Raw genomic sequence first — 72,089 nt, forward strand, 5'->3', positions numbered from 1 at the left:
TGGGCTTTCATTTTGTTTCAACACCAACAGGCCTTTCCGTATAATCTACACTTTTAACATTTATACATACACAGAATAAATTTTAATCATTAATAAACACTTTTATTCTTATAGGGGCATAAGTAAAAATAGATACTGAGGAAAAGAAGGAGATATGAGGGGGTGGGAGGTGACCAAAAGCCCAGTCAGAGGTGGGTTTCAAGGATGGTCTTAGCGAGAGCTGGAGGAAATTTGGAAGAGAATACCAGAGTGTGGCTCCTCGGTGGCTGAAGGCATGGGCACCAGTGGAGGGAGCAGGGATACACAAAAGGCTAGAGTGAGAAGAATAGCACATTCAGAGGGGTAGGGTTTATTGGGCTGGAGGAGGTAGGAGGGGTAAGACCATGAATGCATTTAAATACTCAATCAAACACATTTTAATGATTCCTAGTGAGCCTATTGATATGACTCTCATGGTAGTAATAAAGCTCCCAATAAAACAATTTCAGTACACATTTTGATGTTTGAAGGATAGGTTAATGTTTCCATACATCTGATATTGTTTGAGTTCAGCAATAGATATAACATATTGCAATATTAGCAAAATAACAGAAAGAGTAATTAAGTCTTCAAGAATGACCTTAAAATGTCTCTTCTAGTCAATAAGCTTTTCACCCTAAATGAGCTCATCAGTAAATGTAATTAACGACTTTAAGCACCATGTTAATGTTATGTTTTTTTAACACATTTGTTAATGGTCATTGGCCAAACAATTCATCACTGAAACAACATTTTTCAAGCCCATTTGACCATTAGAATTAATCATCCTGTACAGAATGCATGGAGCTGTGCTTTTACTATCACACTATAATCTGCATTTTCAGGAAATGGCCTTCTGAGAAGTTATTGCCATTGATTTTCTGGCCTAAATCCCAGGCAGGAGACAAGTATGGTAGATTTTGTACTTGGATTGGAAGAGAATTTCTGATTCAGCTTTTTTATCACAATGCCAGTGAGTGCCTGGAGTGAACGACACCAGCCACTGCATAGGTGAAAGATCTTGCATTGCTGCAGGTTCTATAGATCTGGGTATGTGAACATGCACTTAGAAAGAAAGAACGAACTTGCATTTATATAGCATCTTTTGCGACATCAGGGTATTCCAATGTGCTTTACAGCCAATGAAATACTTTTGAAGTGTCATCACTGTCCAGGATTCTGAAGGGATTGATTGGATTACAGAGAATCAAGCAGTTGTGATTAAAGTTCTGCATTTCTACTTGGTGAGAAAACCATTCCAGGAGGTTTGTTGTGTGCCCGTGCTATGGTCACAAAGATAGTGGCATTGCACTTAAACATTTTACGGGGAGTTAGGCTGCTCACTATGTCGCTTGGGAGGAGCTCCTAGTAGTTGCTGTCTGACTAGTGAAGGCTCAAACCTATGCTTGTCAGTTATCTAGTGACTAACTAGTGTCTAATGTCCTGGAGGAAGGTGGGGAGATCATAAGCGACAATGTCTTTAGTGTCAATTTAGGTTTGAGATGAGATACATGATGATGCGACGTTGGAACGGAATTGATCTTCTGTGGCAGTCTTGGTTATCCAAGATTTGTGCAGGGAGGTCCTCAGTGGCCTATCCGTATCTTAAAAGAGAAAAGATAGCCTAATATCCTGAGTAATGATCCTTCAGCACAACTGGTGTAAATACAATGGTTATTTTTCTCACACGCAGCTCCTTGAGTTAGGTTATTTGAAGCCATGAAAATATAGTATAATTAATTAATGGCACTTTATTGTACAATATCAGCCTCAATCAGCTATTCTAAAATTCCAATAGAAGATTTGTCTTCTAGTTATCAGTGTAACAGCTCTTCACATGCACTCATGGTAGAATGGCAAATTTAGGGGGAGGTTTTCTGAAATCGTCATGGATACATTGGAATGGATCAGTGTAGGTGTTTTGCTCATCATGTACAGAAAGCAAAATAAAGCTTGGGAAAGACAGATGGGATTAAGAAAGATAGATCAATGAGACAAATAGAAAAAGTAATAAAATATATATTCTTTTAAATATCTAACACTAATTAAGTTCTGAAGGAATTAAACTCCATGCCTGTAAAATTAAATTTTCAGTGCCAGAGAGGTTGTTTGGCAGTAATTATCACTTATCATGTCATTAGAAATTTACTTACTCCTGAATGCACCAGCCCTAACTTTTTATGGTGTCTTTAGTGGGGAACTAGTGGCCAAGTACCTCAAGTTCACGCCATTACAATGAATTCAATGCCGAGTCTATCGGCGAGGACTGTTACAGCATGTCCTGTGGAGGAGCAGGTTAACTGACAGCAACTTCTGGATTTCCACATTTAACTGCACATGTGCAGAGTCCAGAGGTTGCTCTCAGATTTCCTCTGTTATAATGGTGAACGCTGACGGCCTCACCATTATTATTGCAAAATCTGGGCCAAAATTGTAAAATTATGTTTAATATTATTGGGGTCAAGTTTTGGCCTGAGTTGCTCCTATTTTTTTGGAGCAACTGCTTTAGAATGGAGTATCTTAGAAATTGCAATTCTCAGCATTTAGTTTGCTCCAGTTCTAGTCAGTTAGAAGAGTTTCATTTTGGAGCAGATTTTTTTTCAAAAGTCTGGCCACTTACGCCTGTTTTGAAAGTTTAGGCAGTGAAAACTTACTCCAAACTAACTTAGAATGGAGTAAGTGTAGATTTTTGTACGCTCAGAAAAACCTTGCCTACACTTTAGAAATCAGGCGTAGGTTACAAATCAGGCGTAGGGAACGAGGTGGGCGGGGAGGGGGGAAGGGGGGGAAGGGAAGTAATTAAATTCTACAAGCATTCAACAGTCTTATTTATACAAATAAAGAGCCATCCTGAATAAAAAATTATAAACAAAGCAAATACAAAATATTGAATATTCCTACCTGTGTGAAACAGCAGCAGCCTTCCAGCTGTGGTGCTTCAGGCAGGCTTTCCAAGTAGGAGACAGGGGCAGCTTCAGTGACTCGATGGCAGCCCAACAACAACGACAGCAAGCAGCCTTCGAGCTGCGGTGCTTCAGGCAGGCTTTCCTTCCATGTAGGAGACAGGGGCGGCATCAGTGGCTCGACGGCAGCCGAAGAAATAGCAAGCAGCCTTCGAGCTGCGAGGGAGGCTGAGGCCATTCGGCCACGGGACAGGGGAGGCGGCAGTGGCTGACGGCGGCCAAAAACACAGCAAGCAGCCTTCGAGCTGCGAGGGTAACTGAGGCCATTCGGCCACGGGATAGGGGCAGTGGCAGTGGCTGACGGCGGCCAAAGACACAGCAAGCAGCCTTCGAGCTGCGAGGGTAACTGAGGCCATTCGGCCAGGGGACAGGGAGAGGCAGCCAGATAGCCAGTTTGAAAATTAAATTTGTAATTGCAGAATAGGTGCTGCATTGTCAACACCACGGATTATGCAATGGTTCACCAGCAATTCACTGCATAGGAGAGAATTGATTAGAGCTCACTGCAGTAGGAACGTCATAGCCCGTAGGTTGATGGGCAGGAGACCTTACCCACGTTGGCAATATCGAGCCAGGCGCTCGTATCTGGACATGAGCGAGGCGATTGTGTCAAAAGGCTGCATTTCCGCAGAGAAGTTGTCATTGAGATCTGTGATATGCTGAAAGCAGATTTGCAACCCAGAAGCAGAACGCCAACTGCCTTGTCTGTTGAAGTGAAGGTAACAGCTGCACTTGCCTTCTATGCCTCGGGATCATTTCAGGCTACAACTGGAGATGTGTGCACCATCTCTGAACATATGCCTGCAATACATGCCTGTGTGTACCAGGTCACGGCTGCACTGTATGCGCGGAGGAATGACTTCATCAATTTCCCAATGACTGCACAAGTGATCCATGAGAGGGCTGTGGGCTTCTTCAGGATCGCTGGCTTCCCAAAGGTACAGGGCTGCATTGATTGTACCTACATAGCCTTGCGAGCACCTGTGGAGGATTCCAAGCAGTACAGGAATAGAAAAGGTTTCCACTCCATCAATGTGCAGCTCGTGTGTGACGACAAGCAGCGCATCATGTCAGTCGATGCGAGATACCCTGGCAGCACCCACAATGCGTTCATCCTACGCGACAGCGTTATATCTGACATGTTTGAGCAGCAGCCAGAAGGGTAAAGCTGGCTACAGGGAGACAAAGGGTACGGCCTGACTACCTGGCTCATGACGCCCCTACGTGTGACACAGACAGAAGCTGACCGACAATACAACATGGCATACATTGCGATGCGCAGCATCATTGAGAGGACCATTGGCATATTGAAACAGTGATTCCGATGCCTGGACCATTCTGGAGGCCACTTGCAATACTCTCCTCAGATTGTGGGTCACTTCACTGTTGTGTGCTGCATGCTCCATAATTTAGCCATCATGAGGCAGCAGGAGCTGGTAGTGGAACCAGAAGAACCACGTGAGGGTCCAATGCCTGATGATAGTAATTTGGAAGAGCAGGATGAGGATGATGACGATGATCAGGAAAGCATGCAAGTGCCTGATGCCAAAGCACGAGGTCGGAGGAGGGCCGTCCATCGTGCTCCTTTAATGATTGCTCGAGCCCTGGGCCAGCAGCTCATCCGTGAACGTTTTAATTACTGATGCCTGAGGGCTCTGCGACCACTGTTGTGCATGGACATGTTTATTCTTTGCAGTTATTCCTACCTTGTGTTGTGTTAATGGAAGATGATTCCGTTTTAATGAAAAAATATTTTATTGAAACGTTAATGTCACTGTAATAAAATATTTGTTGTATCAAACTTTACTTTTTAATATGACTGTTGAAGATCACTTAAAAACTTTAAGATCACTTATAAACTTGTAAAGTTACAAAACAATTTCAATGTGAAAAAGCTTACACTCTTAAGATCACTTAAACCTTAAGATCACTTTTTAGGTGCAAAATTCAGTAAGTTACAAAAAGTGAGAGCATTTACACTATAAGATCACTTAAAAACCCAAAGATCACTTATAAGTTATAAAGTTACAAAACTTACAAACCAATTTCAATTTGAAAAATGCTACTACAGCTACATCAAGAACAAGAACAAAAGCAGCAAAGAAAGGCTGCAACCATCTCTCATCCATATCACAGTGAATGGTCACTTCCTCATGGGTGTGTCATTTGATTGGCGGGGCTGTGTGCCCTTATTGCAGCAGCTACCTCCCTGATGGCCTGTGCCGCCACTTGCATGCCCTCCCTGACGGCCTGTGCCATCGATTGCACTCCCTCGGACATTCCCTCCCTAAGTTCCCGTGTCATTACTGCTATTTCTCCCGTCAGGACCGTCACCTCTTCATCCACTGCACTGACGCTACCGATGAGTGATCAGGTAAGCTCATTGGTCTCCATACCCAATGCCACAACCTGAGCCGCATCTGTTGCACGCTGCATCTCAGAAGAGCGTGTCTCCAATCTCCTTCTCCTCGGCCTGGGTCTGCCTCGCGGCGCCAGTACACTGGGAGGCGCAGGCAGGGACGGTGAGATGCTCAGTGTTCTAAACGGCACCACTACACTGGGAGGCGCGGGCTAGGATGATGGGACGCTCAGTGTTGCAAGCGGCACCACTACACAGGGAGGCGTAGGCTGGGACGGTGGGATGCTCTGTGTTCCAGATGGCAGTACTAGAGAGAGAGGCGCGGGCTGGGACGGTAGGGCGCTCGGTGTTCCAGGCGGCAGCACTCAAATGCGAGCCGTGGGCTGGGATGGTGGGTGAATGGGTGTAAACTGCTCCATTATATCACCAGCACCACTGGGACCCGCAACGTCGGAATCAAAACCATGGAAGGTGGAACCAGAACCTATGCAAGTGGGAGGCGCAGGCTGGGACGCTGGGGCACTGGCTGTAAACTGCTGCATTACACCAGCAGCACCACTGGGACCCACAACATCAGAATCAAAACCATGGAGGTGGAACCAGAACCTATGCAAGGGGTTGAAACTCTGATGCCTCTTAATGGGGGTTCATAAACATTAATTTGGAAGCTCTCCCCTGTAGACATTTCAGTCATCGCCGCCATCATCCAGTCTGGATCGTCCGCATCTGGTTGTACTCGTTCTTGTTCTGGATCTTCAGGACCCTCGGGGTTGGCAGCATCATCATCATCATCATCATCATGTTCTGGAAAAAACATCAGAACAGTCAAATGTTTAACAGCAAGGGAGGGGGCATGATGGGTGGCATGAGTACTCTCACACATAGCAGGCCAGGCAGCAGGTTGATTTGAAGGGCCACTTGCATTTTCAGGACTTACCCTCTTCCTCGCGTGCAGGCCCAGCTTGTGCTGTACTGATTGCTTTTCTCCATGTACGACTCATCATAGCAGCTACCCTTTGTTCCAAGGGTGTCAGTGGATGTAGATTGGGCGTGCCTCCTCCTGTTCGAGTTGCTTCCCTTTTGTCGTGGGCCAATTTCTTCTGCAAAGAGTAAAATATAACTTTTTACTGAGTGCATCTTTCTGCAGGGTGGGACATACAGATAGTCACATTACAATTATGATTACATTAAAAAATGAAAATACTACTTACACTAACTACTTGATCAAGGTCGTGCCATTTCTTTTTATACTGGCTTCCAGATCTCATAATATGCACCACTGCGCAGTAATCTTCTGCAACTTGGTTCCAGCGTTTCTTCATTTCTTTAGGTGGCACTTTTATGCGACCTCTGTTGCTGGTATCTAGCTCCTGCCATCTCTGCTCAATGACGTTGACTAATATCTCCACTTCCTCATGCAAGAAATTCTTTGTTCTTGGTGGACGTTGTTCCATTGCTGTATTGAATTGACACTTATTTTTCAAAACACACAGTCTTTATTTTGCATGCACTTATGCAGCACCTGTTCTGGAAGTTTAGCAGTGAAAAGCAGCACTCACTGATTTCAACAGGTGATTTCTTCAACAGTGCTGCTAAAAAGCACTCCTTCAGGCACAAAAAATCACCAAAATTTAATCCCAAGCCTTTCCAGAGGTCCCCGAGACAAATCAGCACTTTTCTTCAAGTTCCTTTAAAAATGGCTGAGTGCCAATGCTTATGGGCTACTCTGCATGCGAGCGCGCTCCAATGCGCACGCGCAGGGCTGCCGGCACGTCATTCTCTCATTTGACTTCGCCCCGCTCCCCTGCACTTGCAGAATTGGCGCGACTCTGTGGCTCCGCCCCCCGCTGATGTCTGCGTGCCGTGCCGAGCTCCAAGGGACCTGCAGGGAACCTGAGAATTGCAAGGTACATTTTTGTCACGCTTTTAGGCACAAAAAACGGGCGTCCATGTCGGGGCTGCGTCTTTCTAGGTGCAGCCCGAAACTTAACCCCTATGTCTGTGAGCAATGCCACATAAGATTAACTGTTTTTTTGGTAACGTTTAATGTACTTTCAGCCATTGTGCTCTTCTGCTTGTTCTGACTGATTCTAAAAATTGTGGAGAACTGAATACATTCCACTTCTGTGTTCAGTGCAAGTATAGAAATGCTCCTTAATGAAGTTTGCCATGCTGAGTATCTACCTACACTACTCATACATTGTCTTTACACCATAGTTTCTGAATGTCTCTTCTATTGGCTATACTGTTAAAATGACTTACAGTTCCAGTGTGTCCTAGATCTCCCTCTTTTTGAGCGATAATCATAGTTCTTGCCTGAGCTTTAGGCAGCAAACCTAGTACTGGTATTAATTCTTTTGACCTTTGACATTAGGCTGTGGAATTAAAATATTTAAATTATTCGCAAATTTTGGAATTTGTTGCATGGAGTGTGTATTTGTCCTTTTACAATTTAACAAGAAAAAAAAAGAGATTTGCATTTATGTAGTGTCTTTCATGACCACTGGATGTCCCAAAGGTGCTTTACAGCCAATGAAATACTTTGGAGTGTAGTCACTGTTGTAATGTAGGAAATGTGGCAATTTTCCCACAGCAAGCTCCCACAACAGCAATGTGATAATGACCAGATAATCTGTTTGATGATATTGATTTAGGGATAATTATTCACCAGGCCACTGGGGAGAACTGCCTGTTCTTCTTTGAAATAGTGCCATAGGAACTTTTACATCCACCTGAGAGAGCAGATGGGCCCTCGGTTTAGTGTCTCATCTGAAAGATGGCACCTCCAATAGTGCAGCACTCCCTCAGTACTGCACTGGAGCGAAAGCCAAGATTTTTGTGCTAAAAAAGGAGGCAGACAAAAAGTAGTAAATTATAGATCAGTTAACCTAACATCTCTCATTGGGAAAATGCTGGAGTCCATTATTAAGGAAGCTGTAGTGGGACATTTGGTAAAGCATGATTCAATCAAGCAGATTCAACATGGTTTTATGAAAGAGAAATCATGTTTGACAAATTTGCTGGAATTCTTTGAAGATGTAATGAGCAGGGTGGATAAGGGGGAACCAGTGTATTTGGATTTCCAGAAGGCATTCGATAAGGTGCCACATAAAACATTACTGTGTAAGATAAAAGCTCACGGTTTTGGGGGTAATATATTAGCATGGATAGAGGATTGGCTAACTAATAGAAAACAGAGAATCGGGATAATGGGTCATTTTCCTTTGGCAAACAGTGACTAGTGGGGTGCCGCAGGGATCGGTGTTGGGTCCTCAACTGCTTACAATCTATATTAATGACTTGGATGAAGGGACCGAGTGTAATGTAGCCAAGTTTGCTGATGATACAAAGATGGGTGGGAAAACAAATTGTGAGGAGGACACAAAAAATCTGCAAAGGGATATAGACAGGCTAAGTGAGTGGGTAAATATTTGGCAGATGGAATATAATGTGAGAAAATGTGGGGTTATCCACTTTGGCAGAAATAATAGAAAAGCAAATTATAATTTAAATGGAGAAAAATTGCAAAGTTCTGCAGTACAGAGAGACCTGGGAGTCCTTGTGCATGAAACACAAAAAGTTAGTATGCAGTTACAGCAAGTAATCAGGAAGGCAAATGGAATGTTGGCCTTTATTGCAAGGGGGTTGAGTATAAAAGCAGAGGTCCTGCTACAACTGTACAGGCTGTTGGTGAGGCCACACCTAGAGTACTGTGTACCGTTTTAGTCTCCGTATTTAAGGAAGGATATACCTGCATTGGAGGCTGTTCAGAGAAGGTTCACTAGGTTGATTCCGGAGATGAGAGGGTTGACTTATAAGGATACGTGGAGTAGGTTGGGTGTTCAGAAGAATGAGAGGTGATCTTATTGAAACTTATAATATAATGAGGGGGCTCAACAAGGTGGATGCAGAGTGGATATTTCCACTCATAGGGGAAACTAAAACTAGGTGACGTAGTCTTAGAATAAGAGGCCGCCCATTTCAAACTGAGATGAGGAGGAATTTCTTCTCTGAGTGTTGTAAATTTATGGAATTCTCTACCCCAGAGAGCTGTGGAGGCTGGGTGACTGAATATATTTAAGGTGGAGATAGACAGATTTTTGAGCGATAAGGGAGTAAAGGGTTATGGGGAGTGGGTAGGAAAGTGGAGTTGAGTCCATGATCAGATCAGCCATAATCTTATAGCAGGCTCAAGGGGCTAAATGGCCTACTCCTGCTCCCAATTCTTATGCTGTCTGGAGTGGGACTTGAACCCACAACCTTGACTCAGAGGTGAGCGTGCTATCAACTGAGCCACAGCTGACACAGAAGATTCAAATAACTATAAAGATTGAGCAGCACCTGCACAATGTGCTTCTTTTATCAATGATAGAATAGATTTTAAAGTACACACTGTAGAATGCAGCCCTTGGCTCTTTTTTTGCTGCATGTTAGATACACTTGTGTTAGTGATTTTGATTCTTTTCTGCCTTTTGTTCTTGGGCTGATAGAAACATTCAATGCAATCAAGTAGTCACGATGGAGTGTGAAGTTCGCTAATTGGCAAAGGTGACGTGACAGACACCTTTCGTCAAGCTGTGTAATAAGTAATAAAATCAATGTCTCACACAAAGCCAGCTTTCAGGTTTTTAATCTTATTACAAAAAGCAGGTTTGCTGCATGTTATATCATTATTTTATCTGAGAGTACCAACAAAGCTGAGAAGATTATAGTTGGACAGTGTGCATCATCAGAACAAATTCTTTTAAAATGACAGCATTTCTTATGTCCTGGAAATGTAGGGCTCAAATTTGCCAGGAGTTGCCCCGCTTTTTTTGGAGCAAGTAGCTTTTTTTGGAGTAACTTAAAAATCGCAAATTTCCCCATTTAACTTGCTCCAGTGTAAGTCAGTTAGTTAGTTTTTTTTTTCGTTTAGTTTTTTTTCTCCAAAAGTGGGTGTGGCCAGCCACGTACGCCTGTTTTGGCCATAGAAGCAAATTTGGCCAGCTGAAGGTTACTCCAAACTAACTTAGGCCAGTGTATGTAGCCACTTTTGTCGGCACAGAAAAACCTTACCTACATTTAAGAAATCAGCGCAGGTAGCCATAGATAGCGGGGGGAAGGTGAATTAGAGGATTCTAAAGCACTAAACACCTTCACAGCATCAGCACAACATAACAACATCTTCAACACAACATCTTCACAGCATTATCAAAAATAAAGGAAAGATGAATCAGCTACTGAAAATAGAGCAGTCCTGCCTTGCCGACTGCAGAACGCACCGGCTAGCCCTCCTGCCAGGGCTAGGGGCGGCAGGAACGCATGACTGAAGGGGTAAGGGATGTTTTTTTTTACAGTTGTTCCTAAATGTTGTGTGGTGATAATGGAACATGATTCAGTCTTAATGCAAACTATATTTTATTGGACAGCTTACAATGCACTTTAACAACAAGAACAACAACAGCAACAGCAGCAACAACAGCAAACAAAGGCTGCACCCATCCCTTACCCACATCTCGGGGAAAGTGCGCTTCCTCATAGGGTCAGTGATGGTGGGGGTGCGGGAAAGGGGAGTTAGGGGCCCCGGCTTGGGTTTCACCTGTGGCTGGTGCGTGGATTGAAGTGGGAGTGGCTTTTGAATATCCGGCCTTTGTGCCCTTATTGCAGCAGCTAGCTCCCTCATGGCATCTGACATCGTTTGTGCACCCTCTGAAATACCCGCCCTCAGTTCCCGCCTCAGTGCTGATATTTCTCCCGGCAGTGTCGCTACCTCATCACGCACCCCACTGACAGTCGCCACAAGTGATCTTGTAAGGGCATTGGTCTCCTCACCCAATGACATAACCTGATTAACATCTGATGAAGGCTGCACTCAGGAGAGACTGGTCGGCTTCTCCTTCCCCTCGCCGTGGGTCTGCCTAGTGGCACCCCTCCAGTGCGAGGTGCAGGCTGGGATGGTGGTGCACTGGGTGTTCCAACATGCATTTCACCACTGCCACTGGGACCCACAACCACGGAAGGTGTGAAACCATGGAATGTCGTGGCAGAGCTCATGGAGGTTTCTGGCAGTGTGATACCCTGTACTCTGGACTGATCCATATCACGATCAGCATTCTCCTGTGAACACATTTCCATGGACCCCTCCTCCCCCCACCCGCCTTGGTCTGGAGCGCATGCATCTGGATCTTCTGGTGGATCCTCAGGATCTTCAGGATTGTCCTCTTCTTCTGCAAAATACAACAGAACAGTCAAATGGATAGCAGCACAGGAGGGGGCAGGATGGGTGGCATAAGTAGTCTCACACGTAGCAGGCCAGTCAGCAGGTTGATTTGAAGTGCGACTATGCATTTTAATGACTCACCCTCACCCTCGCGTGTGTGTCCAGCTTATGCAGAGCTGATTCTTTTTCTGAAGGTGCAACTTAGCAAGGCAGCAACCCTCAGTTCCAGGGGGATAGTTGGTGTAGATTTGGCGGCCCTCCTCCTGTTCTAAGTCTTTCCCTTTTGTTGTGGGCCAATTTCTTCTGCAAAGATGAAAATATAACTTTTCACACATGGTGTGCTTCTGATGGGTGGGACATATACAGATGGTCACATTAACAATTGCAATTCCATTTAAAGATGAAGATATTACTTACACTCACTACTTGACCAACATCCTGCCGTTTCTTTTTGCACTGGCTTCCAGATCTTGCGGTATTGACCCCTGCGGAGTATTCTTCTGTAACTAGGTTCCATCGTCTTCTCATTTCTTTGGGTGGAACTTTTGTGGGACCACTCTTACTGACATCCAGCTCCAGCCATTTGTCCTCAATGACAGTGACTAGTTTCTCCACTTCTTCATGGAGGAAATTCTTTGTTCTTGTTGCACGCTCTTGCGTCATTGGTTTATTGGATTTACACTCAGTTTGTCTTGAAAAATCACAGTTCTCACCTTTCTTCCATCTATGCAACATTCCTTTCCATTGCGTCAGCCACCCAAAAATCACTATTCACAACAATATATGGTCCATTGCCAATACTGTTGAAACACTGAGGACGTTCTCCCTTTTAATTGGCTGATTGCCAAGCTTCCTGCTCTATTGCGCATGCGCGCACGCTGAAATGCGCATTGCGCATGCGCACACGCTCAAATGGACATGCGTCCCCCTGCCGGCACTCGAGGAGACGCTGGGCCCAAGCCCCGTCCCCTCTGCCGGCTGCGCTGAGCAAGCGCAGCCGAAGCTCCACCCCCGCAATCTCTGCAGCGCCATGCCACGAGACCAGAGCGATGATGGAGTGGCCAAATTGAAAGGTAAATTTTCGCTGCCTTTTTTTGCCCTTAAAGTCGGCGTACCATGGATAACTACGCCGCTCTCGGCGGCTGTGGAAATTTGGGCCCGTAGATTTAACATTTGAATTTGGCATTTTGATATTGGTCACAGATTTTGCAATAATTTGGTTGTATGGCCTTTCATAGTTAACCTTTATAAGGTTTGGTGAACCAGAAAACAAATTCAAAGTTCATTTCAAAGATAAATCTAAATATTGTAAAAGAATTCAGAATTATTTTCATTTTAAGGGTCATTGCACACCGTCTTCCTCTTTCATTTTTATAATTGTTCTGGGTCATCCTTATAGCACGTTCGACAGTGTTATTATACACCTCTCAAGCTAAATGGAAGAAGACAGCATTGAAATTGACCTTGATGTACTTCAGCATTGCTTTGACACCACTTCAGCAAGAGAAAAGCCAGTTTCTTACCTATTATATATTTATGGAAGAGAATTATCAGATAGATTAATATTTTAATCTGTTACAATGTCACATAAATGAAACTAACTTTTAGAATAGTGTTTCATTAACATATCAATACAGAACAAAATGCAAAACATTGTAGGATTAATAGTCCTGAACTTTCATTTGAGCTCCATTAAATCTTCTTTGAGCTTGAGTTAGATTCCAATCATTTTGCTGTGTGTGAGTTGATGCATCTACAGCTCAGAGAACAATTTTCAGTGCTACATCACCACTTGCCTAATAAAATGCACAGGAGCCATTGTGCTGGAATTTTCCACCAGAGGTGACGTCAGCTGCTGATTATGTTTGTCTGAATATAGGTGGACCTATTTAAAGTGTGTGTTAATGCCGTCATGCACCGCATTCCCTGTTTTTTCTGCCATAGCAATGCTGGGACTAATAGATGCCAGTATGCATCCAGTGTTGCAGTGTAGTGTGCAGGAGGGGATTTAACTTTTAACTGGTCCTTCAGCGAAAGTAATCTATTGTGCAATTCAAACATGTGATTGGATTACTTTTGAACCAAACCCCATCAGTAACTTGAATACGATTTGCCAAATGGCAAAAATGCGAGCGTGTTTGGAAGCCAGCTGCAACCCACTGACTTTCACATTTAACTGGAGCGTGTTAGGCTGGTTGCATGCCACATGCTTGGGTTGCCTGTTAACATATGGTAATCGCTCAAGTGGAGCGGTTTTTCAACACAATTTTAACTTCGCATCCATGGGTTTCCCGGGTTTCCTGACAATCACCACTGAAAGCAAGGCGAGAATGCAAAGGCAATTGAGGGGGTTGATTAAACCTCATGGAAATACTGCAATAAATACTCAGTATTCACAGTAGCTTTCTTACTTACTAGTGGGGAAAAGGTTATTCACAGTAACTTTGCTGAGTGTTACTTTCTACACTTTAGAGCTTTTCTGAATTACATGAAGATCAGTGGCAACTTGGTTGCTTTTGATTGGACCTCGGATGAAGAGCAATATAACCAGTAACAGCAGCAGTAGCCTATTGTTGAGAGACCTGCAGCTGGACAGCAGAGAGGGGCAGCAGCAGAGAGAGGAGCAGTGGAGAAAGGGGGCAGTAGAGAGGGCAGCAGCAGAGGGGTGCAGCTCGCAGGAGGCACTACGCACAACACAGGGTGTACAGACAGAGGCTGAGTTTCCTTGACATTTCAGAACAGCAGTGCTTCAGGAGATTAAGGTTGTTCCGTCAGGTGGTGACATATCTGGAAAAAGATCTGCTCCCTGCTGGATCTAGTGGCCACACGTAACCAGTGGTTGTCCAAGTGACCACCACCATCAAATGTTTGCCTCTGGGTAATTTCAGGGATCTGCCGGAGCCATATCCATGATCTCCCAGTTGGCGGCTCACAATTGCATAAGACAGGTGACTGCTTGGTCGTTTGCCAGGGCCGGAAATTATGTCAACTTTGCTTGCGATGATGCCAGTTAGAATGAATGGGCGCTTGGCTGCACCTCTGACTGGCTTCCCACAAGTGCAGGGTGTCATCAATGGCCAGCTCCAGTGGAACATCAAACTGCAAGAGCTTCCACTCCATCAATGTGCAGTTGGTTTGCAAGCTGTTTCTGCAGGTGTGCGCAATTTTCCTGGTGAGGTGCCATGATGCTTTCGTCCTGCAGTGTCCAAGCTTCCTACTGTTATTAAATGTGCTTGCAGATTCAAAGGTTGGCTGCTAGGAGACAAGGGCTCCCCAGTTCAAACTTGGCTGATGTCACCCGTCAGAAACTCAACCAAAGAAGCCCAGCAGAGCTACAATGAATGCCATATGACCACCAAATGGTGATTGATCAAGCCAGGGTGTCCAGAATGGTCACGGCGTGCTACGCTCTGCACAACATTGCGCAGCAATGAGGTTTGGACCTGCAGGACTAACAAGGCGCAGAGTGCAGAGCATCTGCAGATAAATCCAAAGAGGAGGAAGGTGATGAAGGCAATGCAGCACCACTGCTCAAATCGGTGCCTGGGATGCCAGGGACTGCCTTCATAATGCACATTGCATTAATGCACCCCTTGCACACTCTCCCACTGATCCACATGAATTCATGTCATCCCATTCACCATCAAACAAGTTAAAAGGTGACTTGCTACCCAGTGACCAAGAATGGGCAAGATGGGAAACTGATGCAAACTAATAAAATTTACTACTAAATTCTAGATTCGACTGAAGGCCAATGACAGCTGGGTTTTGCAGCCTGTGAGGGCCCTGCCAAAGACTGCTCCAACAGCACCTGTGCAGGGCAGCCTTGGCCATTGGGGATCAAGGCAGCATGTCAGGAACTGGCTGATAGGGGGAGAGAATGGACAGAGGAAACGGGTGAGAAATGGAAGCACCTTGAGTGGAGCTCCCACTTTTATGTCTCCTTTCACCATCACGCCTCTCGTGGGCCAGCCTCACTTCACTTCTACCAGTCTACTGGAGAGCACGTTGGTGCAGATCATTGTGGCATGGTAAGACCAAGGCTAAGATATCTGTCATCCTATTTAAGGCAGCAGACATGTTGGCATCCAGAGTGTGCATGGCTGTGGTCAAGGCCTGCATGGACTCATTTGATTAGCGCGTTTGATATTCCACTGGAGCTGGCTATGCTATCCATGCAAGCAGACATTGTGGCAATGCCCTGCGACATCATCCCATTCATGCTTGAGCCGGACTCTTCAATTCTCTCTGCAATTATGGTCAGTGTCCTTGGATGGCCTGTCAGTACATCGCCATTATTGTTCCTCAATAATTTTTTCCCTCGATAGCACCCCTGGGTTTCAGCATCTATGTCCAGCTGAGCAGAGCTTGAAGAGAACTGCGACCTGTGATGTGGGCTCCCCACTGCTGTCTCTGCAGTAATATAGTTCCAGCTAGGGGACTACTGCTCCACCTAGTGGACTACTGTGGTAATGCAACTAATGCTGTATATAATAAATAAGACACTTCTCAGGGTTTGCCGGTCCGTCGTAACTTCTTGGGGCATAACTTCAGGACCAAGCATTGCATGACCGCTTTGTTTGTTAGATGGAAAATGAAGTGATCAGAAGAAAGTTATTGACAACTCCTAACATGACTTTTGATTTAGCTTGTTAGACAGCAATGTCGATGGATGTGGCCGACCAATACTCCCGAGAATTTTGTACCATTTCCAGTCATCAGACAACTGAGGTGAATCGCCTGCAGGTTAAAAGTAAAAGGCAGTTGGGCCCCAAGGCCTCAGCAACTGGCCAAGGTAACAATACATTGAAGTTATGCTACTTGGGCCTGGGACAACACATTGCTCAAAGTTGTCCATATGTGAAGGCAGAGTGCAGGAAAACTGGGAATCTTGCAAAGGCATGCTGACTGAAGAGTAAATCAACTTTCAAGGCTATAAGTAGAAATCCCCAGAAATTACATAGCATGGAAGAAAAGCAACAGGTTTTAGAGCTACACATCATCAGGAGCACGAGGGTATCTAATAGCGATTCGAAAATGATCATCATCCAAATAGATGTTGTAGGAACTACGATACCCATGGAAATCGACATTGATGCATCCGTGAACATAATACAGTACCGGAATCGCTAAATCTGGACAAATTGCGTGATTTCCCATTGGAGAAATCCAAGATACAGCTGCATGGCTACTCAGGAGAGAGCATTCCTATGGTAGGTCATATCACCATACCGGTGAAATACAAGGATCAATTTCAGAGCTTGCCTCTCTCAGCCTGTCTTACTCGGAAGAAATTGGTTGGGATCACTGAAGCTGGATTGGAGTAAGATTTTTCATGTTGAACCGAAAATTGCATCAAAGGATGATGTCATCAAAAAGTATTTGAAGGTGTTCTGCAAAACGGGCAGTCCGATCCAAGGCTTCAAGGTGAGTGTCAGGATATAGAAGGATGCTAGACCAGTTTACTGCAAGCCACGTCCCGTACCATATGCACTCAAGGAGTAAGTTGAGCAAGAACTCAAAAGACTTGAGACTGAAAACATTATCTCTAAGATAGATCTATGCAATTGGGCTGCACCCATGGTTGTTGTACCTAAGTCTGATGGTAAGGTAAGGTTGTATGGGGATTGTAAAGTAACCATAAACCAAGTTCTAGAGGGTAATCTTCCCAATACATTGTCAAATGTAGAGGATTTGTTCACAACACTGACAAGTGATTAGATCTTCTCAAAGTTGATCTTACAAATGCCTACCTACAACTTGAACTAGATGCTTGACTATAAGTACTCATCTAGGCCTATATCAATTTAATAGGCTACCATTTGGAGTGCCTTCCACCCTCGCCATATTTCACCAGCCTGACCCCGCCACACAGAACTACCCTGCGTCATCAAGATCCATGGCGTGGCCCATACTTCGGGAGCCCATTATCAACAAGGGCAGACATCGATGACGAGATTCAACATCGCCTCCAGTGCACCAGAGACGTGGACCATATATAGTAGACACCTCAAATCGCTGGAGAAATACCACCAACGATGTCTCCGCAAGATCCTACAAATCCCCTGGGAGGACAGACACACCAACGTTAGCATCCTCGACCAGGCCAATATCCCCAGCATCGAAGCACTGACCACACTTGATCAGCCCCACTGGGCAGGCCACATAATTGCATGCCTGACACAAGACTCCCAAAGCAACCACTCTACTCGGAACTCCTACATGGCAAGCGAGCCCAAGGTGGGCAGTGGAAATGTTTCAAGGACACCCTCAAAGCCTCCTTGAAAAATGCAACATCCCCACCGAAACCTGGGAGTCCCTGAGTGGAGGAAGTGCATCTGGGAGGGCGTTGAGCAACTCGAGTCTCATTGCCGAGAGCATGCAGTAATCAAGCGCAGGTAGCGGAAGGAGCATGCGGCAAACCAGCCCCACCCATCCTTTCCTTCAATGACTGTCTGTCCCATCTGTGACAGAGACTGTAATTCCTGTATTGGACTGTTCAGTCACTTAAGAACTCATTTTTAGAGTGGAAGCAAGTCTTCCACGATTTCGAGGGGCTGCCTATGATGATGATGATTTCAAGGGGTAATGAACCAGATTTTGCAAGGTATTGAAGGGTATAGAGTGTTATTTAGATGACATACTCATTTCAGCACCAAACAAGCAAATCCATAATAACATATTGAATGAAGTGCTCAAACAGCTGGAGAAGCACAGAGTATGATTGACTGCTCACAAGTGTGAGTTATTTCAAAACTCAGTGGAGTACTTAGGGCACAGAGTAGACAAAGATGGTTTACATCCAACTAAGGGAAAGCTGGATACAATTAGAAATGCACCCACTCTGAGGAATGTCACTGAACTTCGATCATTTTTGGGTCTTTTGAACTATTATGGGAAATTCATACCAAATTTGGCTACAGTGTTACATCCAGTGAATGGGCCCAAGTTTCAGGCCGCGCCTAAAACGGCGCAGCCCGGACCTGGATGCCCGTTTTTCGTGCCACAAAGTGCGGCTAAAAAAACTCACCTATTTTCCGGCTCCCTGCAGGCCCTCTGGAGCTGGGTGCGGCGCAGCATGAGCTTTGGGGGGCGGAGCCAGGTCCCTGCGCTGAAAACAGTGCCGGGACCTCTGCACATACACGATACAGTGGGCGCACATGTGCAGTAGCTCGAGGCGCACAAAACTGTGGGAGGGGCCCGAAGCACGCAGCACCTCACTGGCCTCACTGGGGCTGCGTGGTGAAGGCTTACGTCCCCCCCGACCAGACCCGACCCGACTTGGCTCCCGCTCCCTGGACCCGAACCCCCCCCCCCCCCCGCCCCCCGGCGGCGACCCGACCTCCGCTCCCCGCCCCTGCCCCAGCGACCCGACCTCCGATCCCCCCCATCCCGGCGACCCGACCTCCGCTCCACCCCACATGACCCGACCCGACCTGCGCTCCTCCCCCCCCCCCCCCCCGGCGACCCGACCTCCGCTCCCACCGCCCCCCCCACGACCCGACCCGACCTGCGCTCCACCCCGCCCCGGCGACCTGACTTCCGCTACTCTCCCCCCCCCCCGACCTCCGCGACTCTCCCCCCCCCCCAACCTCCGCGACTCTCCCCACCCTCCTGACCTCCGTGACTCTCTCCCCGCGACTCTCCCCCTCGACCTCCGCGACTCTTCCCCCCCCGACCTCCGTGACTCTCCCCCCCCGACCTCTGCGACTCTCCCCCCCCAACTCTCCCCCCCAACTCTCCCCCCCGACCTCCACGACTCTCCCCCCTGACCTCCACGACTCTCCCCCCCCGACCTCCACGACACTCCCCCCCGACCTCCGCGACCCCCCGACCTCCGCGATCCCCCCGACCTCCGCAACCCCCCCAACCTCCACAACCCCAGACCCGAGACCCGACGCCACCTACCTGTAAATCCAGCCCAAAATCTTGGGCCCGGCCGTTCAGCCTTCTTCTCTCCCTCCCCCCTCCCTCTCCTCTCCTTCCATCTCCTTCCTCCTCCCCTCTCCTCTCTCCCCTCTCTTGCCCTCCCTCCCTCCCCTCTCCTTCCCTCCCTCCCTCCCTCCCTCCTCTCTCCTTCCCTCCTTACCTCCCTCTCTCCTCTCTCCTTCCCTCCCTCCCTCCTCTCTCCTTCCCTCCCTCCCTCCCTCTCTCTCCTTCCCTCCCTCCCTCCTCTCTCCTTCCCTCCTCTCCTCCCTCCCTCTCTCTCCTTCCCTCCCTTCTCCTCCCCCTCCCCTCTCATCTCCTCCTCCCCCTCCCCTCTCCCCCTCCTCCCACCCCCACACACCCTCCCCCCACCTCCCCCCACTCCCCTCTAACTCCCTCCTCCTTCCTTCCCCTCTCCCCCCACGCCCCTTCTCCCCCTCCCCCACCCCCCACCCCTCGCTGTCAGAAACACAGACACTGACAGACAGAGAGATAGAGACACTGACAGAGAAACACTGGGGGGGGGGGGGGCATCCCAGCACGCTGTTGGAGGACTCCCGGTGCTGCAGTCGGTAAGTAGAAAATGTTTTATTTATTGATTTTTTAATTTTTTTTTTAATTAATTTTTTTTGATTGATTTATTGGTTGATTTATTGATGTATTTATCATTTATTATTGATGATGGCTCTTTATTTGTAAAACTGAAGTGTTTAATGTTTGTAAACTTCCCTTTAAACGCCCCCCCTCCATTCCCTTTGCCTGATTTGTAACATACTCCTGATTTTCTAAGTGTAGACAAGGTTTTTCTGAGCGTACAAAAATCTACACTTACTCTATTCAAAGTTAGTTTGGAGTATATTTTCACTGCCTAAACTTTCAAAACGGGCATAAGTGGCCGGACACGCCCCCTTTTGAAAAAAAAATCTGTTCCAATCTGAAACTGTTCTAACTGACTAGAACTGGAGCAAACTAAATGCCGAGATTTGCAATTTCTAAGATACTCCATTCTAAACCAGTTGCTCCAAAAAAACAGGAGCAACTCAGGCCGAAACTTGGCTCCAATGAGTTGTTAGAAAAACAGGTCCAGTGGAAGTGGTCAGAAGAATGTGATGCAGCATTCAAGCTGTTTAAAAGCCAATTGGTAAAGAGCACCATGTTAGTTCGCTATGACTGATCAAAAGAGAATCATGATAAAGGTAGAGTAAGAGAAAGAAGTGTGAAATTGAATCAGAAGGTGAGAGTGAAGAACCATCACCATAAATGGTTAAAGTGGTTATCAGGAAGAGTGGTGAAGATATATGGTCCTCGCACATATTTGTTCAAGGTGTTTGATCATGGAAAGGTTAGCTTTGTTCACATCGATCATATTTTACCGACAGAAGTGGAAGGAGTTGTAAATTGGAATGATTCGATTATTTCTGACTCATCAGATAGTCTTATTACAAGTACATTACCAGTAGCATATCCGACATCAAATGTACTAGAAACAAGTCCAAGACAAAGTTAGAATTTAAGTCTGAGTCTGAGCCAGGCAGACAAACAGTCTGAAGTTGTAGAGAGTCCAAATGTAGATCAAGGACATCCCTTGGAGGAAAGCTTTTCTCGGGATCAGCCTTGAATGAATCTAAGTTCGACACCATGTTTGGGAAGTTCTGTTCGAGAGCAAAGCTATCCTCTTCAAAGCAGAAAACCAGTGGTTAAGTTTGATTTGTAAATATGGCAAAATAAGTCCATATCTTTTGTTATGTATAACCATGCAAGTTATGTATGATGATTGTTTGTTATAATTACTTCTTCATTAAGGAGGGAGAAATGTAATATATTTCCAGCTAGGGAAATTCTGCTCCACCCAGTGGACGACTGTCACCTGACAAGTTCCTGAAGTTAACAGCCATCTTGTGAAGTCTTGTGTGTTTGTGAGGTTGTAAAGAATATATCACACCTGCCACCACCATCTGCTCTTGCATACTTGTGAAGTGTGAGTCACGAGGTGAAAACCAAACTATCTGCCTAACTGGCCTCATTGAAGTGCAAGTATTTGAGCTGGTGCATGGTAAGCATGAGTCCTATGATGGTGCACCCTCAGAAGGAATCAGCTTCTCTAAGGATTCATTGTCAATAAGGTCCCTGCATGCGTGAAGACCTGGCAGAGAGGGAAGATATAAATTAGTTCTCGCAAGGTAAGTATGCGGTAACTTATCATTATGAGGATGATCATATTTCACTCGTTGAAATTAAATCAACACGACTGAGTATTCGATGTCATTTGGGTCACTGATAATCAATTGTGTCACCAGGTAGCTAGGAGCTTCCCATCTCCCCATCTCCGACGGCCAGGGAAGTCAAAAAGCCACTGATCTCCAGTGCTTCTGCTCTGCACGAGTCCATTTGGAAATCTGTGGAGGACCACTTCTCGTTCTCTTCCCCTCCTTGTGTTCTGTGCTCTCCTTTCCTGCAATGGGTGATGGAATAGACCTATGAGTAACTGTAATGGTATGTGTTTGCCTGATGGATGCAGTGCATTTGGTGAGGGTGACTATCAGGGAGAGGCATAAAATTACATAAGGATAAGGGTGAGTGGCAGTGGTGGATGCCTAGATTGGGATGTGAAAAAGTGCATAGAAAAAGAAGAATGTGTGCACTTGCACGGTAAGTGGGTGTGAGGAGTGATGTGACGGAGGAGACTTGATAAGGCAGAGTAAAAGGTCGAGGTGATTTACACAGCAGGATGTAGGTGAATGTGCAACTATACTCACCTTGCCCGACCTGCTTAGATTATTAAAGCGCTTCCTGCACTGAATCCAGGAGCATGGCACAATGCTCCTGCTGCTGACCTCCTGGGCCACCCCCAGCCATGTCTTCTTTATGGCAGCAGCAGGTTTTTTTCCTCTCATTGATGGGGAAGAATATCTCACTCCAGCGCCTCACAGCCTCCAACATACATCAAGGGAGGTGTTATTGAAGTGGGTGCAACCTTTGAACATCCTGAATCCTTGTCTTCTCTTGTTTCCAACTCCAACTCCTCCAAATTCCATCTTTGGTTGGGCCCTTTAAGTACTGGAGTTGAGATCGCGATATGCAGGTCATCATCATGCCTCAAATCTTCACCAACAATTCAAATCTGAAGGATCTGTAATTTTCAGTGCCAGAGAGTGTTTGGCGGTCAGTAAGATGTTTCGTGGTTGAGATGTAAAAATTTACTTACACTTGAATGGACAAGCTCTAACTTTTTCTGGCATCTTCAGTGGGTATCTAGTGGGTAAGTACCAAAACTTCATGGCCTTCATGTATTTGAATGCCAAGTCTCTCGGTAAGATACCGATATAATGCAGCTTCTGGAGGCACAGGGCAGCTCAGACAGCAACTTCCTGATTTCCACATTTAATTGCAAATGTGCAGTCGCCAGAAGTTGCTGTCTGATTTACTGTTTAATAATGCTGAGCGCTGATATCAGATGGGTGCTATGGAGACCTTCAGCTGCGACCGAGTCTCTGGATTGATCACATTAGGGAAACTTAATATGAAGTTTCAACTCCGTCATAGGAACATTAGGAACAGGAGTAGACCATTCAGCCCCTCGAGTCTGTTCTGACATTCAATTTGATCAGGCTGATCTGCATCTCCACTCCATTTACTCACCTTTGCTCCATATCCCTTGATACTCTTACCCAACAAAAATAGATCGATCTCAGTCTCAAAAATTTCAATTAACCCAGTATCCACAACCTTTTGGGGGAAAGAGTTCCAGATTTCTGCTGTGTAAAAATAGTGGCTCCTGATTTCACTCCTGCATGGCCGAGCTCTAATTTTAAGATTATGTCCCTGTGTTACATAAGAACATAAGAATTAGGAGCAGGAGTAGGCCATATGGCCCCTCGAGTCTGCTCCACCATTCAATAAGATTGTGGCTGAAATTCGACCTCAACTCCACTTTCCTGCCTGATGCCCATACCTCTTGACTCCTCTCGAGTCCAAAAATGTATCTTTATCAGCCTTGAATATACTCAACGATTCAGAGAATTCCAAAAGATTCACAACCCTCTAAGTGAAGAAATTCCTCCTCATCTCGGTCATAAATGGTTGACCCCTTATCCTGAGAGTTTGCCTACTTGTTCTAGACTCTCCAAGGGAATCAACCTCTCAGCATTTACCCTGTCAATCCCATTCAGAATCTGATATGTTTCAATGAGATCACCTCATTCCTCTAAACTCCAGAGAGGATAGGCCCAATCTACTCAATTTCTCTTCATAGGACAACCCTCTCATCCCAGGAATCAATCTGGTGAACTTTTGTTACACTTCCTCGAAGGCAAGTATGTCCTTCCTCAGATGAGGAGACCAAAACTTTGCAGAGTACTCCAGGTGTGGTCTCACCAAATCCCTGTATAATTCTTACTCTTGTACTCTAACTCCCTTGCACTAAAGGCCAACATGCTATTTACCTTCCTAATTGCTTGTTGTACCTTCATGCTAACTTTCTGTGTTTCCTGTATGAGGACACCTAAATCTCTCTGAACACCAACATTTGATAGTTTCTCACCATTTAAAAAATATTCTGTTTTCCTATTCTTCCAACCAAAGTAAATAACCTCACATTTCCCCACATAATACTTCATCTTCCACTATATCGCCCACTCATTTACCCTGTCTATATCCCTTTGCAAGCTCTTTGGCAGGAATTTTATTGATGCTGAGAGGGCGGGATTGGAGGTGGGTCATGTTTCAAAATAGAAATGATTGACAGTGGGTCAGGAGCCTGCTGTCAACCCACCTCCATGCTAGTCTCCCAGGTGTCCAGTCTGGAAGCGCTTAACAGACCTGACACCAAGCGGTGGGGGAGGTAATTTAGATCATTAAGAGGTAGTTAAAAACAAATTAAACACCATTTTGTCCTGCACTTACTATTTTTTCAGCTTTTTCATGAGGTTCACGGCACTCAGGAATCATGTCAGGTAAGTAGGTCAGGTGTTCCATCAGTATCCATTCTTCTGAATAGTTGACTGCTGCAAATGTGGTATAAAAGCTATCATTTCACAGCTGTTCACTTTCCAATCTTAGACGCTGGAGCCTTCAGGATTTGGAAGACACATTTAAACTTTATGCAGGTTGTAAGTGTTTGGAGTGAACTTTCTATCCATTGTCACCTCCTTTGAACAACTCTCTCAGCATTGACAGATCACTTCTGTCATTTCAACCGCTCCTGCCATCTATTCCATTAGCATCGGAGCCATTGTAAAAAATCTCATTTGGTCCTCAGAATTCCACTACGATCAGCCCCAACACCAGCATCACCAGGCAAACCAGCATCACCAGGCAAACCAGCATCACCAAGCAAACCAGCAGCATCAACAACAACACTAACCTTCTCTGCGATCAACTGATGCTGCACAGGACACAGGGCATCAGTACCGACTACATTACTGCCCGGGAGGCCAGGGATGGTCTCAGCATGGCCACATTTACTTCACGATGCTGTACACCCTGGTTGCCACATGATGCACCAGGTTGGCACAACTCCACACCAGCACCATAAAGCATCCCTACAATGCCCAAGATAGTATTTTCACACTCATCACCATTGCGGGGGTGGGGGATGCTCTTAGGTCTCACCATTCACTACAACTCACTAAGCAGTTCCAAAGATCGGCAACACAAATCTGTCCAAGAACGCAAAGTGTTGAAGATAAAGGTTTCAATGTTTAACAACACATTAACAGAAACTTTACATGAACATTGGATAAAACACTCAAGTGCCTACACTTATGTCTTGTTAGTTGGTATGATTGGACAAGGATGAGGGTGAGCATGAGTGGTGACTAGTGAGATGGGGAAATGATAATGTAGTCAGAGAGAGAGGGATGGGTGGAGGTGCAAGCTACGTTAGTGTGAGTAAGGATGTGCAGGAGTACGGTAGAGAAGGTAGAGTGATGGGGATGTGATGAGTGGCACAGCAGGATGAGATTGAGTGTGGTTTTGCAGTAACGTTTCATGATCTACTGAGATCATTCAGGGGTTTGCACCACTGCAGCCAGGTCCTCCTGACGCCATCCCTGCTTGTGCCCTCGTGTGCAAAGTATCACCAAGTTGCGTTGGTGTCCTGGGGAGGTCTCTCCCACCCATTGGAAGGGAAGAGAACCTCCGTGTGCTGTGACTCCCTCCATAAGCATCTGGAGGGAGTCACGACCAACCCTGGGTGCACCTTTGTGCAGTGTTTGTCAGTGCTTGCAGCACCTCAATGCTGTAGACCACTGACAGCACAATTGTCAAAATCAATTTGGACATGGTCCCTTTAAGGAAATCGGCTGATGACGTGTCATCAAATTATGTCATCAAACCTGCTTCCTTTTAATTGGCCGGGAACCTCACTGGGCGGGTTTAATAAGCCCAATAAAGTTAAAATCATTTGGCGAGAACGGGATGGAACCAGCAGCGGGCTGGGAACTCGCGCCCAACCCGGTAGGCAAAATCGTGGCCTTTGTGTCCTCCTCACAGCTTACTTTCCCACCTTGCTTTTTTATCATCAGTAAACTTGGATACACTACATTCGTCCCTTCATCGAAGTCATCAATATAGATTATTAATAGCTGAGCCCCAAGTACTGATCCTTGCGGCACCCTGCTAGTTATAGCCTACCAACCGGAAAATGACCAGTTTATTCCTACTCCCTGTTTTCTGTCCGTTAACTAATCCTCTATCCATGCTAATATATTATTATCCCCAACCTCATGAGCCCTTATCTTGCAATCTTTTAAGTGGCACCTTGTTAAAAGCCTTTTGAAAATCCAAATATACTTTATTTACCCTGCTATTTACATCCTCAAAAAACAAGACATTTGTTAAACATGATTTTTCTTTCCTAGTGTCAGCTGTGGCTCAGTGGGTAGCACACTTGCCTCAGGGACCAGAAGGTTGTGGGTTCACGTCCCACTCTAGGGACTTGAGCACATAAATCTAGACTGATACTGCAGGGGAGTGCTGCACTATCAGAGGTGCCATCTTTTGGATGAGACCTGTCTGCTCTCTCAAGTGGAAGGAAACTATCCCATGGCACTATTTTGAAGAAGAACAGGGGAGTTATCCTCGATGTCCTGGCCAATAATAATCCCTCAATCAACATAACAAAAATAGATTATCTGGTCATTATCACATTGCTGTTTGTGGGAGCTTGCTGTGAACAAATTGGCTACCGCATTTCTTACATTACAAAAGTGAGTACATTCCAAAAGTACTTCATTGGCTGTAAAGCACTTTGAGACATCCGGTGGTCGTGAAAGACACTATTTAAATGCAAGTCTTTCTTTTCTTTTAAAACTATGTTGACTCTGCCTAATCATTTCTAAATGCCGTGTTACCACTTCCTTAATGGATTCCACCATTTTCCCGATGACTGGTGTCAGGCTAAGTGACTTGTAGTTCCCTGTTTGCTCTCTCCCTTTCTTGAATAGCAGGGTTACATTTGCTAACTTCTAATCCACTGGGACCATTCTATAATCGAGAGAATTTTGGAAGATCACAACCAATTCATCCATTATCTCTGCAGCCACGTCCTTTAGAACCATAGGATGTAAACAATCAAGTCCAGGGGATTTTTGGCTTTTAATCCCATCAGTTTCTCAAGCACTTTTTCTCTATTAATATTAATTACTTTAAGTTCTTCACTCTTATTTGCACCTTGGTTCCCCCTTATTTTTGGTATGCTGTTTGTGTCTTCTACTGTGAAGACAGATACAAAATATTTGTTTAATGCCTCTGCCATTTCCTTGTTCCCCATTTTAATTTTTCCTGTCTCAGCCTCTAAGGAACCAACGTTTATATTTGCTACTCTCTTCTTTATTCCCCCATCATGTGGGGGGGGGGGTGCGGTCACAGCACTGCCAGGAACCCCATGACCCACAGAAACAGAAAGTCAGAAATTGGGGATTACGGGATTGGAAGTCTGTGATCGGAGGGGGATGGGGGTCAGTGCAGGGCAGGAGAGCCCCAAAGCTTTTAAAGATGCATTGAAAAAAATGCAGTTACTTGGGTCTCCTGTGGCCAGTTTTGCTGGTAGGTTCTAGACCGTGCCACCTTAGTCGGACGCATAGTTAAAATGGCATACGCGTCCCAATAATTTAAGTTATATCCCCAGTAAGAGATAAAATTCCCCCAGTCATCAAATTGTGAACAGCAATGATATGAATGACCAATGAATCTTGTTTTAGTGGTGCTGCTTGAGGGAGGAATGTGTGTCAGGACACCTTCAAATAGTGTCCTTTAATCTTTTATGTACTCTTGATTGGTCAGACAAGGTCTTGGTTTAACACCTCATCAAAAACATGACGTTACCAACTGTGCACTACTCCCTCGGTAGTGCAATGGAATGTCAGCCTAATTAATATGCCACGTCCTGGAGCAAGCCTTCTGTGCGCAACCTTCTGACTCACAGACAATTTTAATCTCACCCGGCGGTGGGAAATAAGTGGGTTCATGTTGGATACCTATTTTAACTGATGGTTAAATGCATACCCCTTAATCATTGTTGTAATATAGGAAATTGTGGCAGCCAATTTGTGCACAGCAAAATCCCACAAACAGCAATGAGATAAATAACCAGATGATCTGTTTTTGGCAGTATTGGTTAAGCACTAAAGGGTCAAAATTCAATGCATTTGCGCTTCCCATTAACACCTCCCGGAGGCACTAATGCGTTACTGACTGGGCACTGCACTGGTAACGACTCCCGCCATATTGGTGGGAGTTTAGCGGTGGCACAACGGCTTTGTGCTCTGATATCCTGCACCCAGAGATCGTAACGTCATCGCCGCGTGCATCGCTCCGTTAGTGCCCCCGGCCCCTAAATTGGGTTTCACCCCTTGCAGCAGCACCGGGCGAAAACACCGGCAGCTGCAGGAGGCATGGATTGGGCGGCCGGCCACTACTGGGGTGATAATTAAAGGCAAGGTGGCCGAGGCAAGTAAAAAAATACCTTACCTTGGTTTTCGCGGTGCTGCTCCATTTTTTGTGTCGGGTTCTGGCCGCGATCGCTCAGCCTGGCACTCTGCTTGATTGCTGGGCTGGTCGCATGGTTCCCCCGCTCCCTAGGTGGACCATGTAGGTCCTGTTTTCATTGCAGAGTCTGCAGTGTGGGCCCTTCCCTTTAAGGGAGGAAAGGACCCTTTGAACGTGGCAGCGCTGCAAGGTCCAGTGTGCAGCACTACTGACATGTCTGCCCTGTCAGCGCTCCAAGAAGGAAATGGGGTGATAATTGATTTTGTGCTCCAGCTCCTTCCGGGAGTGCTAAACTGAATTGTTTGAGAGGGAGGAAACTTTAACTTTAAGTTTCCCACCTATCAAATGTTACCGCCCCGAAACATGGCGATAATGAACTTCTCCCCCAAGGTATTATACAGAACTTAGAGGCATTCCCTGCTCTTCTTTGAAAAGTGCAATCGATTTTTTACATCCACCTGAGAGGGCAGACTTTAACACCTGAAGGATAGCACCTCCAACAGTACAGCACTTCCTCTGTACTGCACCACAGTCTCAGCCTTGATTATGCACTACCACTGAACCAAGGTTGGCACACAACAGCTTCCAGTAGATACAAAAGCAAAACACTGTGGATGCTGGATATCTGAAATAAAAACAGAAAATGCTGGAAATACTCAGCACACAGGTCAGGCAGCATCTGTGGAGAGAGAAACAAAGTTAATGTTTCAGGCCGAACTGGAAAAAGTTAAAGATTTAACAGGTTTTAAGTAAGTACAGAGGCAGGGAAAGGCAGGAGAGCGAGAAGAAATAACAAAAGGGAAGGTCTGTGATAGGATGGAAGGTAGCAGAGATTAAATAACAAAATGGATGATGGTGCAAGGCAAACGTGGATGGTAATGGGACAAGTAACGAAACAAAAGATGGGTCTAGAGGAGGCGTAATGACAATAGCAGAATCATGACCAGTACCCGCTGTCCACAAAAATGGGAACTATGGTTATGATCTGAAATGATTGAACTTAGTGTTGAGTCCGGAAGGCTGTAAAGTGCCTTATCGAAAGTTGAGGTGCTGTTCCTTGAGCTTCTGTTGAGCTTCATTAGAACAGTGTAGGAGGCTGTGAACAGAGAGGTCAGAGTGGGAGTGTGGCGGAGAATTTAAATGACAGGCGACCAGAGGCTTGGGGTCATGCTAGCAGTTCCACAAAACAATCCCCCAAAATGCATTTGGTCTCCTCGATGTAGAGAAGACCACATCAGGAGCAGTGAATGCCGTATATTAAATTGAAAGAAGAACAAGTAAATCGCTGTTTCACCTGGGATCATTCCCTCCGTGAAACCCAGGTCCACTCTTCAATCACGCCCAACACACCATTCTCTTTCTCATGTCATCTTCCCTTGCAAGTGCAGGAGATGCAACACATGCCCTTTTAGCTCCTCCCTTCCCACCTTCCCGTCTAGGGCTCCAAACACTCCTTTGAGGTGATTGACCTGAAATGTGAACTCTGTTTCTCTCCATGGATGCCGCCTGACCTGCTGAGTATTTCCAGCATTTTCAGATTCCAGTAGATCTTATTCTGCAGTCCGGCAATTCTAAAGACTTGTTAAAAAATTATATTTGTTTCATGAATTTTGTGCTGAGGAAGTTGCGTGATACTGGGAAATTAAAAACTTTTCCACTTTTGGTCCACTGTGTCAGCATTAATCCCTTCTAAATCAGATGTAGCACAGCCAGGTGCAACATAAAGCATCCTTCAGTCTGCCTTCAAGGTCTTAGAAGAGCATGTTGACGGCACAATTGCAGGTGCCAGAAACCTTTGTGATTGCTTTGAGTGAGATTGACAATGTGATCTCCACTTCTGTAACATCATGAACAGTTTGTGCTATACAATGTCCCAAGCACCTTGGGACATTTTACTACGTTAAGGGCGCTTTATAAAAGCAAATTGTTATTGTAGAGTTACCTTTGCTAAGAACTGGATTGGAACTATCCAAACTCTGAGGAAAGTATTGTGCAAACTAAATGCAGAACAACACTTCCTCTACTCTGCCCCAATAATCTGCCTCAGCACCAGCCTTACAAGATCAACCCTTACTGCACCATTGACTTAACTGGAAACGAAAATCAGGAGATGTATAATGGTTGGCTGAATCGATATCGCCTGTTTTACACTATCTCCCAAAGTCAAAATGACCTCCCTCGTGCTGTGTATGCATGAATACACTTTCTCCCAGCATCTCAATTGTGAATGCTTCTTATAAGTATTTGAACATGTTAACAACATCTATTTGTCTTGATCTGAAAAAGGTAACTGTTTCAATGCCTGGCTTATTTTATTCAAGGAAACCATTTCAGACACCTGGGGCTAAAAATTCATGGGCTTGAACCTCCACTTTTGTGCTTATCAGCCAAAAATGGGTGATATTTCTGGCGTAGGCGGTAAAAAAGGGTTTTCAGATCGGCAGCTTCTCGCCCGTTCTCAAAGCACAGTCCCATTTTTGAAAATGGGCGTTACCGCGAGCGATCTGAAATGGGTGTTAGTGTTACATTTTTTTGACCTTCTGCCGTAAAGTGTTGATGTCCTTGGCAATGCTCAATTCCTGAGATTCAGGAGGTCAAGGGTCATCATGACATGCGCAGAAGAGGAGACAGAGAGAGAGGGAGCTCAGAGGCACTGAAAGTGTGTGTGGCTGTGGTGTGTGCTTGTCTGACTGTTATGGGAGGCACGAGGGAGATTCACCAGCAGCAAAAAGCCCACTAAGCACCAAGAACATAGTTGGCACCGAGTTTTTGTCCAACAAATAAGATATAAAATGGAAGGGGTGGAGGAGGCCCTGGAGGTGGTAGCCAGGAACACTGGTGGAAGAGGGCTCCCAGTGGTCCCAGAGCATGGCACTGCAACCCAAGGTGCCGCACCCCCATTGCCAACCACACATGAGAGCCAGCAGCAACATCTTGCTTCTGGCTCAGAGCACGTTCCCACCTTGGGACTGTCCTCTCCCGTATTCATCCAAGCAGCGGTTCTACCTTCATTCCCCCCAATGAAGCATCACCTGAGGAGCTCCTCGGTCAGGCGGCTTGAAGTCAGGAGGGGAAGGAATAGGGGTAGAGGTGGGGAAGAAAAGTGGGGGGGGGGAAGGGTTGGTGTGTACAGAAATACTGATGATTTCAGACTAATGTTTGGTTTAAATGTTTTTTATTTAACAAAACCTCGGAGCGCATTGGCTCAGATAGCTGCACCGTTACACGCTGGTGATTCCTTAACATCAAAGGGTATAATTACACTTAACATCAATCAATTTAAACTTTAACTGTCACCAAGGTGATGTCCACCATTGATGTATCACCTCCACACCCAGCAGTGTGTCAGCCTTGTAAATAATACCAACGTTCCTTCAGGCAAAACGATCATTGATGAGCTCTTGACGTAAGGCAAGAGCCTTACATCATACCACCACGGGCCCATTCATGCGGTCTACAGGGGGGCGGGGGCATGGCTTCAGTGTCAGCCTGATTGTTTGGGCCAATGTCAGCATCCGCCTCCTCGTCCTCCTCTTCCTCTCTCTGGTGAGGTGGACTGTCAGACTCATCAGGCAATTCCTGTCCCCTCCTGATAGCCAAGTTGTGCAGCATGGAGCACACCACCACGAATTGAGCTACCTGCTCAGGGTGGTATTAGAAAATAAAAACATAAGAACATAAGAATTAGGAACAGGAGTAGGCCATCTAGCCCCTCGAGCCTGCTCCACCATTCAACAAGAACATGGCTGATCTGGCCGTGGACTCAGCTCCACTTACCCGCCCGCTCCCCATAACCCTTAATTCCCTTATTGGTTAAAAATCTATCTATCTGTGATTTGAATACATTCAATGAGCTAGCCTCAACTGCTTCCTTGGGCAGAGAATTCCACAGATTCACAACCCTGTGGGAGAAGAAATGTCTTCTCAACTCGGTTTTAAATTAGCTCCCCGGTATTTTGAGGCTGTGCCTCCTAGTTCTAGTCTCCCTGACCAGTGGAAACAACCTCTCTGCCTCTACCTTGTCTATCCCTTTCATTATTTTAAATGTTTCTATGTGATCATCCCTCATCCTTTTGAACTCCAACGAGTAAAGACCCAGTCTACTCAATCTATCATCATAAGGTAACCCCCTCATCTCCGGAATCAGCCAAGTGAATCGTCTCTGTATCCCCTCCAAAGCTAGTATATCCTTCTTTAAGTAAGGTGACCAAAACTGCACGCAGTACTCCAGGTGTAGCCTCACCAATACCCTGTACAGTTGCAGCAGGACCTCCCTGCTTTTGTACTCCATCCCTCTCGCAATGAAGGCCATCATTCCATTCGTCTTCCTGATTACCTGCTGCACCTGCAAACTAACTTTTTGGGATTCATGCACAAGGACACCCAGGTCCCTCTGCACCGCAGCATGTTGTAATTTCTCCCCATTCAAATAATATTCCCTTTTACTGTTTTTTTTTCCAAGGTGGATGACCTTACATTTTCCAACATTGTATTCCATCTGCCAAACTTTAGCCCATTCGCTTAACCTATCTAAATCTCTTTGCAGCTTCTCTGTGTCCTCTACACAACCCGCTTTCCCACTAATCTTTGTGTCATCTGCAAATTTTGTGACACTACACTCTGTCCCCTCTTCCAGGTCATCTATGTATATTGTAAACAGTTGTGGTCCCAGCACCAATCCCTGTGGCACACCACTAACCACCGATTTCCAACCCGAAAAGGACCCATTTATCCCGACTCTCTGCTTTCTGTTAGCCAGCCAATTCTTTATCCATGCTAATACATTTCCTCTGGCTCTGCGTACCTTATCTTCTGCAGTAACCTTTTGTGTGGCACCTTACCGAATGCCTTTTGAAAATCTAAATACACCACATCCATCGATACACCTCTATTCACCATGCTCGTTATATCCTCAAAGAATTCAAGTAAATTAGTTAAACATGATTGGAGCTCACCTCCTGAGTGTTCCAGGCATCTAAAATGCTGCTTCAGCACTCCAATGGTTTTCTCCACGATATTGCGAGTTGCTCTGTGGCCCTCGTTGTATTGCCTCTCGGCTTCAGTGTGGGTGTCACGCAGTGGGGTCATCAGCCAGGTGGCAAGACCATATCCTTTGTCACCAAGCATCCAGCATTGACCTTGTGGCTGATTGTTAAACAAGTCAGATACCGTGCTCTCACGTGGGATGTGAGCATCATGGATGCTGCCCAGAAATTGAGCATTTACTGCCAATATAATTTGCTGGTGGTCGACAACCAGTTGAACATTCAGGGAGTGGAATCCCTTATGGTTCCTGAAAACCTCTGCATCCTGAAAAGTTGCCTACATCGCGATGTGCATGCAGTCTATTGCTCCCTGCACCTTGGGAAAGTTTGCAATTCTGCAGAATCCTAGAGCCCTCTCACTCTGTGCCTCCCTGGTCATAGGGAAGCTGATCAAGTCCCTCCTGCATGCGTACAGGGCTTCAGTGACCTGTCTAATGCAGCGATGTGTAACATGCTGACAAAGTCGCATATGTCTCCAGCTGTGGCCTGAAAAGAACCCGAGGCGTAGAATGACAGTGCCGCAGTGATTTTGACCTCAAAGGACAGTGCAGTACTGATGGTGCTGGCAGGCTACAGATCTGCCCTTATCAGCTGGCATACCTCAGTGATAACCACTTTGTGGAAGCGCAGTCTCCGAAGGCAGGTGGTGTCGGGCAAGTCGAGGTAAGAATGCTTCTCCTTGTACATAAGAACATAAGAACATAAGAAATAGGAACAGGAGTAGGCCATATGGCCTCTCGAGCTTGTTCCGCCATTCAATAAGATCATGGCTGATCTGATCATGGACTTAGCTCCACCTCCATGCTCGCTCCCCATAACCCCTCATCCCCTTATCGATTAAGAAACAGTCTCTTTCTGTATTAAATTTATTCAATATCCCAGTTTCCACAGCTCTCTAAAGCAGCGAATTCCACAGATTTACAACCCTCTGAGAGAAGAAATTTCTCCTCATCTCTGCTTTAAATGGGCGGCCCCTTATTCTAAGATCATGCCCTCTAGTTCTAGTCTCCCCCATCAGTGGAAACATCCTCTCTGCATCCACCGTATCAAGCCCTCTCATAATCTTATAGGTCTCGATAAGATCACCTCTCATTCTTCTGAATTCCAATGAGTAGAGGCCCAACCTACTCAATCTTTCCTCTTAAGTCAACCCCCTCATCCCCAGAATCAACCCAGTGAACCTTCTCTGAACATATATCCTTGTACTTGCTGGGGGTGTAACATCTGGTCCTCCTCATCAGTCTGTCACGTCTTACATTGGGCACATAATGCAGTGGAGTGTACCTTCGGCGATCTCGAGTCTGCCACATGTCACCAAGAGAGGGTGAGAAAGGACAGGCCCTATTGCAGTAGCTCTCTGTTTTCCACCGATTGATCACAAACAAGGGATGTCACGACGAAGACACCTATTCAATTCCAATCGGTCACGGTATGGTCAAGATGTTTGTAGAGATGTTCACATCAACTCCAATGACCTGCAGATTATTTCGGAACTCCGCCGAGGTTGAAGCACAGCAGCCTTTTAAAGGACACGACATGTGATCTCGAACATGGCGTCTATAACGCTGTGATCAGTTCCGGTTAGTTCCACTTTTTCTGGACTTTTTTTGGGGAGCGATATTGTGGGTGATATGTGTGCGAGGTGGTGAAAGTGATGTTGGGCGATCTCATGGCTGCTAGTTTTGGTAAATATGCTCTTTACGACAAACATAAATGGGCGAGCGGTATTATTGAACCTCGGCAGTAAATCAGTGCGGAAAGTAACACTGGCCGATATTATGGGTGTTGATTTCACCCATTCTGCTGATTCCGCCCCAAAAAAAGTGAGTGGGCGGTAATACTTTTTCCCGGCGTTAAGCATGTGGGGAAAGTAACGCTCGGCGATAAGTTTCCGAACAATGCCCGTCAGTTTCCATTTTGTGCCAAAATGGGTGATATATGGGCGTTATACGTCATTTCAGCAGTAAAATGAGCGTTAAGTGGGCATTGAGAATGCAAAAAAAGTGAAGGTTCTAGCCCCATGTACTTAATGCCACTCCGTAGCGCCATGACATGGTGAAGAAATGATGACCCGCACTTTTGCCACGAGATGACGGGTCCCGTGGTGGCCACCATTTTCCTCTTTTTCTTTGTCTGCCAGTAATCAGCAGCACCCTGGAAAAGAAATGGCAGTGTAGTGACGTCTATCAGCGTGCGACGCCGATTTAACGTCACCACTCCAAACTTCAACCCGAGCATTGAATCAGCGCTGGATCTAAGCATGCCAGGTAAACCTGGCATACAAGCAGGCTTACAGTGGCGATGTCAGCACCTCTCAAAGGGACGCACACATCTTTCAGGTAAATTTGGATTGAAGCTTTATGAACTGTTTTTTTAATCTTATTGAGTTTTGTTGCTTACTGCAATAGATATTAAAAGTTTTTTAAGTGTGTAGGGCTCGGATAGTAAAGGAAGGCCTCTGAGAAGACAGAAAATGCTGCAAATACTCAGCCAGTTCGGCAACATCCATGGAGCGAGAAACAGTGCTCACATCCCAGGTTCATAGAAACATAGAAACATAGAAAATAGGTGCAGGAATAGGCCATTCGGCCCTTCGAGCGTGCACCACCATTCAATAAGATCATGGCTGATCATTCACCTCTGTACCCCTTTCCTGGTTTCTCTCCATACCCCTTGATCCCTTTAACCATAAGGGCCATATCTAACTCCCTCTTGAATATATCCAATGAACTGACATCAACAACTCTCTGCGGTAGGGAATTCCACAGGTTAACAATTCTCTGAGTGAAGAAGTTTCTCCTCATCTCAGTTCTAAATGGCTTACTCCTTATTCTTAGACTATATCCCCTGCTTCTGGACTTCCCCAACATCGGGAACATTCTTCCTGCATCTAACCTGCCCAGTCCCGTCAGAATTTTATATGTTTCTATGAGATCCCCTCTCATCCTTCTAAACTCCAGTGAATACAGGCCCAGTCAATCCAGTCTCTCCTCATATGTCAATCCTGCCATGCTGGAAATCAGTCTGGTGAACATTCGCTGCACTTCCTCAATAGCAAGAACGTCCTTCCTCAGATTAGGAGACCAAAACTGAACACAATATTCAGATGAGGCCTCACCAAGGCCCTGTACAACTGCAGTAAGACCTCCCTGCTTCTATACTCAAATCTCCTAGCAATGAAGGCCAACGTACCATTTGCCTTCTGTACCTGCATGCCAACTTTCAATGACGGATGTACCATGACACCCAGGTCTCGTTGCACCTCCCCTTTTCCTAATCTGCCGGCATTCAGATAATATTCTGCCTTTGTGTTTTTGCCATCAAAGTGGATAACCTCACATTTATCCACATTATACTGCATCTGCTATAGGTTTGCCCACTAGCCTAACCTGTCCACGTCACCCTGCTGCCTCTTAGCAACCTCCTCACAGCTCTCACCACCACCCAGCTTAGTGTCATCTGCAAACTTGGACATATTACACTCAATTCCCTCATACAAATCATTAATATATATTGTAAATAGCTGGGGTCCCAGCACTGAGCCCTGCGGCACCCCACTAGTCACTGCCTGCCATTCTGAAAAGGACCTGTTTATCCCGACTCTCTGCTTCCTGTCTGCCAAACAGTTCTCTATCCACATCATTACCACCAATACCATGTGCTTTAATTTTGCACACCAATCTCTTGTGTGGGACCTTGTCAAAAGCCTTTTGAAAGTCCAAACACACCACATCCACTGGTTCTCCCTTGTCCACTCTACTAGTTACATCCTCAAAAAATTCTAGAAGATTTGTCAAGCAGGATTTCCCTTTCATAAATCCATGCTGACGTGGACCGATCCTGTCACTGCTTTCCAAATGTGCTGCTATTTCATCCTTAATAATTGATTCCAACATTTTCCCCTCTACTGATATCAGGCTAACCGGTCTATAATTACCTGTTTCCTCTCTCCTTCCTTTCTTAAAAAGCGGTGTTACATTAGCTGCCCTCCAGTCCATAGGAACTGATCCAGAGTCGATAGACTGTTGGAAAATGATCACCAATGCACCCACTATTTCTCGGGCCACTTCCTTAAGTACTCTGGGATGCAGACTATCAGGCACCAGGGATTTATTGGCCATCAATCCCATCAATTTCCCTAACACAATATCCTGCCTAATATGGATTTCCTTCAGTTCCTCCTTCTCACTAGACCCTTGGTCCCTTAGTATTTCCGAAAGGTTATTTGTGTCTTCCTTCTTGAAGACAGAACCAAAGTATTTGTTTAACCAGTCCGCCATTTCTTTGTTCCCTATTATAAATTCACCTGAATCTGACTGCAAGGGACCTACATTTGTCTTTACTAATCTTTTTCTCTTCACATATCTATAGAAGCTTTTGCCGTCAGTTTTTATGTTCCCAGCAAGCTTCCTCTCATACTCTATTTTCCCACTCCTAATTAAACCCTTTGTCCTCCTCTGCTGAATTATACAATTCTTCCAGTCCTCAGGTTTGCTGCTTTTTCTAGCCAATTTATATGCCTCTTCGGTGGATTTAACACTATCCTTAATTTCCCTTGTTAGCCACAGTTCAGTCACCTTCCCCATTTTATTTTTACTCCAGACAGGGATGTACAATTGTTGAAGTTCATCCATGTGATCTTTAAATGTTTGCCATTGCCTATCCACTGTCAACCCTTTAAGTATCATTCACCAGTCTATTCTAGCCAATTCACGTCTCATGCCATCGAAGTTACCTTTCCTTAAGTTCAGGACCCTAGTCTCTGAATTAACTGTGTCATTCTCCATCTTAATGAAGAATTCTACCAGATTATGGTCACTCTTCCCCAAGGATGCTCGCACAACAAGATTGCTAATTAGTCCTTTCTCATTACACATCACCCAGTCTAGGATGGCCAGCCCTCTAGTTGGTTCCTCGACATATTGGTCTAGAAAGCCATCCCAAATACACTCCAGGAAATCCTCCTCCACCACATTGCTACCAGTTTGGTTAGCCCAATCTATATGTAGATTAAAGTCACCCATGATAACTGCTGTACCTTTATTGCACGCATCTCTATTTTCTTGTTTGATGCTGTCCCCAACCTCACTACTACTATTTGCTGGTCTGTACACAACTCCCACTAGCATTTTCTGCCCTTTGGTATTCCGTAGCTCCACCCATACCGATTCCACATCATCCAGGCTAATGTCCTTCCTTACTCTTGTGTTAATTTCCAGATGCTGCATGACCTGCTGAGTATTCCTAGCACTTTATGCTGTCATTTCAGGTTTACAGCATCCATTCGCAGAGGGAAGAGGAACACACAGAAGAGGAAGGAACTAAAGAGGAGGAAGCAGAAAGAAGGATGCAACCCAGACAGCCCCTTTTTGGGCTGGATATCTGAGATAGAATAATCATCCTGTGATAGCAGTCACCACAACCCCAACTCCCCTTTCAACATTTGCCCCACACCTTATTTTCCCTCTGTTACTGACCATCACAGCGTCCTCTTGGCCATGATGCTGAAATGAAAGCCACCACAAAGCACATCTTGCAATCCAATCTTATACATCTACACATCCAATATGACATCACCCTTATGTATTCACTTAGTGAGTGTCTTGTGTGTGCCTTTGCCTATCCGAATGTTGTCATGCAGTGTTACCCCAGTGGCTGCAGCATGGCTGGTGGAAGCCTGCTGACTTTCAGTGAGGGACACTGCAACTGGCCTTGTTGGTTGACCTTGAGGAGCTGGTGGGTGGGAGTGTCAAATCACGAAACCATTTTTCTTCTTCATTTTCTTCTTCTTCTTCTTTTTCTTTTTCTTTTTCTTTTTCTTGTACTGACGTGGATAAAGAACTGGTTGGCAGACAGGAAGCAGAGAGTTGGGATAAACGGATCCTTTTCAGAATGACAGGCAGTGACTAGTAGGGTGCCGCAGGACTCGGTGCTGGAACCCCAGCTATTTACAATATACATTAATCATTTAGATGAAGGAATTGAATGTAATATCTCCAAGTTTGCAGATGACACTAAATGGGGTGGCGGTGTGAGCTGTGAGGAGGATAGTAAGAGGCAGCAGGGTAACTTGGGCAGGTTAGGTGAGTGGGCAAACACATGGCAGATGCAGTATAATGTGGATAAATGTGAGGTTATCCACTTTGGTGGCAAAAACACAAAGGCAGAATATTATCTGAATGGCGACAGATTAGGAAAAGGGGAGGTGCAACGAGACCAGGGTGTCATGCTACATCAGTCATTGAAAGTTGGCATGCAGGTACAGCAGGCGGTGAAGAAGGCAAATGGTATGTTGGCCTTCATTGCTAGGGGATTTGAGTAGAGGAGCAGGGAGGTCTTACTGCAGTTTTACAGGGCCTTGGTGAGGCCTCACCTGGAATATTGTGTTCAGTTTTGATCTCTTAATCTGAGGAAGGATGTTCTTGCTATTGAGGAAGTGCAGCGAATGTTCACCAGACTGATTTCCAGCATGGCAGGATTGACATATGAGGAGAGACTGGATCGACTGGGCCTGTATTCACTGGAGTTTAGAAGGATGAGAGGGGATCTCATAGAAACATATAAAATTCTGACGGGACTGGACAGGTTAGATGCAGGAAGAATGTTCCCGATGTTGGGGAAGTCCAGAAGCAGGGGACATCGTCTAAGGATAAGGGATAGGCCATTTCGGACTGAGATGAGGAGAAACTTTTTCACTCAGAGAATTGTTAACCTGTGGAATTCCCTACTGCAGAGAGTTGTTGATGCCAGTTCATTGGATATATTCAAGAGGGAGTTAGATATGGCCCTGACGGCTAAAGGGATCACAGGGTATGGAGAGAAAGCAGGAAAGGGGTACTGAGGTGAACAATCAGCCATGATCATATTGAATGGTGGTGCAGGCTCGAAGTGCTGAAAGGCCTACTCCTGCACCTATTATCTTTGTTTCTATATTTCTATGTTTAAGGAGGGTCTTAAAGGAGGAGAAAGGGAGATGGAGGAAATTCCTTCCAAGCTAAGGGCCTGGATGGTTGAAGACATGGGGTAGACTTTCCACTAGGTGGTCAAGGCCCCAAAAAATGGGCCTTCTTCCAGCGATTTGGGACGTCTCAACCTTGCTGATCGCTGGTATAAGGCCCATTTCTTTTTGCGATTTTCCACTCAGCCTTAGGCCGGCGATGTGGAATGGACGATCTCATTTTCAGCAAAGTTGCGTTCGCCCACCGAAAGAGGAAGTGAGAAAGCTTCCCTAGCAACGGCTTTGTGAGAGATTTTTTTTTCGTCCGGCTGGTTTTACCACGTTTCAGGAGGTCAGGGGTCATCACACATGCTCAGAAGGTACAGGGTGGGATTAGATATAGAAGTTAGAGTGGAGAGAGAGGAGAGAAGCTGTAAGGTTTGAATGGTTTCAGTGGACATAATTTGAAGTGATTCTTCTTGAAAACATAAATTGGAGTGATTTTTAGTGAAAACGTAAAGTTAAATCTGATTAAAAATGAGTGTGGAGACTGAAAATGAGAGGGAAAGGGCCAAGCCCTTTCGTGACGAGGCAAACAAAGCCTCGGTCGATGAGGTGCAGGCAAAGTGGGCCGAATTGACACGGGGTGTGCATGGCAAACCGCCACCCCGTGTCTACCGTAAAATCTGGGCGCAGATTGCAGCCGTCATGTCTTCTACATCCTTTGAGGTGAGTGGGGGAGCCCAGTGCAGGAAACGCTGGAATAGCTTGGTGGCTGCAGCAAGAGTAAGTTGCATTTTATATTTTACTGATTATATTTTATAAATTTTACTGATGCATGCAAATTTTTATTAGAGCAATGAATCTCCTGCATTGAATCTAATTCTTGAATGTATTAATTAAACCATGTTAACAGTAAGTTGCATTTTCTATTTCAAATTGTACATGTAATATGTTACCGATGCATGCATGCATGCAAATTCTTAATATTACAATGAATCTACTTCATTGAATTTAAGTTTGTCATTCATAAATGTGTTACGTGAACCAGCAGCATGTAACATTTTAAACTTTTTAAACTGTTGTGACCTCAAGATATTACCTAGTTCATTAGCTTATGCCATGCTCCTTTCTCATTTGCAGAGGAAGATATCAACCAAACACGCGAAGCAACAGCGGACAGCGGGGCGGCATTGCTCAGCTCCCAACCATTAACCACAATTGTGGCGCGTACGGCAGTGCTGGTTGGCCGTGAAAGCCGTTCGGCCACCACCCGTGGTCTTGCCGAACCCAGCCATGCACCTCGTGAGTAATTTGTAATTTGACGAACTATATTAAAAACAGTATTAAAAACTTAAGTATGTAACTGATCTAATGTCCTGTAATTATAATGTAAAATGCAAAATACTTGCAATGTGCTTATGATGTACTAATGATGTCATGTCATTTCATGCATGCATAAGAAGCAGGGCATATGAAGCAGGGATTGCAGCAGCTACAGCTTCCTGGAGTAGTGAAAACTATTGATTTGTAACGTCTCTTGGTAATGTACACCATTATGTTCTAATAAATGTCATCATTTCTATTTTTTAGGTAAACCTGATACAATGGTACAGGTGCAATCAGCAGCTCCATCAGTGGAGCAGGAGGAACCTGAGGAAATTGAGGAGCTGGAGGAACTATTTCCTCACCTAGAGGATGAGGAGGAGCAGTAGGAGGATGAGGAGGCACGAGGGGGAGTGGGGGGGGAGAAGGCATTGAAAGAAAAATTAGTTGTGTTAAATAATATTTTTTATTGAGTTTAACAATTGTTGTGCATTCTCTTATAGTTACGTTAAGCATAACATTTAAGAATTGTTCTCCATTTGTTTTGCATTCTATTATTATAACAAAAATTTAATTAAGTTAAGCATTAATGCAAATGCCAGACCTGTGCAGGCAAGGCAAAAATGTAACTCAATGCAAATGCAACTTTTGGAGAACCTTAACTGTAAATGTAAATTCAGGAAAAGCGTTCATAAATGAGCTGCTGACGCAACAGCTTAGCAGCCGCATAACTGCCACTGAGTATTGGTCTTAGGGGACTGGAGGGGGAGGGGGGCCATTGCCAGGTCGCCAGGTTGATTGGCCACCCTGAGGTCCTCACCAGCCTCTTCTTCCACCTCTTGCTCCTTGCTGGCTGGCTCTTCCACCTCCCCTCCTTCTGGAGGTGGACCTGCAGCCCCATCTGGCATTAGTTGTCCTCTCCTTATAGCTAGGTTATGCAGCATGCAACATACCACAATAAGCTCAGCGACCTGGTCAGGCTGGTACTGTAGGCTGCCACCAGAATGGTCCAGGCATCTGAAACGCTGCTTTAGGACTCCAATTGTCTTTTCAATGATGTTGTGTGTCACTATGTGGCTTTCATTGTAACGTTTCTCCGCTTCAGTGACGGGATTACGCAGTGGGGTCATCAACCAACTGGCAAGTCCATATCACTTATGTCCCAGCATCCAACCGTGATCTTCGGGCTGATTGAGAAACAGGTCAGGGATAGCACTCTCATGTAGGATGTGCGCATCATGGAGGCTGCCAGGAAATGTATCATTTACTGTCAGGATTATTTGCTTGTGGTCGACAACAAGCTGCACATTTAGGGAGTGGAATCCCTTTCTGTTACAAAACACCTCCACGTTCTTTAAGGGGGCTTTCATGGCAACGTGCGTACAGTCTATTGCCCCCTGCACTTTGGGGAAGTCTGCTATTCTTATGTTCTTATGTTCAGACGATGTTACAGAGCTCGATGTAGGTGGCCTTTGTGATGGAGAGGCTGTGGGTCAGAAGTTCAACTGAGGGTCAGAAACAACACAGAAATCACATTTCATTGAGATCGAACATTAAAGGGTAGATTTTTGTCTGGACCTATATTTAGATGCTGTGCAACAATTGTGTGCCCAAACCAAGAGACCCGAGAATTGATGGAAATTAATCCTCGGGCCTCATCAGCAGGCATGACACGAGCAGTTGGCGCTGGTCGTGCCTCGACAGTTAGCTCACCCGAGTGCATTCTTTAATTTCCGTTTGTCTGCTTCGTCGGCAGCAGTCCTCAAGTAATTCCTGGGAGGAGGTTTGGAGCTGACTACGATTGGGAAGGTGGGCAATCGCCACTCCTGCGTAGCCGGGCGAGCATTCCTGTTCTTTTGCATCCACGAATGTTTTTTTTAAAGAGAAACATTTTTATTTTCCAGGGGCTGCTACAGATACCTGAGCTGAGCAGGTCTGAGGCCTGCCCTACTCGTCGCCAACTAATTCTGGATGGGGTTCTTAAACAGGCATTGGGCTTCTAATTTACATATTTACATACATCAGTTAGTGGACAGATACAAATAAAATTAAAAAGGCTAATCGAATGTTGACCTTTATCTCAAGGGAGCTGGAATACAAAGTGGTGGAAGTTCTGCTACAGTTGTATAATGCTCTGGTAATGCGTCTGGGGTACTGCATTCGATTCTGGGCACCACACCTCAACATGGATATACTGGCCTTGAAGGGTGTGCAGTGCAAATTAACTAAAATAATAGGCGGTTAAAAGGGTTAAATTATGAAGACAGATTGCATAGACTAGGCTTGTATTCCCCTGTGTATAGAAGATTAAAGGGTGATCAAATTGAGGTCTTTAAGATTTTTAAAGGATTTGATAGTGTCAATAGAGGGAAACAATTTCCTCCAGAGGAGTCCAGTACAATCTTCCATGAGAGCTAGGCCTTTCAAGGGTGATGTCAGAAAGCACTTCTTCACAGAAAGGGTGGTGAAGATCTGGAATTCTTTCCCTCAAAAAGCTGTTGAGGATGGGTCAATTGAAAAATGCAAAAGTGTGATAGTTAGATTTTTGTTAGGAAAGGGTATTAAGGGATTATGGAGCAAAGGCAGGTAATTAGAGTTGAGGGACAGATCTAATTAAATGACGGAATTCGAGGTGCTTAATGGCCTCCTCTGTTTAAGGAACTAATGCCTGTTTTAGGCGTCTGCCTGTGACACCTAAATAAAAGGTCCAACAAATTTAGCAGCTGAACCAATGCCTGCGTAGATTGGGTACAGGTCATCCCACTCCTAAACTGGTATGGTTTGCACCCGTCTTATGCACAAAAATCGAATGTTATGCTTGACAATTTCTAACCCTATGCATTGGTTACACAGTACAGAAGAATTAAGCATAAATTATTTTGCACTGAAAACATTACCAACAAGAGAGGTGCATCAGAGATATAGATCAATATTGTCAACATGTTAATAAACATGCAAAGAAAATTCAAAGTCATCTCTTAAGTTTGATAAGAGATAAATAATATCTGCTGTCCATTTCAGTTAGAAAATGTGATACTAATGCAGCAAAACCCATAACTCTTGTCTAACATTCATGTCAATAATTAATTTAAATATTTAATGTAATTATGTAAATACTCAGCTTAATATTCTATGTTCGTAATCATTTGCTGTGCCCACAATAAATTAATAAGTGATTCTCTGCCTTCTGCAATAGTGTTGTTGCCTAAGAACCTGCATAGTCCAAATGTTAAATATTAGATACTGCATCTTATGAGCTGATGACTCTGGCCAACTTAGCACTGTAGTTAGGAAGAATTCTTCACACAAATAGTAATCAACACCTGGACTAGTCCTAGAGGTAGGGGAGCGGACGTGAAAACATCATATTCATTCAAGACACAGTTAGGTGGCGTGGGGGGTGGGGGGCAGGTTGTAAGTATATTTGTTGGATGGATGAGCTAAGATGTTCCGAATAGCCTTCATCATTTGTATTTATCTTGTGAGCTTGCATTTTATAAAGTTGGCGAGGAACCCATGACATGCCCAAAAAGCATAGAGCTGATCACACAATCAAATGGTGGGGCGACTGGCACTTTTTGCTGGAGGGCTTCCTTAATATCGTATTGTGTAATTCACCGGGGGTTGATCATGGAAGATCAGAGGGTACATCTGTCACAGTTGATGGGTGTTGGCGCATCCCATCACACAATCTGAGAATCCACAACTCAATTTTCCTACCTCAGGAAGGAACTGCCAACTCACACTTTGGGGAAGTCCAGGCACACCAAGATTCACAATGGTATGACCGTATTATGCAATTGGCTGACACATTTGGCTGGTCGGCAGTCTACTCAACCTGCTGACCACTTTGGTATAAACCAGCATGGCGTTCCCCGAAGCTGCATAATATGACTACTCAGAGCCCCCTTGAATCCCCTAAATCTCAATTTACAGATGATAAAGGGCCAGCAAGCAAATCATGCTAACATCAATGAGCCCACTATAATCAGTGAAAACTGTACTCAGAAATTAGGCCAATGTTTTTTGTAATATGGTTCATCTTGCAGTTTGCCCTTGTCATGGCAAATACCACAGTGCACTTACTTCTACTCTCCACTACAAAATCAGTGTTTCCACCTGGATATGTTATATTGTGTTTCTGTGCTCACTGACCTACATTGGCTCCCGGTTAAACTCTCATCCTTGTTTTTAAATCCCTCCATGGCCTCACCCCTCCCTATCTCTGTAATTTTCTCCAGCCCCACAAGCCCCCAGGATATCTGCATTCCTCTAATTCTGTTCTCTTAAGTATCCTTGATTATAATCACTCAACCATTGGTGGCAGTGCCTTATGTTGCCTAGGCCCTAAGCTCTAGAATTCCCTCGCTAAACCTTTCCGCCTGTCTACCTCTCTCTCATTCTTTAAGACGTTCCTTAAAATCTTTGTCCAAGCTTTTGGTCATCTGCCCTAATTTCTCCTAAATGGTTCAGTGTTAAATTTGTTGTCTTATAATACTCCTGCGAAGCACCTTGGGACCTTTTACTGCGTTAAAGGCGCTATATAAAAACAAGTTGTTGTTGTTGATGTATCTGTATAATATCTTTCTTTACGTTCGCAGGCACATCATTCTCTCTCTTACACACACAATAATTTGCATTTATAGTGCACCTTTAATGTCGTAAAATGTCCCAAAGCACTTCACAGGAGCAGTATCAAACAAAATTTGACATCAAGCCACAGGAAGAGATAGATTTTAAGGAGCATCTTAACGGAGGAGTGGGAGGTAGAGAGGTGGAGAGGTTTAGGAAGGGAATTTCAGAGCTTAGGGCCTAGGTAGGTGAAGGCACGGCAGCCAATGATAGAGAGATGAAAATCTGGAATGTGCAAGAGCCCAGAATTGGAGGAGCGCAAAGATCTCAGAGGGTTGCAGGATTGAAGGAGGTTTCAGAGATAGGGAGGGGCAATGCTATCGAAACATTTAAAAACAAGGATAAGCATTTTAAAATCAAGGCGTTGACGGACCAAGAGCCAATGTAGGTCAGCAAGCATAGGGATGATCAGTAAATGGGACTTGGTGCAAGTTAAGATATGTGTAGCAGATTTTTGATTGAACTCAAGTTTACGGGGGATGGAAGATGCAGGAAAAATATAATTATAACAACTTTTTTTCAGCTCACTTTTATGCCAGAGGCCATCATCACACTGCCAGTCAGAACATCAATTAAAGGCTTAGTAAGAAGATGGAAGTCCATGGAATTAAGGGGAAAGTGGCTGAATGGCAGGAGGGAAAAGGTGGTGGTGGATGGATGTTTTTGAGACTGGAAGGTGGTTTGCAGTGGTGTTCCTCAAGGTTCAGTATTGAGAAAATAGTTGTTTTATTAAACAGTGTACTTCATAGATTCATATGGCTAGAACCTGCACTTTTGTGGTTATTTCCGGCATGGGTGTTAAAAAAGGGTTTTCAGATCACCAGCTTCTCGCCCATTCAAAAAGCACCTAGTTTCCACTTTTGAAAATGAGCGTTACCGCGAGTGATATAAAATGGGCGGTAGCGTTAAATTTTTGGACCTTCTGCCGTCCTTAGCAACGGCATGGCAACGCTCGATTCCCGTGAGTCTGGAGGTCAAGGGTCATCGTGACATGCGCAAAAGAGGAGACAGAGAGAGAGGGAGCTCAGAGGCACTGAAAGCGTGTCTGGGTGTGGTGTGGCTGCTTTGGGAGGAAGGAGGGAGACTTTAAAGCTTCACAGCAAGTAGGCAAACAAAAAGTAGCTGTTACCAACAAAATATTTGACCGAATTTGCCCTATAATGGAGAGAGAGGAGGAGGCATCACAGCACGCTGTGGAGACTGATGCTGGAGAGAGCAGTGAGGTGGGAGAGAAGCATGTTGGAGGGTGAAAAAGAGCCAGGAAGTTCTCGGACGAGGTAAATGCCTCCCACCTGCAGGAGGTCGAATTTCGCTGGGATGATTTGACACAGGGAGGGTGTGGGAAGCTCACCGCAAAGGCCTACCAGAAAATATGCACTGAGATAGCAGAGGTGGTCTCGTCGGCGACCAACGAGGTGCGTGAGGGCAACCAATGCCGCAACGATGGAACGACCTTATGGGATACGCAAGAGTAAGTATTACATTGATTTACATGTACTTATGTATTTATATAATTCGATTTACAACAGTCATGAGTGACTATCATCAGATGTGAGGTCTTTCACTTTTACCGGGAATGTTGTACTCAAAGCCTGCAGTCACGGTGCATGTCTTTAGGTAAAAAATGATAATTATCATAATAATCATGATTACATCCGTCGGTTATGTGTTGTATCAGTGTCTGTGACAGTACCTAGCAATGATATCAGGCAATGATCTCATGCCATGTCATCCTGTCACCTTTTACAGAAGAAGCTATCGACGATGAGGTCCATGCAGAGGCGAACGGGTGGGGGGCCACCAGTCCCCAGCAACATCACTGACATGGAGGAGCGTGTGCTCGCACTGGTGGGGAAGCACACGCGGACAGCCACGGACACATCTGCAGACCCTGAAGTGATGCCACGTGAGTAAAGCTTACATCATTGCGTGATGTGAAGTCGATAGATGCCACACCAACTCATATCCGAACAATCATATATGATAGATGATTTCTAAAATTGTCATAGAAATAATGATGGCCTAATGAAAATCATTGCAATGCAAATGTGCTGATGGTCATGAAATGTGATGTCTGTGATGATTTTGAGAGCGGTGGTGCTTTTGTCGTGCATATGCTGTGTGTAGCGCTGGACTCACCTTGTCTCCCTAGCACCCCCTTCTCCTCCAATAACCACACATTACAGAAAATTTCTAAAGGGGCAAAGTGTGTTAAAAAGACAAGCCTGAAGGCTCTGTGCCTCAATGCGAGGAGTATTCGTAATAAGGTGGATGAATTAACTGCACAGGCAACAATTAATGAATATGATATAATTGGCACCATGGAGACATGGCTCCAGGGTAACCAAGGCTGGGAACTCAACATCCAGCGGTATTCAACATTCAGGAAGGATAGAAAGAAAGGAAAAGGAGGTGGGGTAGCGTTGCTGGTTAAAGAGGAAATTAACGCAATAGTAAGGAAGGATGTTAGCTTGGATGATGTGGAATCTGTATGGGTGGAGCTGCGGAATACCAAAGAGCAGAAAATGCTAGTGGGAGTTGTGTACAGACCAACAAACAGTAATAGTGAGGTTGGGGACAGCATCAAACAAGAAATTAGGAGTACATGCAATAAAGGTACAGCAGTTATCATGGGCGACTTTAATCAACATATAGATTGGGCTAACCAAACTGGTAGCAATATGGTGGAGGAGGATTTCCTGGAGTGTATTAGGGATGGTTTTCTAGACTAATATATCGCGGAACCTAGACTGGGTGATGTGCAATGAGAAAGGACTAATTAACAATCTTGTTGTGCGAGGCCTCTTGGAGAAGAGTGACCATAATAGGGTAGAATTTTTTTATTAAGATGGAGAGTGACACAATTAATTCAAAGACTAGGGCCCTGAACTTAAGGAAAGCTAACTTTGATGGAATGAGGTGTGAATTGGCTAGAATAGACTGGCAAATGATACTTAGAGGGTTGACGGTGGATAGGCAATGGCAATCATTTAAAGATCACATGGATGAGCTTCAAAAATTGTACATCCCTGTCTGGAGTAAAAATAAAATGGGGAAAGTGGCTCAATCGTGGCTAACAAGGGAAATTAAATAGTGTTAAATCCAAGGAAGAGGCATACAAATTGGCCAGAAAAAGCAGCAAACCTGAGAACTGGGAGAAATTTAGAACTCAGCAGAGGAGGACTAAGGCTTTAATTAGGAGGGGGAAAATAGGGTATGAGAGGAAGCTTGCCAGAACATAAAAACTGACTGCAAAAGCTCTATAGATATGTGAAGAGAAAAAGATTAGTGAAGACAAATGTAGGTCCCTTGCAGTCAGATTCAGGTGAATTTATAATGGGGAACAAAGAAATGGCAGACCAGTTGAACAAGTACTTTGGTTCTGTCTTCATGAAGGAAGACACAAATAACCTTCCAGAAATACTAGGGGACCGAGGGTCTAGTGAGAAGGAGGAACTGAAGGAAATCCTCATTAGGGAAATTGTGTTAGGGAAATTGATGGTATTGAAGGTCAATAATTCCCCGGGGCCTGATTGTCTGCATACAAGAGTACTTAAGGAAGTGGCTCTAGAAATAGTGCATGCATTGGTGATCATTTTCCAACAGTCTATCGATTCTGGATCAGTTCCTATGGACTGGAGGGCAGCTAATGTAACATCACTTTTTAAAAAAGGAGGGAGAGGGAAAACGGGTAATTATAAACCGGTTAACCTGACATCAGTAGTGGGGAAAATGTTAGAATCAATTATTAAAGATGAACTAGCAGCACATTTGGAAAGCAGTGACAGGATCAGTCCACGTCAACATGGATTTATGAAAGGGATATCATGCTTGACAAATCTTCTGGAATTTTTTGAGGATGTAACTAGTAGAGTGGACAAGGGAGAACAGTGGATATGGTGTATTTGGACTTTCAAAAGGCTTTTGACAAGGTCCCACACAAGAGATTGGTATGCAAAATTAAAGCACATGGTACTGGGGATAATATACTGACATGGTTAGAGAACTGGTTGGCAGACAGGAAGCAGAGAGTCGGGATAAACGGGTCCTTTTCAGAATGGCAGGTAGTGACTAGTGAAGTGCCGCAGGGCTCAGGCTGGGTCCCCAGCTATTTACAATATACATCAATGATTTAGGTGAAGGAATTGAGTGTTATATCTCCAAGTTTTCAGATGACACTAAACTGGGTGGCGGTGTGAGCTGTGAGGAGCATCTGCATATGCATACATGTGCAGAGAAAAAAAAATAGGATTAGTTATATCACTGTTTTGGTTTAGCAGCAGTGGAACAAGTACATATTACAGGTAAGGTACATACATGTATTACAGTCTTGCTCCTGGGGTGTAGGTGCAGATGGGTGAGGACACTAATTTCAGAGTAACCGGATTGTGTCCAGGTTGTCTGATGGCGGCGCTGCGCCCCTTGCCAGATGGATGGGCTCGGATCGCTCCCCTGGCTGGGTCTCAGGGCCTTTGCCGTTCCTAGTGGTGGGCAGAGCCACAGGAATGTGTGGCCACCCTGTCCTCCTTTGAGGGCTGCAGTGTTTCCCTGCTGCCCTTCAGCGATAGTGGGAGCCTGGTCATCCCAGGTCCCGTCGGGAGGGCTGTAAGGTGCTAGCCTTTTGATCCCAGTACTGGCCCTGGTGGCCAGAGAGGTAGGGCCGATCTGGGGCAGAGTGCCAGTAGTGGTGCCTGTGCCGTCCGCTGATCACTGGCCCTGCAGTGGGTATGCGCCCTCTGTGTGTGGCCACACTCCTTGGGGCATCACATTGGAGGCACAGGCTACATGATTGGGTAGCCCGCTGGACCTGGGTGCTTCCAACGGTAGGTTGCCCTTGGTTTTGTTGTATACATATAGAACCCGGCATCACACATCATTTCTTCACTTACAGTGATGATACATTGACTCCGACCACAATCATATGACTTGAAATTGTTAGTTGCCTTTACATATTCGCATTTGTCAATTACATCTTTTCCATGTATACTACTGGCATGGCAGTTCAAAGTTACATTTCGATACTTGCATTTGTTAATTACATCTTTTACGTTTGTATCACCGGTATCGCTGTGCAAAGAATGGAACTGTCCCTTTAATTGTGCTGGGTTGCTGGTCTCCTTTAAGAGGGCCTTGCAATCTTTACCCCAATCCAGTTCGCTGCTCGGCATCACGTGTTGTTCCATCAACGCTGCCCCTCGTGGTCTGGCCACCACCATTTTTACTTCAGGCGCTTCACCTCGTGGTGCGGGCGCCGTCTTCTTTCTCTCCACGAGGTAGGCTCCGGTGATCCTTTGCTCCCCAGGTTCTGCCACGGAAACAGGGAAGTTACATCCTGCGCCGATCTTCTTGCTCCAGAGTCCTGCCACTGGAGCCCGGAAGGTGAGGTCTGGTCGAATGGGTTGGATCATTTCACCGTTGGGTTGTGCAGTTTGTGTCGTCGCCATGCAGTCGAGTTGGACGGTAGGATCTTCAGGTGTTGTGATGAGTCCAAATGTGGAGCCGCATAGGATGTCGATTGCTGGGGCCTAGAGGCTTTCCTAGCTCCAGCTCCAACAGATTTGGATTTGTTTCATCCATCTTCTGCCTAGCAGCGTTGGACCATCACCAGCAACGATCCACAAAGGTAGCTTGTGCATTGCGTCGCCGTAGGACACCTGGACATCCACGCTGCTAATGACTGGGATGGTGTCGTTTGTGTAGGTGAGCAGCTTCACTTGGATCGGGATCATTTTAGGTCGTTCGATTGGAGGCCGCCTGGTTAATCAGCGAGTGGCCTGTGTCGACCTCCATCAAGACTGGAACATCATTGATTTCAACTTCCATTTTCAACGGAGAACTCTCGGTGGAGCAGGTAAACACTCCGTATTCCTCTTCCTGGGGCTGAGCTGCCTCCTGGACTCTTTCTTCATCTTCATCAGCGCTAGAGCCTGGGTGATCAGCCAACTCTTCAACGACTCAGTGAGTAAAATTTATTTTGCACATTCGCTGGAGATGGCCTTTCGTGTTATAGCCTTTGCAAGTATAGTCTTTGTAGCGACACTGGTGGGCCCTGTGATTTCCTTCACAGCACCAGCATGGGGTTGGCCGGTTGGCCCCATGTGGCAGACTCAGGGTTGCGGGGTTCAGGGTCGCAGTTTTGCCTCCAAAAGGCGCCAGTTGATTCATGGTGCTTGCCGGGTTAGAGTGCTGGGGGTGAGTCACCATCCTCTTGGAATTGCAGGCCGAGGCCATGAACGCCTGGCTGACGTTAATTGCCTTCTGCAGGGTGACCGTGGTGTCCGCAGAGAGCAGCCTGTGGAGGAGGCCCTCGTGGCCGATTCCAATAACAAAGATGTCCCTCAGTGCTTCGGTGAGGTGGTCGCCAAAATCACACGGTTCAGCCAATCGTCTCAGGTCTGCAGCATATTTTGAAATTTCTTGGCCTTCGTGCCGCCGGTGGGTGTAGAACCAGTGTCTGGCTGTGAGGATGCTCTCTTTAGGTTTGAGCTGTTCCTGTATCATCGTTATGAGCTCCTCGTACGTTTTGATTGTCATCATCTCTGGGGCTAGCAAGTCCCTGACAAGGTCATAAACGGTGGGTCCACAACTGCTGAGCAGGATGGCTCTGCGCTTATCAGCCAGCGAGGTCAGTGTGTCTCCCGCCAGGTCGTTCGCGATGAAATAGTGTTCGAGTCTTTCCACAAAGGCATCCCAATCTTCCCCATCAGCGAATTGTTGAAAGATGCCAAGGTTAGCCATTTTTCGTGTGGAAATTCGTAAACTCGTCGCCAGTTGTTGTGTCTGTAAGCACTCTAGTAATTACTCCACGAGGTAAGCAGTGACTAGTGGGGTACCGCAAGGTTCTGTGCTGGGGCCCCAGCTGTTTACATTGTATATTAATGATTTAGATGAGGGGATTAAATGTAGTATCTCCAAATTTGCGGATGACACTAAGTTGGGTGGCAGTGTGAGCTGCGAGAAGGATGCTATGAGGCTGCAGAGTGACTTGGATAGGTTAGGTGAGTGGGCAAATGCATGGCAGATAAAGTATAATGTGGATAAATGTGAGGTTATCCACTTTGGTGGTAAAAACAGAGAAACAGAATATTATCTGAATGGTGACAGATTAGGAAAAGGGGAGGTGCAACGAGACCTGGATGTCATGGTACATCAGTCATTGAAGGTTGGCATGCACGTACAGCAGGTGGTTAAGAAAGCAAATGGCATGTTGGCCTTCATAGCGAGGGGATTTGAGTACAGGGGCAGGGAGGTGTTGCTACAGTTGTACAGGGCCTTGGTGAGGCCACACCTGGAGTATTGTGTTCAGTTTTGGTCTCCTAACTTGAGGAAGGACATTCTTGCTATTGAGGGAGTGCAGCGAAGGTTCACCAGAATGATTCCTGGGATGGTAGGACTGACATATCAAGAAAGACTGGATCAACTGGGCTTGTATTCACTGGAGTTCAGAAGAATGAGAGGGGATCTCATAGAAACGTTTAAAATTCTGATGGGTTTAGACAGGTTAGATGCAGGAAGAATGTTCCCAATGTTGGGGAAGTCCAGAACCAGGGGTCACAGTCTAAGGATAAGGGGTAAGCCATTTAGGACCAAGATGAGGAGAAACTTCTTCATACAGAGAGTGGTGAACCTGTGGAATTCTCTACCACAGAAAGTTGTTGAGGCCAATTCACTAAATATATTCAAAAAGGAGTTAGATGTAGTACTTACTACTAGGGAGATCAAGGGGTATGGTGAGAAAGCAGGAATGGGGTACTGAAGTTGCATGCTCAGCCATGAACTCATTGAATGGCGGTGCAGGCTCGAAGGACCGAATGGCCTACTCCTGCACCTATTTTCTATGTTTCTATGTAAGGTATTGCACTTGAACTGTTGTGACCTTAGTCCATTTATTGCTGCTCCTGAATGAGGGTACATTAAGGTGAGCTCCCTTTTATACTTGGTTACCTGCAGTGTGCAGGTGATCCCTAGGTCTCCACCAGTTGCACCCTCTGGTGGTACAGGCATAGTGTATACAGTGTGAAGATACATTCAGTCATCTTATGTAAGTGTACATTGAGTGTACAGGGTATATACATATATTATACATACACAACACCATGGACACGGCAGGTCTGTTCCACGAGCGCCACATGACAGCGGAGAGATGGTACGGTTGTCCATGATGACTGTAGACATTGGTGACCAGCTCATCGAAGCTTTGGGCGGGCATATCCCGACAGCTGGCCACCATCTCTGGCACCATGACCGAGTACATTCCATGGATGGCGGAGTCCCTGGATGCGATAGCCAGGAACACTGCTGCCACAGTCCCCGAGTGTTCCCCGAGCGCGACACTCTACTCCTAGGTTCCGAACCACCACTGCGAATGACAGATGAGAGCAAGGACTAAGATCCTGCTTCTGCATCAGAGAATGTTGCCCCCTTGGCATCCCCAATCCCGTACCCATCCAACAACCGCATCTGCCTTCATCCCCCCCAGTGAGGCACCGCCTGAGGAGCTTCTCGGCCAGGTGCTGTGAAGCAAAAAGGGGAATGGGTAGAGGTGGGGAGAAGAAGGGGAGGGGGGAAGGAAAGTGAGGTGCATGTCTGCAGGTGATGGCTGTGTTATATCTCCATCTGGGTATATGCAATTTGTTGCAATCTATGGGGGCTGGGGACCATGCTCTTGCTTTGCCTTTGTATTCTGTGTTGCTGGACATGTTGAACACATGATTTATGTCAATGGTGGAAAAAGTGGGGTGTGGGCGGGGGTTGGGTGTTATTGCCTGTGATATTTACGATTTCAAACCAATGTTGGTATAAAAATTTTGTTATTGAACATAACCTTGTTGCGCATTGTCTCAGATAGCTGCACCATTACACACTGGTGATTCTTAACATGAAAGAGTTAAATACAACTTACCATCAATCAACGTAAACTTTAACTGGCACCAAGATGATGGGCACCATTGATATCTGAGCTACACACACACAGCAGTGTGACAGCTTTCTCACTCACATTAATGCTCTTTAGGCAAATCGATCAGATGTCAACTCCTCACGTAAGAGTGGGCTTTTTTAAATGCCAGCCACACCGCTGGCGTTCGTTCAGAACAGTTCCACTTTTTGTGTGCGTTATTTTGGGCGAGCGATATTGTGGGCATGTGTGCGAGGTGGTGAAATTGATGCTGGGCTATCTGCTGGGCGTTAGTTTCAGTAAATATGCTCTTCACAACAAATAAAAGTGGGCGGGCATTAATAGTGAATAAATTAGTGCGGAAAGTAATGCTGGGCAATATTATGGGCGTTGATTTCGCCTATTTTCTATGTTTCTATGTTTCTATTCCGCCCAAAAAAAGTGGGCGGTAATATTTTTTCCCGGCGTTAAGCACATGGGAAAACTAACGCTCGGCGATAAGTTTCCTAAAAATGCCCGTCAGTTTCCATTTGCCTAAATGGGCGATATACGTCATTTCAGCGGTAAAATGGGCATTAAGTGGGCATTAAGCATGCAAAAAAAGTGCAGGGTCTAGTCCATAGAAACTTACAGCATAAAAGGAGGCCATTTGGCCCGTCGTGCCTGTGCTGGCTCTTTGTAAGAGCAGCTGTGTTTAGTTTCACACCCTGACTTTTTATCCGTAACGTTGTAGGTTCCTCATCCTCAAGTACTTGTCCAACTCCTTTTTAAATTTATTGATGGAATCAGCTTCCAGTACTTTTAAAGGTAGAGCATTCCAGATCCCAACAACCCTCTAAGTGAAAAAGTTCTCCTCATTTCCCCACTAGCTCCTTTGCCAATGCTTTTAAATCTCATGTTAAGAGGGATGAGGGTCTTCCCTTATGAGGAAAGGTGGGAAAAGTTAGGATTGTTCTCCTTGGAACAGAGATGGTTAAGAGGTGACCTAATAGAGGTTTTCAGAATGATGGGAGATTTTGATAGAGTCGATCGATAAAAACTATTCCCTCTGGTGAGTGGGTCAATAACCAGAGATTTAGTTGAACTGCACTGCTAAACCAAATCACATCAACCAAATTATGGGTTCCTGTTTTAAAGAAAAATAATTTGGCTTATAACTCCTTTCAAGGTTTAATGGACAAATTGAATGGAGCAGCTCTTATCTGAAGTATTTAATAAACAGCTCTTTCATCAGTTTAGTGTGTGGGTTTTTATATTGAGGACTAAAAATCATAAAACTTATTAAATTAATATGCATCTTTCCTTCTTTGCCACATAACTGGAACAGTTCAACTTGAATAATGTTTGAATTTAAAACTTTTATTCAGAGCTTCCCCCCAACCTCGAAAAACAGTATAGTGCTTCCAGTATTTACATTTTTTCTTGCTTTCATTTTGTGTTTTCTTATATACATGTAAATTTTAATATAAAGGCAACTATCCAACATTAACTAATGGGAAAATGTCACGATCACAGAACAGCAGTGCTAATATTTTCAATTTCTCAGACACTGATTAAATTACATGACCTAGCCTGGAAGATTGATCAGATTATTTTGCTCGTTGTTTGTATTTCGTATTACAGGGTTGCTGCAAAATGAGTAATCACACTCACAAGGCAGGAGCACACAGCCCTCCAATAATGGTAATGGCCTAGTCGATAGGAGGTATTGTAGTCGTAAAGTGGTGGAAGAAGCATTTACAACAGAACGATATTAACAACTTATACTTTTTTTGAAGCTAGATCTAAATGCACGGATACACACAGCTAGTGCAGAGCCTCTCCCACTGGGAGTACATGACGGTAACTTAGAAGCATATTCCCTTTGATTTTCCAGGATGGAAAATTTTAAGAACGCTTCTGCAATTGTCATATAAGTGCTCCTGAGCCCCTTGCTAGAAGAACGATGTGGTAAAGTTAGGCCGAAAGTACTAGAGATAAAATATTAAACTGAGAAAAGATTAGACAGCAGCAGAAAAGCTAACAGATAGCACTGTAAATCATGTCACTAATTCTGTTCAACAGCAGTACTCCGGGAGTAAAACCTTGCCCCTGGTGCATGACTAGGTGGAAGAGCAGTGATGCTGCCTGGTACTGCTATTGAATAAAATAATGAGCATAAAACAAATTGGAATTGCAAGAGGCAAAGTTAAAAGGAAGTAAAATGGATGCAATTCATTTACATATCGTTTGGGACTTTTCTGGTGCTAAAGGCATTCTATTTTCTAGAAAAAGCCTTGTGAAGAAGATAAAAATGTTAAGAATGTACTATTTTGTACTTTAATTAAAATAACTGAGCTCTAATGAGGTGGGTTTGATAGTGTATCAATCCGATACCTATGAGCTTCAACTTGCCTGTCCTACCATCCCTACATAGAAAGTGCCACATCACTATGGTTTTTCGTATCAATGTTAGATGGAACAAAATAAATATTTATTGCAAACTTCAAAAGGAACTCTCTGCCCGAAGGAAAACAACGGCACCTGAGATTGCAGTGAAATTGCATCAAAAGAGCAGCTTGAAGGAGCATAGCATAAAACTAGATAGAAGAGGTGTTGAATAAAAAGCTCACAGATCTTTATAAAGAAGAACATGCTGCTGTATTGTGATTCTTTCAAAGGACATTTGCATAACCATATCAAAGGTACACGGTGAAAATTCAGCACTGACACTGCAGTCATATCTGAGGAATGAGGAGTAATCCTCAATCTTTTGATATGGTAAAAATTATAGATAATTCATCATCATACATAAATTGTTGCACTGGATCATGAGTTGTGATTGTGTAACATGTGTAAATTTTCCTTAAGTGTATCATGTTCCAGTTTATATGGACGTTACTGTACTGAATGCTCAGGAACTCACTGATCCAATTAGCAAAAGTTTATTTATGTTTTGAAAAACAGTTTGAAAGACAATAATATCACGATTGGGTAATTGAATCTAGATAGTTATATTGACCGCTATTTTAACACCCACCCTCCCCATCCCAATAGGCAGGAGAGGATCAGGTGAGGGGTTAAAATGTTGAAAACAAAGAACCTGCCTCTAACCCGCTGCAATATAAATGGCGACAAGTACCGAGGAGTCTCCCGCGATGGCGAGGCGGGTGTAAGATTTCTAAATCTCTGGCATTCAATTGACAGCAAGACTGATTCTTTTAAAGCAATTTGGAATAGTTTATTAAACACACACACATGCACATCTATCAGAGAAACAGCAGTCCTCAGCGATCCGACGGATTTATTTAGTTACAACAGATACAATGATGTTACTATAAAAAGGTATACTTCACTTCCCTCTGGCAAAGCACACGGCCTAGTTCTTGGTCTGTAGAGGAAGGTCCTGCTTTTGCCATGTGTCTAAGAAAAGAGAGACCCAGCAATCTTTGGCTTGGCTTTTTATATCCCTTAAGGCCATTGTTTCTCAGAAAGCCTCAGGATTGGGTATTGTTTCCAGGGCTGTTCCTGATTGGCTTCTCATCATACATGTGTCTGTCTGGAGGCCCGGTGCCATTCCTTGATTCGGTTAATGGCTTTCCAATTAAGATCTTTTCTCGTTTGGTGAGTTTCAAAGTCATGCTTCCTTTGTTCCTTGAGCTCTGCCCAGCCAGGGGACATCAACTTGTTTCAGTCAAAACTGCAGCCATTCCATATAATCAACACTTTTAACATTTATATATATACAGAATCAATTTTATCATTAATAAGCACTTATATTCTTATAGACTCCCCATCCTGAGGGGGAAATATCCTTATTAACTCCTCATATGGTTTATCTCCTCAGGGCTCACAGATCATAGACATTGAGAGGATTCTGATTGCTCTGCTGTTTATGTTTCTGTGAGGTGGATGACTGCTGTATAATGGGTTTTAAACTTAGAGAGAGAGAGAAAAGTGGATGGCCTGACTCGGTCCCCACCTTGTAATGTGTACACCACATGTGGGGGATTGACTATAATATAATAACTTCTCCAGCGGAGACCCTCCTCTTCCCGTATCTTCAGTGCACTGTCGCTACTCAAAGCACATCGATGATGATGATATTTGTAAGTCATGCTGCAGCTCCCACTTCTCCATCTTCCCTCGGCTTCGGTCGTGGCCAGTGTCATCCCGATAATCATAAGGATCTGTAACATGGTCTGTGGGAAACAAGATCGGTGTAGTATTTACTCTTCTGGGGTTCAATCGGTCTATAATCGTATGCGGTCCCCACCACCTGGGCTCAAAGGCAGCTTCTTTTTTTCATAATTTGGAATCATTACCGAGTCTCCCACCTGATGTTCAAAGGGACGTACTTTCTTGTCAAATTACCTTTTAATTTGTCTTTTTGACTTCCCCAATTTGGTGGCCACAAATCGATTCATCTGATCGGTGTGATCGATCACTTGTTCCAGCCACTTGGAACTAGATGGTTTCATGGTAAGGGGATTTATCCTTGTTAGTGTTAGCTGGCCTGGTGTTCTCATGAGCCTCCCCATCATGGCCTGATATGGGGAGACCCCTGTTGTTTTGTGAGGTATGGACCTCATTGCCATTAAGCACATTGGCAGCATGTTAGCCCATTGAGTGGGGTGGTCTGTGCACAATTTTCTTTAGCAATAACTTGAGGGTCCTGTTCCCCCTTTCAACCCCTCCGGATGACTAGGGACGGTGAGCAATATGTAATTTGTGTTTCATTCCCAACATTTTCCGCAGGTGGGCAAAAATATTACCGATAAAATGTGAACTTTGATCGCTGTCCACTTGTACTGGTACTTCCTACCTACAAAACACATGATTTTGGATGCCATGACTGCGATGTTGGAATGACAGGGAAATGCTTTGATCCATTTAGTGAATTGATCCACCACCACCAGCATGCTGAAAATTGCCTTGCGCCGGTGGAAGTGGCCCAATGAAGTCTATCTGGAGGTGAGTCCATGGCTCTTGAGGTGGGGGTGCACTTTGAAGCAAGGTTCGGATATTGCACATGGGAGGATTGTGCTGCAGGCACGTTAAGCATCATGCCACATATTGGTTGATTGTTTCCCTCATGGAAGACCACCAAGCTGTGGATGCTACCTTATAGAAGGTTACCAAGGCCGAATAGTGCCCTGCTGTGGGGTGGGAGTGAAAGAGGGAGAGCAGTTCCTGACCTTCTTCTGGCGGAACACACACTACCGGGCAGGCGTTTGGCTTTCTTTTGAACATCAGCAACTGCTCATCTGAGTCGGGGCAGTGGCTAGTATGGTATTGGAAGCCCAGGCTGTTGGTTGAGGAAGGGGTCTGCTTTCCTCGTGCCACGCACTTACAACAGCATATGACCAGTATTGCTGCTGCAGGGATTTTAAATCTAGGTAATCTGTTGGGGAGGCCTTGCTGATAGCATTGCAGGGCTCAGCGACTATATCCTCCATCTCCCCATCAATCACAGCAGCCTTGGTTGCTCTGTCTGCTCTGGAATTTCACTCACTATGTGGACCTCCTTTTCTATGGGCTGCAACCTTTCCTATGAAGCAGGGCTGGGATTGCTGTTTAAGGTATGACTAGGGCAGGCTTAACCAGGGCCCATGCACCAGGGCCTTACCATCTCTCATACAATAATTATTTTTGTGATATAGGGGCAAGGAGAGCATGGTGTTTATAGCATAGGCACTATCTGACCAAATATTCACAGGTCCATCTGAGGTTTCCTTCACAGGGTTTAGAAGTGCGGCGATTTCTGCATATTGTGAAGACTGTCTGTTGCATCTTTGCTGGATGGTTCTTTCTGGCAATACCACAGCATATCCGGTGTGGGGGGATCCTTCAATGTGATATGAGGACCCATTGATGTAGACATCTGGGGCACTCTGTATGGGCTCTCTCTGCACAGGATGGGTCTCAAAGTTAATCAAAGGTAATGGACATTCATGCAGGTCCCCCTCATAGATCAGAAATTGTGGCAGCAATGTGGTGGGTTTGGAAATGGTATCAATGTCTCTTTCCATAAATTCCAATGTCCATTTGCTGAGACGCTGCGAGGAAACTAACGAATCTCCAGGTTTCATCAGTAGTTTCAGTGGTGTGTGTCCGCTGTGCAGAATGGTAGCCTGTAACCCAGTAATAAAGGTAAAGTAATGTACTACCCAGCAAGTGGCGCTTGCATGTAGTATACATTTTTTCTGCTCCCTGCAGGATTCGAGACGCATTTGTAAGTGGCTGCAGTCGATCAGCTCGTGTTTGGCATAGAACTGCAATGAGGCTTTGTTCTGTTGCCCCGACCTCCAAATGGAAGGGCTGCATGGGATCGGGAGTGATCAGACATGCGGCCTGTATCACTGCAGTTTTTAATTTACCCACAGACTGGGTGTGAGCATCAGTCCATGCCGGGTGTATGTCATCACCCTGTAGTTTTATCAAATCATACAGAGGCTTTGCACACTCTGCAAAGCCTGGGATAAAGTTCCTTTGGTACCCCACCAGACCCAAGAATGATCGTAGGGCTGTTTTCGAAGTGGGTAATGGCAGTCGCTGTATTATCTCCACCTTGTGAGAGTCGGGGGATGATCCCTCTGGAGAAATGGACACTCTTTCTTTTACTAATTGAGATTCACCTTTAGTGCCGCCTGAGCCAACAATGTCAACAGCTCGTGCAAAAGGGACAGATGCTCCTCCATGCTGTCGGTTGCCAGCAGTCGGTTGTCTACATACTGTAGTAACCAGGTAAGGCGGGAAAAATCATGTAAAATTGCAGACATTCTTTTGTGGAAGATCGTGGAGGCATTGTGGAATCCCTGAGGCAGGCATGTCCAGGTGTAGCTCTGGTTCTCAAATGTGAATGCGAATTTGTACTGGTCTTCCCTTTTTAACAGGCATCACCATCAAACCTTTAAGGGTCATACAACCCTTGCCCACAGCTGCATGACATTCAGGGTATGGGGTGTGGATGATGGTAACAGCTGAGCCAGTATCGATAAGCATAATCTGCTGCCGGCCCCCTTGTAAGACAACAAGGACTACTGGTCTCCCGCTACCATCCTGTCGGAACGCCACTTCCGACCAATCTTTGGGGGCTAGAGCCCGTCATAGGGTGAATCTTTGAAAGGGTCTTTCTAATGAGTGTGCATCAGCGATTGTGTGCACCGGTAAATGATTTTGCATCCCCCCTGTGGCAATTTGGGTTTGTATGAGTGTTATCAACTGGTCCAATTGTTGATTCGCCTCAGAGGGCTTGGATTCGTCACTCGGGAGGTATCTATGTGTTGCACCATGGGCCAGTGCCTGTCTGGGTCTGCTGCAGTCTTTTGCTAAGTGGCCGACCTTCTTACAATTATTTATTTGCAGTGGATGGTGACTTCACCTTGGTCTTATTTGAGCATTGGTCTCTATATCTGTCGACTGATTGGTGGGCCTCATGGCTATGCCCAGGATGGTTTTAACTAAAGAGTGGAGTTGGGTCAGGAACATCGATTCAAATTCTTACTGATTCTTTCCTACTGCAAAATTTGTGGGTGCCTGGTTCGAGGAACGTTGATAGATATCGTACAGGTGATTACTGAAGGCTCTAGGGGTCTCTTCTGGGCGCTGCTTGGTCTGATCAAGCAGAGCCACTAAGTTTAAGTTTTGAATCCCGAAATGGTTTAGGATCTCGGTCATGAGTGCATCGACCACTGTGTCAGGCTGGAGGACTGTGTCTGGCAGGTTATCTTTTAGGGAAATGGAACAGGCCAAGAGGAGGACTCATGTTAAGTCTCTCTCTTCTAACTCGGGGTGACTTCTCCTGAAATTTGCCCACCTCCTCTTAACTCCCAGTGGGTCATCCCCATCATTAATGGGCCCCAACTCGTGGCTACACGCTATGGCGTCAGCACCAGATATGGGCCGTGAGACAGTATGGTTACTGGTGATGTGACCATACACATTACGTCGTAAAGAAGTGGTTACTACTGCTACGGTTGGCCCTTGTGTCTCCAAGGGTATCCCATCCTTCACCACCCTCCTGGGGATTATACTAACTGCCATCCTCTTCCCAATCTGTCTCCCCCTTTTCCCCTTCTGTTGTCTCTGTTATGGCTCCCTGTGTTACTGCGGATACCAGGGCCTGCTGCTCCCCTAACTTACTTTTTAGTCTCATTATTTCTAGTTGGCACTAGAAGTGGTCTACCTCCCTATGTGGCTTCTTAATTACTTCCCTTAATTACTTCCCTAGCTTCTTCTACCTCTTGCTGGAGCCCCAAGTTTTCCAATTTATATTTTTTTAACTCTAATTTGTTTTCATTCGCTTCAACGGCCTCTCTTTCTAATTGCATAATACTGTGGTTTAATCGATCAATTTCTTGTCTCAAATTTCTCCCTCCTTTAACTGCCGAATAAGTTGAAAGCCTTCTTCCTTTTGTTTTTTTATACTTTGATGCTCTTTTTATTTTAGTCGAAACTCTTTTACCAGTGATTCTTTTAATTCTTGCATCTCTTTTGCCCTTGGCCTTTTAAATCTTGTATCACTTCCCTTAAATCTCTTTTGCATCCTGCCTCATTAATTCCTCATCTCTCCAAGTGCAGTAATGTGCGTTGAATGCCAAGAGACAGTTTGCCCGTTTTGGCCTTAGCTCTCCTTGATTTACTTTCTCCTGGATAAATGCCACAAGCTCCCCAAAGGACGCATGTTGGCCCTTACGGAAGTACGGTGCCTGTGCCTGTAACTCTTGTATGTCCTTTATGGAAACCTTTTTGTATACTTTCTCCTGATAGACTACCTCTATATCTTTTGCTGGCTTTCTGTACATGACCGATCCCTTCATCCTGTGCTTTTGAATTTAACTACCGGTGGGTCCCCACTCAAACAGTTCCAATTTTCGAGAAGACTGCTCCTTAAGACACAACTTCTCCCAACCCATTTAATAGTTTATAGTTTAAACTTCGCAACACAGGTTGGAATCGCTACTCCCGAGATTTCCAATTGTTCAAAAAAATGATCAAAAGCTCTCTCGCCAGATCTCGGACGAGCTCCCAGTTTTGTAAGATTTCTAAATCTCTGGCATTAAATTGACAGCAAGACCGATTCTTTTAAAACAATTTGGAATAGTTTATTAAACACACACACATGTACATCTATCAGAGAAACAGCAGTCCTCAGCTATCCTATGGATCGACTTAGTTATAACAGATACAATGATGTTACAATAAAAAAGGTATAAAAAGGTATACTTCACTTCCCTCTAACAAAGCACATGGCCTAGTTCTTGGTCTGTAGCGGAAGGTCCTGCTTTTGCCGTGTGCTTAAGAAAAGAGAGATCCAGCAATCTTTGGCTTGATTTTTTATATCCTTTAAGGCCATTGTTTTTCAGAAAACCTCAGGATTGGGTATTGTTTCCAGGGCTGTTCCTGATTGGCTTCTCCTCATACATGTGTCTGTCTGGAGGCCCGGTGCCATTCCTTGATTAGGTTAATGGCTTTCCAATTAACATCTTTTCTAGTTTGGTGAGTTTCAAAGCCATGCTTCCTTTGTTCCTTGAGCTCTGCCCAGCCAGGAGATATCAACTTGGGGAAGTTATCCATTTTGTTTCTTTCAAAACTGCAGCCTTTCCGTATAATCTACACTTTTAACATTTATATATATATAGAATCAATTTTATCATTACTAAACACTTTTATTCTTACACGGGAGGCTCATAGTTATATTGAAATCTGCAATTAGGACCTGAATTGAATTTAACTGCTGTAGCACGGCATTCCGGTGGGACGGTGCAGTCTCGGGGAATGGTGATGATATTGGTCACAAGTTGATCAATGTGCTTGAACTGATAACAAATCAAAGGAAGAAATAATGCAACATTTCTTTACTCAGAGAGTGGTTAGGATGTGGAACTCTCTACCTGGTTGAGGCAAATAGCTTAGATACTTGCAAAAGGAAACTAAATGAGTATATGAGAGTGTAGGGTGTTCGTTTTACACTCTACCTTGATTCATAGACCTCGTGAATTACAGGAAAAGGCCTACACGTGTCGCAAAGTTTAGGCTTAACCAAATTGTCAGTTTTAATTTGCAAAAACTAACTAAAAACTACAGAACAAGACTTCTGAGAGAATTGACGGAAGACATACAATCACCCATCCAGTTAGTTGCTGTAACAGTAGTTTGTAGGTTCATGGTCATTGGTTCCGTGACCGGTTGTTCCTCATCAATGTTCCCTCTGCTGGTCGTTCTCTTTTCTTCTGTTTCTTCTGTGTTCATTCATTCCTTTTCGCTCACCCCGAGCTGCTTCCAGCTCGTGTATATATATCCATGTTATGAATAAATCACCCGCTGAGCTGAGGGTCTGTTAATATGTCTGGATCAATTTGTTGTTTGTGGTGATCCATTTGAAGGCTGCAATGATGGGCCTGGATATCCAAATTTGTACACGGAGTCTACAGGGCAAAAGATAACTCCATATCTTAAGTGCCCTGTTCTCCAAAAATGCATGCCTTGTGGGATCCTTTGCTGTCCTGGTTTCGTGCAGTCTCTAGAGGGAATTGTTTTCCCCCTCTGGCCAATCAATCCAGGGGCTCCTCTGTGGGGTTGTATCAATCCCTTTGTTTCTAAGCATAAACAGGTCTGGCTCTTGACCGCAGAGATTGTTTTTAATTGGCAATGAGTCACCATCTGCCATAGGCTGGCACCTTTTCTCCCTTGTCCAGTCAATCCCAAAAGCTTGTATTAAATCAGTTTTAGTTTGTGGCCTCTTCCTGTGCCTTCTCTAAAAGTGTGCAACCCTTACAAAAGAAATAGGAATAGAAAGATATGCTGAAAGGCTGAAATGAGGTAGATGCCACTCAACATTTTGAAATAATACATGTTCCTCAATCTTTTGACACATATGTGCATTGTATTCACTTGAATTAGGTAAAGATCGGTGTTCAGCCATAAGTTCATTTCTCATTCCTTTAAGAACACTTTGAAATTTAAATTAAGTACTTAAAGTGTTGGACTTTATCAGGGATAACAGCAAGCTTACCAGCCATGTGAGATACACAATTTTAATCATGTAATTGTGTGTTATTTCCTTAAGTTAAATATTTTCATGCATTGGTTGGTTGCTTTAATATGATAACCTATGGGTGCATACTTGTAACAGTTTGTACATTCCTATTCTAAGTCTGGAGAGGAACTTTGACTTGTCTGTAGGGTTCCAGAAATCAAATGAAGAATTTAATTTAAACATTGCATGAATTTGATGGAACCATTGACCCAAGACTGGGACAAATGCCAAACAAACAAAGAGTAATGGTAAGGAGATTGTATGTTATTTTGTAATTAACTGACTATATACATTTGAAGCTGCTAACACTGTAATCATTTATTAGTCAATTGGCCTAATAGCTGTTGCATTAAATGCTTACTGATAGCATCGCTGTGAATAATTTGATTTGTTCTACCAATTATTGTCATTCGGCTTTTTCAAGTTCCTTCCCTCGTTAGCCTGGCAATTTATTATCTTCAATCGAGGAAAGCACTGAACAGAACTGCAGACTGCTCCTAATCTCTGGTGACAGATCTAGACCATTGAAAGTCCTCAAAGCTGGATACAAGCACGCACTATTTTTTTTGCCAGTTTAGAACCATCTGCCGTGGTTAAAACTGATGAGGAGTTATTTTTAAGCTTTGTGGAATTAAGGCTTCAGTTCAGGATGATGAATTTATGCATTGACTGCAGGAGTTTGGAGATCATCTGGAGGATCATTCTCCAGGCATCACACCATATTTATATGTTGATGCAGGCCATTGAATTGACTGAGAGAGCCTCCATATCTCCATGGTATACCACACCAATCATCTGAGTACTATACAACATAGCTTGCATTTGTAAATGGCAAGTACCTTGGGATATGTTATGATTTTGGATTCATTATGAGTCACATAAGGTGGAAATGGACGAAGCGGTAGAAGAATTAGGAGAGTCAATCGCATGCATCATTACAAAAGCAAGCTTTGTAGAGGCTTTTAAAGATGAGGAGGTAAATGGCAAAATGAAAAGGTTTAAAGAGGGAATTCATAAGGGTTGGACCTAATGGTTGAAACCTGTCAGTGAATGAGGAGCACTGAGTGGACAAGGGGGTTTCACAGAAAGCCAGTCAGGGAGCACTGTCGGGATTGGGCTGTAGCAGGATGTACAGATGGGGTTTGGGAGGTGGTGGGGGAGGGTATGGCCATGAAAGAATTTAAACAAGGACAAAGGTTTTGAATTTGGTGTGCTGGTGGATAGGGAGCCAGTGGAGGTCAGCAATGACGAAAGGAGGGTGGAACTTTGTGCTGGACAGGATGCAGACACTGGGGTTTTGGACAAGTTGGAGTTTTGTGTAGGGTGAAAAATGGGAAACCAGTAAGGATGCATTGTCGAAGCCAAGCTTTGAGGTCATAAAAATGTGGATAAGGGTTTCAGTGCGGTTAAAAAAGGGGAAGTGGTAGGCAATGTTGCAGAGATCGTATGGTGGAAGGGATGTGGGGTGTGAGGTTCAGTCATGTTCAGGTTCAGTAAGGACACTGAGATGCACCATCTGATTCAATCTGAGTGAGCAGTTGAGAAGGGAGTCAGTAGTAAGGATACAGAGTTTTTGGTGCGATAATCTGAAAATACCACTTAATTTTCAAAATCTGCACAATTATTTCACTGCATTCTGCAAAAACAAGTGAATGAATCTGGCAGCAATATGGAACTGGATATCAGTCACCGACAGGATACAGTATTTTGGTTAATGTTGCAACATCCGTCATTGATATCTGAAGGAACATTTGGCAAATAAATTGAGGGGTTGCGCCCGCTTTACAGGCATAAAACAGACACTTGTGTCCAATATGGTGAGTGGTTTGCTTACACTTATTCTGCGCTGGAAATTCACCACTTACCACATTAGTTAGGGTTGCTCAGCAGGTGTCCAGGGTGCATGCTTGAATCTGGCGTTAGGCCCCCACTTTGCATGTGAAATGGGCCCAATGCCTGTTCCAGACCCTTTGCCAAATTGGTCTGGAAATCCCCACAGCATGGGTCAGATTCTTCCAGTGCTCAGCAGATAAACCGAAAGATTTTGGACTTTTTGGTGTAAAGGTTTAGTAACTGCTTTTAAGGAAGAAATTAATGGCCTTGATAAAAGAGCAGAACTAGGTTAAAAATAAAGGAAAGAACACAGAACTCTCAGCCTGGCCAAAATCAGAGTGCATGACAACCTTTGCTTACTGTCCAGGATGCTTGAGAATGAGCAGTCAGCAAAACTGATAGTAGGCTACAAGGTCAGGTCATGTTAAAACATATAAACAGAGAAAATAGATGCAGGAGTAGGCCATTTGGCCCTTCGCGCCTGCACCACCATTCAATAAGATCATGGCTGATCATTCCCTCAGTACCCCTTTCCTGCTTTCTCTCCATACCCCTTGATCCCCTTAGCCGTAAGGGCCATATCTAACTCCCTCTTGAAAATATCCAATGAACTGGCATCAACAACTCTCTGCCGCAGGGAATTCCACAGGTTAACAACTCTGAGTGAAGAAGTTTCTCCTCATCTCAGTCCGAAATGGTCTACCCCTTATCCTAAAACTGTGTCCCCTGGTTCTGGACTTCCTCAACATCAGAAACATTCTACCCGCATCTAACCTGTCCCGTCCTGTCAGAATCGTATATGTTTCTATGAGATCTCCTCTCATCCTTCAAAACTCCAATGTATAAAGGCCCAGTTGATCCAGTCTCTCCTCATATGTCAGTCCTGCCATCCCAGGAATCAGTCTGGTGAACCTTCGCTGCATTCCCTCAATAGCAAGAATGTCCTTCCTCAGATTAGGAGACCCAAACTGAACACAATATTCCAGGTGAGGCTTCACCAAGGCCCTGTACAACTGCAGTAGGACCTCTAGTATGTCCTTACTATACAGTATAAATGCACACGAGGCCCATACTTGAGAGAAAATCACTCTGTGATCAGTTACCTTTATTACCAAAACCTCAAGAGACAGACGATGGGTGGAGCTTCCACTTTTATGCCGGAAAGTCCAGGTTAGGAGTGTCTCCCACAAGTTCGCCCCCTGTGGTCAGTGTTCTCAAGGTGTACAACTTAGGTCAGCTTATACATGGGTTACAATGACAGTTGAATACATGACATCACCTCCCCTCCAAAGTTTTATTGGGATCACAGGTAAAGTCTCTCTGTTGGTTTACGCTTCCTTGTAGAGCACCTGAGTTGGGACTCTGGTTGTTGGGTGCTAGCCTGAGTGTCTGCTGTTTGCGGTGCCTCAGGCCTGTCCGGACTGCCCACAGTGACTGCACTGTCCTCCACTTGGTTCCGGTGTTCGGTCACTTGTGGTGGAGTAAACTCTACGTCGTGTTCTTCCTCTGCTTCTTCTATGGGGTTGCTGAACCTCCTTTTAGTTTGATCCACATGTTTGCGGCAGATTTGTCCATTGGTAAGTTTAACTACCAAAACCCTATTCCCCTCTTTGACAATCACAGTGCCTGCAAGCCATTTGGGCCCTGCAGCGTAATTAAGGACAAAAATGGGGTCATTGACATCAATACATCGCGCCCTCGCACTCCTGTCATGGTAGTCACATTGTGACTGACGCCTGCTCTCAACAATTTCTTTCATGGTGGGGTGTATAAGGGATAACCTGGTTTTGAGCGTCCTTTTCATTAGCAGCTCTGCAGGTGGAACCCCTGTGAGCGAGTGTGGTCGGGATCTATTGGCCAACAGGAGGCATGATGAGCAGCTTTGTAGGGAACCCCCTTGGATCCTGAGCATCCCCTGTTTGATTATCTGCACTGCTCGTTCCACCTGGCCATTTGAGGCCGGCTTGAATGGTGCTGTTCTGACATGGTTGATTCCATTGCCTGCCATGAACATAAGAACATAAGAACATAAGAATTAGGAACAGGAGTAGGCCATCTAGCCCCTCGAAACTGCTCTGCCACTCAACAAGATCATGGCTGGAAGTCCTGGAATTGTGCTTATGAAGCACGGGCCATTGTCGCTGACCAAGACATCCGGTAGACCATGGATAGCAAACATTGCCCGTAGACTTTCTACCGTGTCAGAAGATGTGCTTGAATTTAAAATGACACACTCAATCCATTTGGAGTAGGCGTCTACTACAACCAAAAACATTTTTCCCATTTAAGGACCTGTGTAGTCCACATGGATGTGTGACCATGGCTTGGCGGGCCAGGACCAGGGGCTAAGGGGGGCTTCCCTGGGTGCGTTGCCCAGCTGAGCACACATGTTGCACCTGCAAACACAAAGTTCCAGATCTGCATCTATCCTTGGCCACCAAACGTGTGACCTGACAATTGCCTTCATCATGACAATGCCCGGGTGCTCATTGTGAAGTTCTCTGATAAACATCTCTCTGCCCTTCTGGGGCATGACTACTCGGTTTCCCCACAGTAGGCAATCAGCCTGAATCGAGAGTTCATCCTTGTGCCTATGAAACAGTTTAAACTCCTCAGGGCTGCCCAGTCTCCATTCAGGACACATTTCTTAACTAAAGACAGTAGCGGGTCTTTATTTGTCCAGACTTTAATCTGACGGGCTGTCACAGGTGAGCCTTCGCTTTCAAAAGCTTCAACAGCCATGACCATCTCAGCATCATGCTCAGCACCCCCTCAGTGGTGGCTAGTGGGAGCCTGCTGAGTGAATCGGCACAGTTTTCAGTGCCCGGTCTGTGCCGAATTGTGTAGTCATAGGCGGCTAACATAAGTGCCCACCTCTGTATGCGGGCCGATGCATTCGCATTTATGGCCTTGTTGTCGGCCAAAAGGGACGTTAGGGGTTTGTGACCTATCTCCAGCTCAAATTTCCTGCCACCAGGTACTGGTGCATTTTTTTTACCGCATATACACATGCTAGCGCTTCCTTTTCTACCATCCCTTAGCCCCTTTCTGCCCGGGACAGACTTCTAGAGGCATAAGCTATCGGCTGTAACTGACCATTGGTATTCACATGCTGCAACGCACACCCAACCCCATAGGACGACGCATCACATGTTAAAAGTAGTTTCTTACATGGGTCATATAATGTTAACAGTTTGTTGGAGGATAACAAACTGCGTGCTCTATCAAAAGCCCTTTCCTGGCTGTCCCCCCAGACCCAATCACGACCTTTGCGTAGGAGCACGTGTAGTGGCTCTAACAGCGTGCTCAATTTGGGAAGAAAGTTGCCAAAATAGTTCAGGAGCCCCAGGAATGAACGCAGCTCCGTCGTGTTACAGGGTCTGGGTGCCCTCAGGATCGCTTCCGTTTTGGACGCAATCGGTCTAATCCCGTCTGCTGCTCCCCTCCTCCCCAGGAATTCTACCTCTGTAGCTAAGAAGACACACTTCGCCTTTTTCAGTCGGAGCCCTACCCGGTCCAGTCTGCGTAGCATCTCCTCCGGGTTGTGGCGGTGTTCTTCAGTATCGCGACTCGTGATGAGGATCCACCGTCCTTAGAATCGACTTGAGCAGCCTTTCCATATTTCGCTGAAAGATCGTGAGGGCCAAACGAATCCCGAACGGACATCTGTTATACTTAAACAACCCCTTGTGTGTCGTGATGGTGGTCAGCTTCTTCGACTCCTGGGTCACTTAAGCTGAGGTCAGGTCCAATTTTGAAAAAAGTTTGCCACCGGATAGCATCGCAAAGATGTCCTCTGCTTTCGGTAGTGGGTACTGGTCTTGGAGTGACACCCAATTGATGGTGGCCTTGTAATCGCCACATATCCTGACCGACCCATGCGCCTTGAACACCGGCACGATCGGGTTCACCCAGTCACTAAATTCGACTGGCGAGGCACCGCTCTG

This window comes from Pristiophorus japonicus, chromosome 2, assembly GCF_044704955.1.
Source record: "Pristiophorus japonicus isolate sPriJap1 chromosome 2, sPriJap1.hap1, whole genome shotgun sequence".
In the NCBI taxonomy this organism is placed as follows: domain Eukaryota; kingdom Metazoa; phylum Chordata; class Chondrichthyes; family Pristiophoridae; genus Pristiophorus; species Pristiophorus japonicus.